The sequence below is a fragment of a genome, unplaced genomic scaffold (assembly GCF_019419815.1).
Source record: "Pyrus x bretschneideri cultivar Hongxiangsu unplaced genomic scaffold, Pyrus_bretschneideri_v1 Contig68, whole genome shotgun sequence".
Taxonomy (NCBI): Eukaryota; Viridiplantae; Streptophyta; class Magnoliopsida; order Rosales; family Rosaceae; genus Pyrus; species Pyrus x bretschneideri.
In genome coordinates, this window is record NW_025999807.1 from 1,828,853 (window position 1) to 1,895,000 (window position 66,148).

At 36.6% G+C, this 66,148-nt stretch overlaps 4 protein-coding genes and 1 long non-coding RNA gene across 14 annotated transcripts; 3 read left to right on the top strand and 2 right to left on the bottom strand.

Moving 5' to 3' along the window:
• Window positions 1–15,393: 15,393 nt before the first annotated feature.
• LOC125472255 lies at window positions 15,394–17,437 on the bottom strand. Of its 2 annotated transcripts, XR_007254184.1 has the most exons (6): window positions 17,193–17,437; window positions 16,892–17,111; window positions 16,713–16,790; window positions 16,352–16,619; window positions 16,132–16,195; window positions 15,394–15,622 (listed from the first exon to the last, which is right to left on the bottom strand). It is a non-coding gene; the product is annotated as an uncharacterized LOC125472255 (long non-coding RNA). The 2 variants fall into 2 exon arrangements; XR_007254183.1 differs by having other exon boundaries at window positions 16,892–17,436.
• Window positions 17,438–34,095: 16,658 nt separating this feature from the next.
• Window positions 34,096–36,045, top strand: LOC103965482 (transcription initiation factor TFIID subunit 8). Its single transcript, XM_009378548.3, has one exon. The coding sequence runs from the start codon at window positions 34,620–34,622 to the stop codon at window positions 35,808–35,810; it is 1,191 nt and encodes a 396-aa protein (XP_009376823.2). The 5' UTR covers window positions 34,096–34,619; the 3' UTR covers window positions 35,811–36,045.
• A 442-nt stretch (window positions 36,046–36,487) lies between these two features.
• Window positions 36,488–38,566, bottom strand: LOC125472245 (membrane magnesium transporter). Its single transcript, XM_048573445.1, has 4 exons — window positions 38,383–38,566; window positions 38,170–38,222; window positions 37,989–38,089; window positions 36,488–36,827 (listed from the first exon to the last, which is right to left on the bottom strand). Exons 1-4 carry the CDS (start codon window positions 38,459–38,461, stop codon window positions 36,734–36,736), a joined length of 327 nt encoding a protein of 108 aa, XP_048429402.1. The 5' UTR covers window positions 38,462–38,566; the 3' UTR covers window positions 36,488–36,733.
• Window positions 38,567–38,658: 92 nt separating this feature from the next.
• On the top strand, window positions 38,659–44,465 carry LOC125472244 (phosphoglycerate kinase-like). Of its 9 annotated transcripts, none has more exons than XM_048573441.1 (14): window positions 38,659–38,926; window positions 39,028–39,286; window positions 39,441–39,781; window positions 39,869–40,154; window positions 40,364–40,431; window positions 40,923–41,171; window positions 41,665–41,740; window positions 42,038–42,114; window positions 42,194–42,243; window positions 42,572–42,656; window positions 43,182–43,280; window positions 43,494–43,557; window positions 43,748–43,861; window positions 43,978–44,465. In XM_048573441.1, the coding sequence occupies exons 1-13, from the start codon at window positions 38,750–38,752 to the stop codon at window positions 43,777–43,779; spliced, it is 1,863 nt and encodes a 620-aa protein (XP_048429398.1). In that variant the 5' UTR covers window positions 38,659–38,749; the 3' UTR covers window positions 43,780–43,861; window positions 43,978–44,465. The 9 variants fall into 9 exon arrangements, with proteins under 9 accessions (XP_048429398.1, XP_048429399.1, XP_048429397.1 ...); XM_048573442.1 differs by having other exon boundaries at window positions 44,147–44,465; XM_048573440.1 differs by having other exon boundaries at window positions 38,660–38,926; window positions 44,154–44,465.
• Window positions 44,466–55,254: 10,789 nt separating this feature from the next.
• LOC103927454 (cell division control protein 48 homolog D) lies at window positions 55,255–60,082 on the top strand. The gene is made up of 9 exons (XM_009336378.3): window positions 55,255–55,414; window positions 55,550–55,715; window positions 56,325–56,553; window positions 57,097–57,863; window positions 57,972–58,193; window positions 58,294–58,365; window positions 58,465–58,746; window positions 59,112–59,471; window positions 59,576–60,082. Exons 1-9 carry the CDS (start codon window positions 55,386–55,388, stop codon window positions 59,867–59,869), a joined length of 2,421 nt encoding a protein of 806 aa, XP_009334653.2. The 5' UTR covers window positions 55,255–55,385; the 3' UTR covers window positions 59,870–60,082.
• Window positions 60,083–66,148: the final 6,066 nt, after the last annotated feature.

The window sequence follows — 66,148 nt, forward strand, 5'->3', positions numbered from 1 at the left end:
TGCGCGCTGGGCCTTTAGTTCATCGCCACGGTCAAACGGCTAAGTAGAAAAATCTGAAAATTTGATATAATCATCTTGAAAGACTAAAAAACATCCTCCAATTGGAGTTACTCCAAAATTCATCTGTTTAATCACTTTTGCTCTAGAGGAAGTCGAATGTCCTACATTAGAAACATAATTCAAAGTATCAAAATTCACACATAATAACCAATAAATTATTACTAAGATTAGGGTAAAATATACAGTATAATATCAACTCATCAGTGAGTAAGTAGAGAGAGAGGGCGAGGCCCACTGATAATGGGGGGAAAAGGGGGAGTGGATCGTGAGGGAAGAAATGAGAGAGAATTATGGTGAGGTGTGCTGAAATGATGGCATATGTGTGGGTTTTAAGGGATTTGAATCTCATCCAGATTTAAATTGTGAGGATCTTAAGGATCCTCATATTTTAGTCATTCATCATAAAGCATTTGATTTTTTTTATTATTTAAAATTAAGCACAAATAGTATCTAACAAAAAATGATCACACGATATATGATGAATGAGTAAGATGTGAGGATCTCTAAAATCCTCACAAAGAGGATCTAGAAAGGATCCTCATCCAGTTTTAAAACCCTTTAAAATATTTATATAAAGCAACTTGCATATCAAAGCCATCCCTCAGCATTTAGCCTATTTTAAGGCTGATTTATGCTTTCCCACGCCAGACCAAGGCATTGGTGCACACTGCACAAGTTTAGTATTTAAAATTTGAATTCCTCTCATGTAAATTTACATTGTTTCGAACCTAACCTCTTCGTTATAACTCCGAATTGAGTTCCGTCTAACGCCACATGTTCGTAAAAATGAGTACTATTCAAAAATAGTAAAATAAGAGTGGAAAAATGAAGGAAAACTTGAGGTCCACGTGGAAGGCCTATGTGGCTTTAGAGCGGCATTTTAGGAATTTTATTGCTACCAAGAATAAAGTACAATAAATCTATGGACGGGATGTCAGAGTTAATTAGTCCAATTTTCCTTTAGAGATTGAACATAAGATTATCTCATAAAAAGATGTGGGTTGCTTCTATGAGAATGAGATGGTTAAATTCTCTAAAGCTCTTATGAATCCGGGATTTGTTCAAGACCAAATTGAACACAACGTATGAACCGTCATATATTATGATTAGTGATGTGTATTGCTTATTGTCTCGGTTTACTACTACAATGAACAATTCAAGATCTTCCATATCCATTGCGTCATGAAGTAAATCCGATAAGTATTCACTAAGGTAAGTTCAAGTCTAAAAGACACCTCTCCCAATGCATCTCTTGTCTATCTGTACTCTCAAATTCTTCATAATTTTTCATTCATGTGGGGGATTGTTGGAAATTATATTGTTATATAATAGTATAATTTCTAATATTGAATGAAAAGTTGCTTTTGTTATTAGATGTCAATTAGTGAAAACAATTTGGTTGTTTTGAATAGGTGCCAGATGTCATATGGTTTAAGGTCAATAGACACATAAGTTCTGAGAAGGTGCATTGAGTTTTATATAAAATCAAGCACTTCGGTCGTAGAAAACAACTAAAAATTATGACATCAGTTACAACAGATGAGGAAGGCTCGGGTCAACCAACATCATCTCTAACAGTTGGTTATAGGAATTAGAGATCAATCACCCCATAGATATAAGGATAATACTTGTAATCCCTCTTGGAGATGAGTTTATTCATCCACTTTCAAATAATGTACCTTCAATATAGAAATTTCATAATCGGAACCGTTCAATTTCTTAATCTTTATTTGAAGATCATCTCTACAATTTTTCAAAGAGAGAGGGCTCTGCAAATGGTTATTGGAGAGGGGAGGATAACCACCAACGTGGTTGGGTGCGGATGTTGGGGAAGTGCTGAGGCCTTGCAAATTTTTTTCTTCCTCCGCTTGATCATCATTTTTTGACAAATCTGGGTAGAGCCTTCACAATTTGCGATGATGATGACTGTTAAATTTTTTTTTTTTTCAATTTTCTTTGCTTAGTTTTAAATTGATTAATTAAATAGATAACTAGAGTTAAGGCAAAAAGACATATGTCAAGCTATAAGATAGATGGTGAGCATACCCTAGAGTTTAGGGTGGTGCAAAAATGTTCCCTTTATAATTTGTCATATGAATTTTCTAAATACGGTGGTGCTATTCACATATCCATTTTTACCTTTTATACACCTCTCTCAATGTTCGGTCGTTGGATCGAATGAATTGAATAAGATCAATGAACAAAATATAACAAGGGTGTGTGGGAGGTAAAAAGAGGTATGTGAATAGCACCACCCTCAAAATAATGTTATTTGGGCCTTTTGACCTCATTTTTTTACAAGTTTATTTCTTTATTATTTTGTACAAAAATATATGTACACTAGGAAGATTAAATTGGTTCTGAACTTTTGATCTCATTTTCACAAGTTCTCAACTTCTCTTTTGTACAAACCCAAAAATTTTGGCTGGAAAAAAAAAAAAAATTCTACGTTCGTTTGATAAAATTATGGTGAACTATTAAAAAGGTACATTAGGCTCACTAACATAGAGTTTAACTAATTACAAGCTTTGAGAACTCAACAAGGTCAATCATATCCATTAAAAAAGGGTTGAAATGTCCAAAACAACCTTAGAATGTCCAAAGTAATCGTGAAGGGGATCAAGTGGGAAGTTGAAATATCCGAAATGACCTTGAAAATAAGTCATGTGCTTTGCACTTGACTTATTTTAGTAGGAAAACTTAACGAAGTTTGGGTGAGATGTTCAATTAATGATTTTCAAAACTTAGTATGACAAATCACTTAAAATTTTAATTCATATGACAAATTAAAAAATGTGTATAATTTTATATAACATTTAAAAAAAATCTTATTTATTTGAGATACTATACATAGTGACATTTCAAATATAGCTAAGGCCATCTCCATAGGAAAGGGTTGAAGGTCCAAAAGCCAAAAAAGGTCTAGCTTGTCCAAAAATTCGTCTCTAATGGATGGTTGGGAAATAATTCTAGGGAACCTACCAGGTTATTATTTGGCCAAATGGGCATCAGGTTGGCCAAGTGTAGCCCCCCCTCCTATCCCTTTTCTGGAGCCCAACTCCTTTGCTAGAATAATTTATTCAAATTCAACTGTTAGATTTGAAAACATCCAACGATTGTTTGATTAAATTAATCAATGAATTTAAAGAATAAACTTAAAACTAATACATCATTAAGAGGACTAAGTTTAGACTCTTTAGCTAGAGATGGTATATGAATATATATTTTTTAATTTTATTTTTATAAAATATGGTATATGAATATAGCCTGACACTATTCATTTAGAAATAATTTCTAGATGACTATAATTCTGGACAAAACTATATTTGACCATTTTAGTTGGAGGTGGTCTAAACGCTTATGTTTGGTAGGCAGCACTCTTATCCCTATTTTTATTTTCAAATTCCAAAATCTAATGAGCTGCGAATGTGACCCGTTGTCATCTGCTTTCTTCCACAATGTGCAAGGAAGATTTCAGTCAACAAGTCATAAACCAACCTCATAAAATTTAGGGAAATTGCCAAAAATGACCCATTTTCTTAATCTTTGGACTAAAATAGGACAAACCGGCCATGCACAAGCCATGCACACCATGCACAAAAGCAAAATCACAAAAATATCCACATATAAATTGCAAAAACTCAAATCTCATTGTGTCATTTTTTTTATTTTGAAGTTGAGGATGTTGAGAGAGAAAGCTCTGAACTTGCGCTTTTGGGTTGAGCAAACTTGCGCTTTTGGGTTGAGCTCAGATGTGTGAGCATTAATTTTGAAAAGAGGGAAATGCAAAGAGAGGTGAGAAGTGTGAGCTAGGTTTTGGGTTGACCTAATAGCTCTGATTTCGAACACAATGATGTTGAGAGAGAGGTGAGAAGAGTGAGGTCGGGTTTTGTACCATATTTTCTATTTTGGTCGGAAAGTTTTTTTTTTTTTTTTTTTTTTTGAGCAACTGAAGGTTCAGCATGCATAGTCAGGTAGGGTGTTTAGTTCCAAGTTTCTGCATCAATGATTTGTTGAATAAATGGGTTGTTTGTAAGATAAATTAATACTTAGAAGTTAAATTAGGGTTTGTGTTTCATGTTGGGGCTTATGGATTGTGGAATAAACTTTACTTTTTGACGTGCTAGAAATTGGGTATGTTCCAATTTCTGCTTCAAGTGTTCAATTGCAGAAATTTATGAAAATTTACCCTTTTGGGCATGTGGTGTGCACGACTACAACTTAATATGAGAATCATGAATGTTCACTAGTTATTATGCACGTATATTGTGCCTCAAAATTTAGCGAGTATAACCATAACCTAGTTGGCCTCAACGAAAAACAAAATTAACAAAAAACTTAAACGATGTTAAGGGTCATGCGTGTCCATGAAATTAGCGACAATGAGTACCATGTTTCACGTGCACAGTTAAGCAGTGGTTGATCTATGTAACAAGACTTTGCAAACTCTCACTGTAACCTTATATGCATAACAATATGTTTTAATTGTATCCACTATGCCAATAGGTTGCCGTTAAAGTTTCTTATTAATGCGAAAAGTAGCTCGTTGTTGGATCTCTAGTTCTGTGTGTATAATGTGCATGTACTGTATATATGATGTGCATGTCATGTGCATATAGTGTATATGGTGTGCATTTACATATTTGATACTCTTTGTGTTAATGTAGTTTAGGACCTGGTAGGCGTTGAAGATAACAAGGATACATAGTCCTAATGTTTATTATCATATAATAGTTAGCAAATACATTGCATAACTACATTACATTGCTTAACATCTAAGCCTTCAAATTTATTCTACCATAGCTATTAAGCATAACCCTCTCCAAACGATCACCGATACCAAATTCTATTAAATAATTCGACCTCCTTTATAGTCAAAGAATCCTATTGTGGTTGATGCGGTCCATTTCCCTTGCTACTTGATGAAAATCCTCAAACCCCTTGTTGTGTTCCTCCTCTAATTTGGCCTTTCCCTCTAGGAAATGCTAGCACAACTCAATATGACCGTGACGTTTCTATGGCAATTGAAAATTTAGGAATGGGATCCTTTGTTAAGACGTGTCAGCCATTGTTTTCTGCTTACCGTTGAGGATCTTTTGTTTTTTCTTCATTAACTTGTGGTTCCAATTCTCTGTGACGCCCGTCTTATAATCGAGTCTTCCATAGACCTGATTTATATTTTCTAGCGGTGTTTCCGAGTCGGCATAGCTAAGCCATGATGTAGGATTTGCCTTGGGTGACCACAGAAGTAGAGGAGGTTCCATGTTATACCACCATGGAACTCGGCGTTAAAACCCTCAGTTTCATGTATGAACTTGGACATGTTAGTGTTGTGAATTATTTTGGCTCTCTAAAAATTGGAATGGCTTTTTTGGTATGAGTTAATAGTTATGGTAAATGAATGTGAGAACCCTATTTATAAAAGTGTAACACTAATGTGGAAGAAAACTCATTGGGTAAAAGAGGGATTGTGTTGAAACTGTTTATGTGGTGAGGATTTGATGTATGTGACCTACAAAAGTTGTAGGAATCCACAAACACTCCTTTTTTGTCCCTTATGCTATTTCTTATAATATACTTGATAGGAGCATATTTAGGCAACTTAGTTAGCTTGTTTTCTTACATTTATGTTGTTAGTTCATAGTTATTTTAGTATTTTAAGCTATTTTCATGTGTTTGTAGGTGGCTAAAGTAGCAAGAAGGTGCATTTTGGAGCCTTTTGGAGCCTTTTGGAGCAAAATTGGACTTGGAATGGATAGCATGTGCTTGGAGCAAAAGGAATGGACGAAATTGAAGACCTAAAGATGTTAGGATTCCTAATCAAAGAAGGTTTCCTACTTAAAGTAGGAAAGTTAAGCCAATGTTTCATATTTTGGTTTGACCTTTCCTAATCCTAAATGTCCCTAAGTTCCAGCAACATTGAAGGTCTCTTATGCATTCTAGGACACAAACTAAACCTTCCTTGCACCATTTTAGTCCTTGCCGTGGCTTGCCTTAACCTATCCTTCCTTGCCGTGCAAGGGAAACCACTTTCCCTTTCCTATTCTTCCTTGCCGCAAGTTTCCTTCCCTTTTCCCTTGAGATTCTGACTTTAATTCTCCTTTTTCTTGAGGATTTGGGGTCCAATTCTTTCCTAAACCAATTAATTAAAGTTAAGATCCTTTCCCTTAAATATATAACCCTTGGCCGCACCCATAGAGAACCCTATTCATTCACATACACAACTAGCCATCATTCACTCTTTTACACTTAATCCGCAGCCTTTATCCCCTTCCTTACACCATTCCATGCCTTTCCCTTCATCATACCTTCCTGCCATACATCTATCTTTTACCCTAATACACTAAAGACCACTTTTCACATCCTAAAACCTTTGTGCCGCAACCTAGCAAGGAAGAAGGAGAGGAGAAGAAGCCTTGGACGTTTTTGCATTCAAGTTGGATTGTTGGAACGTTTTTAGGTGTAATCCATCTTTTGTTTTCAATGTTTAATTCAAGTTTTCTTTGTTTTGCTATGAACATGAGAGGCTAAACCCGTTTTAGCTAGGGGAGACTTTGAAAGCATGATTATGTTTGTGATATGAATTGATTAATTCCAGTTGTGATTTCATAAATTGTGAATGCAATTTACTTAACCGTTTGATTGAGAACTTATTCTTGTATGTTGATTACGGAGGCCTACTTTATTGCATGCTTGAATTTGATGCTAGAATATAAGGGAGTTTCACATAATCATTGCAAACTTATATTCACAAGTGGTTAAGGTTGTTTACCACAATCATGTTAAGTTAAATTCCTGGCATGAGTATCATGATGTCATAGTTACGAATGCTTTGTCAATGCTTATGATTTTCATAGAACGTAATGATCTTTGATTGTATCTCTATTATGATGTCATGTAGGGAACTTTTGAAGAATGCTTTGGGTTGTCGAATGATGTCATCCAATCCAATAACTAAAGGAGAATCTGAGGGTTAATTAGTGATGTCACGGTTAATTTGGGGTGTTGAGATTCATGGTTTATTGAGAAAGCAACTAGAAATCAATTTGTGTTCAAATGTATCATGTGTGGAAAAGAATCCTTTAGCTAGCTAATCATCCATAGTTTTTTCCCAAATTCGTCCAAACTTTGTTTAAGTCTTTAAGTTAATTGTTTTTACTTTAAATTCGTCCAAAAACCCAATCCCTCTGTCTTTGTTGTGTCTAAATAGCTAGAATCTGTCCAAATTGTGTTTTTGAGTGTTTTAAGTCAAAACCAATTCCATTTTCGTCCAAATTAAGTCCTAGAGTCTAGTTTGAGTCTATTTGATTGTTTTGTGTTGTTTTGAGTCTCTTTAGTTTGTTTTGAGTCATATAAGTTTAGTTAAGAGTCTTTGAGTTTATTTAAGTGTTTTTAAGCCTAGTTTTGTATTCTTGAGTCAGTTTTTATTAGATTAGCAATCCCTCCTAATCCCTGGCCTAGAACGATCCCAACTTACATATTTACTACAATTGTCAATAAGAGGGTTTAATTTGAGTGCTATTATTTATCACATCAATAATATAGGTTAGGGAAATGGATCAGTGGCGGAGCCACATAGATGGTAGGGTTGGTCCAGGTCTATCCTACAATTTTTGTACTATATATCAATTGTGTGCAAGTTTAAACAATATTTAGTGTCATGTTAGTTGGTGAGTATTGTTTGGTAGTTTCAACAAGACAAGGGTTCGAAACTAGATGGTTTTTAAATCTTTTTTTGTTTTTTTTTTTCTAAACCTAGTCTTATGTTTTACCATATAAAATTTAATTCCTTTTTGGTTCAAAACACTTTAGAGGAAGATCTAATTATGTTGAAAAAAAATGTCATGGTAATATAGTTTTAAGTCATGACTTTAATTTTTATTCGAATTTAATGCGGTAATTTTTTTCATTAAAGATGTAAACAAGTTTTGTTTTTATGATATAATCGACTCAATACTAATTTTTCATATATACTTTAAAACTCCATCTTTCCTATTTGACTAAAATTTACCATCGTAATGTGTCTTAGAAATTCCATAAGCAGCTCCCTGCCCAAGGAGTTTTTTACATATCATGTGCATATAGTGTGCATACCATATGCATAGAGTGTGCATATAATTCATGTCTTTGTGTTCGAATATGATTATGATAACATGGTTTTGTATATATAACTAACATGGATTTGTATATATAACTAACAATTGGCCATTATTCTAGAATTAGTGACCTTATAATTAATGTATTTGTGTTCAAATATGATTATGATAACATGGTTTTCACAATATTTGTAATCATGTGTGAAGTTACACCATAATATTGGTGTACGAATATACATATGATTGTAGTGAAATAGATTAATTATTTAATAAAGAAATAATATAACTATTTAATTAATTAATTAATTGTAAATGATATGACTGTTAGGCATAACTGAACATTTGTAAGGAACATAAAAAGGTGTATGTGAACAGTTGTATGCAAAGGATATTTCATCTCTATATATTCACCAAATTCTGGTTCTTGTCAGAACCATTCAATTCCAATGTGTAATTGTTCACTCTATCATATCTCTTACCCTTATTGTCCAAGATACAAACCATATATTTAAGTTGTCTTCGCAAGGGCTTGTGTTTTATTTCAAAACCACAAGTTCAAAAAAGATGAAGCAAGCCAAAACCACCTCAACGCCCACACAATCTCTTCTCCACGAACTTCTTGTCCAAAAACTGACGAAGGTTGTTTCCCGGTCTTTAAAATACCTGTTTTTAGCAAAGATGGTGTGCAAGAAGTTCAACCAAATTAGCCAAGATAACCGCATATTCGAACACATCAACATTAGGGAATTTGAAGGCTTTAACCCCTTTACTTCATGGAGCAATAATGAAGATGTCTCCACGTTCTTGAAACGTTGCATGGAGTGCGGCAATTCCAACGCCCTGTACATGCTAGGGATGGATACGTCTTTCAAAACAGTAACAGGAAGCCGGAATTGAGGCTGTAAAGATGGCGATCTCAAAGGGTCATGAAGTAGCAACGTACATCTAAGGTGTCATATTGGTGTGCTACGCAAGGAGGAAGGGGGAATTCCAAGCATGAAGGCCTCAAGCTTTTGTATTCTCTCAACCTTCACATATCAAGACGGTTAAGCGTAATGGAATATCAAGATATGGTTTACCGGTATTTGTTGAGCCCTTAGGTAAACAAGGAAGTAATAGGTGAAATTCTACAATTTCACAATCACATTGCTACCACGAAAGCATGCAAAGACTGTGAAAGTCCACAGGGTCCTTTCACAATCCAATCGCATTGGAATTTCTTTGACCATGAAAAATTCATTAACTATAATTCTTGCAAATGGCATCAGGAAGTAAATATATTTTGTGATAAATTGTGTGGTAAAGATAGGTAAACTAAATTAGTTTATTTTGGCTTAATTTGCTTGTAAAAGTTGCGTTTAAATTACAGCACATCGTTTTTTTGTTCCTTTACTTTTCTAATGTACTTTTTTTACTTCCTAATTATATGGTCTTTCTATTTTTCATTTTTGCAAAAAATCATCAATTTATGATAGTTATGGACGGAACCCAACTTGTCATCATTACCATGCAAATATATCTACCTTGTTGTGGGAGCATGATTTTCCAAGGCCAGAGTTAGGCTTATTCGAATACTGTTACCTCAGAAGTCTGGTTGTGGGCTCACCAGCTCCGAGCGAAGCTGTATTAGACAGAGCAGGGTACCACCATCACTTTACTCCAAGGCAATAGGCAGAGTCCAAGAGACAACTCTAGATGACCATGCTTGTTCCACAAGACACGTGATTTGATCCACATATGGACATAATCAAATCCTATAAGTCTTGGAGTCCTTACAATCTAAGGATAGAAATGCACTACAAGTAATCACAACTCCTAAGAGGATGCAATATCTACTTACTAGATATCCTCTAGGATTCTTCCAGTTTAGAACAAGGATTCAATCTTAAAAAGGTGTCTCTCCCATGGTATAAATACACCCATCTAGGGTTTCTACAGCAACGCAATCTATACACTTGAATTCTTTTGCCTAGTGCTTAAGTCTAAAAGTCATTCACTAACTTGGCCGTCGAATAGCCATTTTTGCAAGTTGCTCAATGGTTCATCCAGGAGCCCTTCCTGATAGCACATATGACAAGGCAGCAAAAAACTCCAAGATCGCTACTTCACCATCACTTAGGTAAGAAGTTCTTCCCGGGCATCAATCGTATAAAAGGAAAACAAGAACATTTCAAGAAAGTACAAAACAGAAACAAGACGACCCAGGGAGAACCCTAAGTGAAATGTTCTTCAACCAGGCCAGGAATTGCTTACATGCCTTCCAACGGTACCCTCATCGTCAAGCTACAAATCCAACATGCTATGGTCAGAAGAATCTTAATCGATAATAGGTCAAAAATCAATGTCTTCTTCAAAGGTGTAGCTATAAAGATGTCATCTTGGATGAAATCAGCTCAAGAAAATCTACTATCCAGACCCTTAGGGGAACTTTACTAAGCGCTATGGGGACAATACGTCTCATGGTTCGAGCAAAACCATTTGAGCATATGATGACTTTCCATGTGATGGATAGCTCGTCTCCATACAATGTTATCCTCGACCGAGAATAGTTACATGTCATGGGAAAGGTCCCTTTTAATGACAGAATCCCACCTCGTTATCCCAGAATGTTACCAAGTAGTGAAAGATTCAACAACAAATAAACTGGAAAACCTATGCCAGGAAATGGAGTCTCCACTGCAGAAGATTAAAGCCCTTGCAGACTGCTCGAGATGGCCTGAAACAAAGCCAATCACCAGATGAACTACACATGATTTGATTCCCTTCCCAGGATATGTAGGCAATCCTCTCCGGAGTCAATCACAAAGCTGCTGTTTGCGTGAAAACAAGTCCACGAAGAGCTCATTTCCTAACGCCTCACCATAGGCTTATTATCAAAAGTGATCCCTGATGAAAATTTTTATGTCATTTCATCTTTTCCTTAAAAGTACACCAGTGATTTGATTCTCTATCCCAGGGATATATAGGCAATCTTTTTCGAACTCAATCACGCCCCCTTGTAAACCAACTTTACTTAGATCATGAATAAAGAGCATTTGTTTGTCTTAAATATGTGTTCTTTCTTTATTTTTTTCCATGATGCAGAGAGTACCCTACTCGTTCAAAACAAGGCCCAAACTTTGAAAACTTCACAGCAATGCAAGTTAAAAAAATGTTCAAAGTTACACTGTCAGATTAGTCTCCTTTAGCCCAATCTGTTTAGAATGATTAGCAACTTCAGAGACTCGAACCGCAATAAGCGTAGTAACGATTGGCGGGCCACGGATACGGACATATGGCGCTTTTGACCCAGAAGTCCAATGCAAAGTTTATGCAACTAGCAAGGCTGTGGGTTATAACATTCATGTGTTCGTAATAACCCATACTGCCTAAAAAGACGTGCAAAGGAACAAAGAATGGCCTCAAAAGAATATCATATTGACCATACTTGTTACCTACCTTCACTTCATCATATGTTTATAAGTTCCTCCTAAATGTAAACACATACTTTATATACCCTAGAACTGGATGGATAAGGTGTATGAGTCATAGATGATTGGAGCTTACCATGGTAGAAGGTCCATAAAGAAATGTTCAAAGCATCTTTTTGTTCATCAACTTAATATTTATTTTGTTGAGGAAGTAGTGTTAGGCTACATCAAGTTCATTTTAATATTATTAACAAGTATTGGGCCTATCACAACCATTGGTCCAAGGTTATATATGGAACTTCTAACGAATGTGTAGCATCCTCATATGGACTGAATAGTCATCTTAGGTCTTAGGATGATTATGAACTGTTTGATTTGATCCAACACGAGCCTTGCGTTAGACCTTGGGTCTAAGGTGGGTAGTCGTTGATTTTAGTTACACATTTATTTTAATTAAACCTTTATTTCTTATTGGGCATTGGGTTTAACTATTCCAATTTTCATACAAGTAAACAAAAGGGAATACTTGAAATAATGAGAAGGGCTTACACCTTTTTACATCACAATTGGACTAATCAAATGACATTCAAATCTAAACTACTTAACCCATTCATGCATAGTGTTAAGCAGTCAATCACATAACTCAATTATCATAGGCCTTTGGTTCATAATCATGCCGTTTGGAAATTAATCACATTAACTAAAAAAAGCAACTTAAACAATTGGTTCTTGAATCCATAGAGTTGATTTAAATGGAGCTAAATTAAATGAAAATCAAATTCTCGTTAAAGAGACAAAACAATTTTGTTCTCCCTCAACTATTGGGCCATTATGCAAAACACAAACTTTTGGGGTCACTTTTTAAAAACACAAAGTTCACAACTTCATATAATTACTAGACCCCCAAAATTTCAACAATTACGGAAAGAAAAAAAAAAACTTCATACAAAGAGCAAAACAATTTGTCCTTTAATGATTTTGGGTCTTTATGTAAACACGTAATGTCACATCCCGACCTGTGCTCCACCACATCCTGAGCTCAACTCCGCCGTAGCACGATATTGTCCGCTTGAGGCCCCGACCACACCCTCACGGTTTTGTTTCTGGGAACTCACGAGCAACTTCCCAGTGGGTCACCCATTATGGGATTGCTTTGCTTTCACGCAAACTCCGAAGCCAGTGAGCTCCTAAAAGGCCTCGTGCTAGGTAGAGATGGGAATATACATATATGGCATAAAGGATTCATTCCCCTGGGCGATGTGGGATCTAACAATCCACCCCCTTAGTGGCCCGACGCCCTTGTCAGCATACTTCCAGCCAGGGATTGGCTCTGATACCAAATTGTCAAATCCCAACCCGGGCTCGACCATATCCCGGGCTCGACTCTGCCATAACATGATATTGTCCACTTTGGGCCCCAACCACACCCATACGGTTTTGTTTCTGGAACTCCGAAGTTAAGCGAGTTCGCGCCAGAGCAATCCCATGATGGTTGACCACTGGGAAGTTCTCAAATCGAAACCCAAAAACAAAACCGTGAGGACGTGGCCCAAAGCGGACAATATCATGCTAGGGCAGAGTCGGGGCCGGATGTGACAATTTGGTATCAGAGCCACTATGCCGTGTAGTGCGAGTGTGCTAACGAGGACGTTGGGCTCCTAAGGGGGGTGGATTGTTAGATCCCACATCGCCCAGGGGAATGATCATCTATGCCTTATATGTATATTCCCATCTTTACCTAGCACGAGGCCTTTAGGGAGCCTACTGGCTTCGGAGTTCATTGGAATTCTAAAGTTAAGCGAGTTTGCGCGAGAGCAATCCCACGATGGGTGACCCACCAGGAAGCTCTCGTGCTGAAACCCAAAAAAAAAACCATGAAGACGTGGCCCAAAGCAGACAATATCGTGATACGTCAAAGTCGAGATTGGGATGTGACACGTAAGCTTTCAGGTCAAAGTGCAAATACACAAAAGTATCAAAACTTTATGTTATTGCATAGAAGTTCCAAAAGTACAGCCATTGTAGGGGTGGCCAGTTTTGGTAAACGGTGATTGTGTGTGTGAGTTGATTTGCATGTTGAAGGAAGTGATTGGTATGACCTTAAATAATAAAATACCAAACAAGTACACCAACCATGACTAACAAAATTTTCAAATAAAGAACCAAACATTTTTGAACTCAAAACAACAAACTTTTTGTTCTTGGTATGAACATCAAGAATATTGAAGAACATCAATGAAAACTCATAAGAGCTCCATGAATGTTTTCACTCAATAAAACTCAAAATTTCACTACTCAAAAGAGGGTTAACATCTTAGGGTACTTAGGGATTCCTAATGTCGCTTTAAACCCTTTTTAACAAGACAAATATGAACCCAAAAATCCACCCCATGGATTTGGCCGAATTTCTCCACAAACATGGCACCAAATTTTAGCTCCAAAATCCATGCTTAAATTAACTACATCAACAACTTTTGAGATGGAAAATTTTCTAACAAAATTTACATTCAAAGAAGTAAGAATAAAGCTTGTAACAATTACAACATTCAAAACATAAACTTTGAAAATACAAAATCCAAAAGGATTCACCATACACTTGACCTAGGCACTTGATACCACTTGAAGAAAACTTTTGTCCTAGCTAAGAACATGTGAGAATATTGAACATACAAGCATAGAAATAACTCTTAAAGTAGGCATGCATTCAAAAAAATTCTTTGACCCAAAGAAATTCAAAGCCTAGTATATGGTGAACCTAAAGACTCTTGAAGCTCATCCTTATTTACACAAGGGATTCACCCACGTGGAGGGCCTTCAAGTCACTTCCTTGCTCCTTGGTTATTTAATTTCTTCTTGAGGATGTGAGGAAAGGATCTCCAAAAGTACCAAAGGTTTGGTACCTCTAAGTCTCCACACCAAGGATGATGGTGTGAAGATGAAATGGATTACCTAAAGGAAGTTGGATGCTAGTGAACTCCTCTAGGAAGGCTGGCCTCTATAGAGAGAAAGAGAAAAAGTTTCTCTTATTTGCCTCAAGAAAACCCTAGTGAGAGAATGGCTATATAGATGTTTTTATACCACCTCATAAGTGAGTGACAAACTTGCAATTAAGCCAAGTTCACCCTCTCTTTAGTTTGGCCAGTTTTGGCTTTGTTTTTGGGCTAATTTTCCCATTTAGTTTTAGTTGTCATACAACTTAAACTCAATGGGCCTTATGGACCAAAAACCCATTTGGACTCAATAATCGAACACTAACTTAAAAGCCCAAAACAAACCTTTCGTATAATGCAGTAACTAATTAATTAACCTTGACCATTCTCAATTAAACTATTTAATTGCTTATTCATCTCATTTATGTTTCTTCACATTCATCCTTACATGTTGTACAATCCATTAGGTTCCATTTAGCAAGGTAAGGGGTGATTGTTACTTTTAACGATCGATTGTGAATTGAAACCACATTTCAATTCTTCCCTTGATGAAGATTAGTGTTTGATAATCTTCAGGGCTTCCACAAACCATGAGTGACACCTAGCAGTATGTCACGGCTACCCAAGCTAAGTAGAAGTGGTTGGAGAACCTATCCAGTTACAGCTACAATACAATATGGTCATTCTCTAATACAATACTCTTGATCACATTGTTTAAGTGATAGTATGTTTCATGTCTACTATCCAATGTGATACGTTTCTACATGATTCACTTGAATATGATTTAGAACATTCTTCCAAGTGATATTCATATGTTTTTTCATGTTCATTTATAATAAATCCAAAGCTACTACATAGTTCACATATCAACCTCCCCACTTAGGGACACAAAATATCTTGGGATTAAATCCCGTTATTATCACATCACATTAAAGCAGCTAGAAGTTTCATACAACAGTAAACATAGAAAAGTGCGATGTTGGGCATTATCAAAAGTGCGATCATGCAATTATTACAATTAAGATAAAACTAAAGTAAATGAACTATCGCTCTAAATCCAAGGGATGAAAACCTCACTGCCAAGCCCACTCGTCACCACTGGTGTTCTTCTTATTCTCGTTACTTCCTAAAGAGGCCAAAAAAACAAAACGTGAGCGGACCAGTTTTATCACTTCAAAATCATTTAAACATAATAACCTCTATTTTGAAAACATAGATAGTGAAAACTACATACATAGTAATACAACAATAATAGTAGTCAAGATCAACTCAATCTTGCTCGTCATATCAAAGAAAGTAAATCAATCACATATAAAGTAATGTATAGCAAGCAGGTAAAGTGGCATCTACCTGATCAATATCTAGCGTCTACTAGCGAATTCTAGCCTCTACTAGAATATAATGTGCCTTTAATAAATCCTGCGGCCATAGCTAGCTAGACGATATGTATGATAACCATGTGGTGAAAGTAAATCACCAATGATCTCAAGATATCATCTAATATTGATTTAAGTATAAGTGTTGTAAAAGACTAACATAAGTAATATGCATCCGCATATAAAAGCATATATAAATATATATATATATATATATATAACGTAAAAACGTTTGATTTTTCGAAAGGGTTCCACTCACAGGTAAGCAGAGCGTTCCTTGTCAATAGGCTCCTTGCTTGATCTCTTTGTATCCTCTAATAAACCTATGATAATCATATAAAGCTAAGTTAAGCTTTAATCAACATTTTATGAAAATCGTCCAAAACTACCATTCAAGTAATGAATTTGCACAAACGGAGGGTGCCATGTGATTCAGAGCATTGAAAAACCTAAACATAGGACATAGGTCCTGCACACACCTCCGCACATGCCGTTGTGCTCCGGCCACGCGCCACCACACGTTGCCGCAGTGGTGTCACATGCCATTGTGAGCCACCGTTGTCGGTGAACGCATTGTTGTACTCGCCGTCGCGGTTCAACAAGTAGATGTCACACTCGTCGTCGCCAGAGCCACGTTTTGGTGCGGTGAGGTTCAACAAAGATAACGGAATATACATGATGAGGAAAGATATGCCGTTAAAGCTAACGGCACCGTCACTGTAGCCGTCAAACGGCGGTCGCCGGAATCTGCAGCAAAATACAGAGACGATCAGGCCTTCCCCAAGCTCCAAATTTACAGACTTTTAATTCCAAATTGATCCCAGAGATCAAGAGACTCACCTAAAACTAGTTTAGAAGGATGAGAGATTGAATCCACCTCGGATTCAACAGTTTTTGCTCAAAAAAACTCGTCGGAAACTGCAGAAAGTGACACAGAGTTTGCATGCATCAAAATAGAGGCCAACACCACATTAAACTCGAGGAAAATCCCAAAAAGATGACTCAAAACTTATCCATACCACATGTAGCGGGAATGGGGGTGAATCATGGCTCGAACTCGCTGGAGTTCGTCCTCCTTCTCTTGCCCACATAGCTCAAAAGCCTCATCCAAACATCCCAGATACAAGAGATAGAGAGAGAATGGATGGATCACCAACACCAGCCGACTTCAAACTCAACGACATTTTGCCGGTCGTTAGGGCTGGATTCGTATGCAAAAAAGTTGCAGAGGTTGAAACCCTCGAGTTTCAACATAAAATTAACATCACAGAGTGAAAAATGATAAGGTTAAACACAGAAATTCAAGGGGTAAGCAGAGACCATGCCTGGGTTTGAGTTTGAGAGCTTCAAGCTCTCGGCTCTAATGGTGTCGAGGTCCACACTGCACCGATCTCACATACAAGACCACCATTGTGATCCTTGCATCCCACAGACTTCAAATATGTAGAGATTTAGGTTGATTTGTGAAGGTAAGTGGAAGAGTGAGAGCTCTCTTCTCTCGGTGTTTTAGGGAGAGAGTGAGTTCTGAAGATAAAGAGGGGAGAGAGAGAGAGAGAGAGAGAGAGAGAGGCCCGGACGTGGGATAAATCCTACTCAACCTAAGTTAAGTGAATTACCAAAATTGCCCTCGACTAATTGTAAAATTACAATTAGGCCCTTCTACTTTCGATTTGAGATTCAATTTTCGACGTTATGTTAATGTACCAAAATTCATGAAACTTTAGAAAGTATGAGAATTGAATTCTCGAGTCGAGACTTGATAAATAATTAAAACATCAACTTAGGATCAAAATGATCATTTCACAAAATGATCATTTCACATGTCTTGAAAATAAAATAAAATATTTAAAAAAAAAAAAAGATCGTAACAATAGTTCTCTCCTCCAACGAACCCAATCCAAATCTTGCGGCACTTTTTCCTGTCGAAGGCCACAATCCCCTCTTCTCTCTTTCTATCTTTCACCGCTGACCTCTCCTCTTTCTCTTGAGATTATAAAAAAAAACAAAAAAGCCATATCCAACAACAAACCCCCACATCCCCGTGTTCCATTTCCGGTTAACCACCCAATCACCAGTGGTGCCTCTATGACGCCAACGACCATCCCTCCATGGCCCAACCGATCGAAAAAGAGAGGCCGGTGAGGAGGTGAGTTGAAGGCGGAGCAAAAAGGAGGATCAGTAATTTTCCCTTTTTTCGATGGGGACAAAATCGTTGCTCGCCGATTTGTAACTAAACAATTTTATCTCTACACCCAATTTTTATTTGTCACATTTGAAATGTAACATTTATCATATGGATAATGTTAGGGAAATAAAATTTTATATCAAATTTGCAAACCAAATGATGTGTCACTAATAGAAAATAAACATGTTAATTAAGGTTTAAGTAATAATCTAATAGGAGTAATTATTTCATACCATGTTTTTATATCATATTTCTATACCACCTTAGGTGGCATCGGATGTGGACAGCCACATCATTTGAAAAATTTGCAAAACCCAAGGAACTGAAAGAGAAAGACTCCTTCTATATTACAATCATCATTTAATTAATTAGTTTTTATTAATTATTAGTTTATTAAATAATGAACTAAATTTAAAATTTTGATTAATTCAAATGATGTGGCTGTCCACATCAAATGTCACCTAAGATGGTATGAAAATGTGTTACAAAAACGTGGTATGAATAACATTACTCATCTAATACACTACTACAAAAGGGCCTTATTGTGTCGGTGGTTAGTGTCTGTTTTATATAACGTAGTGGCGGATAAGATATTTCCGACACCTACTTAACATGGTGTCGGAATTTCTGTCAGATATAAGCAACATAAACTGTCTATGTTGTTTATAATCGGCATAAATTGTTAATGTCACTTATAACCGACATAGATTTTAATATTTTTTTTAAATAGTGGTGTTGCCTAAAAAAAATCGTGTCGCTTGTAACCGACATAAAGTTAGCGTCGGTTAAAAGAAGACTGGTGTTGCTTCTACCTGACACTAATGAAAGTTTTTTAATATTTTCAAAGCCTGTGTCAGTTGTAGCCGACATGGATTTTAATTTTTTTTTTAAATAGTTTGATACATGGTATCGGTTGTAGGCGACAAATTGGTAGCCTTTATATACCCTCCCCATGTTTTCTTCTTCCTCTCTCACACCTTTCTCATTTCTTCTTCCAATTTATAAACTCTCCCCTGTGTTTTGTTCTTTGTCTCTTACATCTTTCTTATTTGTTCTTCCAACTTCATTAATTCCTTCTTCTTCACAGTAAGTTTTTCTTGCTTCTAGTATTTTTACTTTCTCCTCTTATGTTTAATTTTTATTTACAATTTAATTTTGTAGGGATTTTATTTGAGCTGGTTGAATACATAAAGAATTAATTGACGACGGATAATTTGAAATATTTAGGCGGGAATTTTCCCGCTTGTTTTGCACGAGGAAATGGATTGAGAAGAGTTTGCAGTCAGTGTCAGACTTAGTGTTTGTTTTAACCGACGCCAAGTACATTTAATTTGACGTGAGTTTCATTATCCGTAAAGTGTGTCAGATGATGGTCAAATTTCATCTAAACCTACGCCACGTGAATTTCAATAAAGTGTGTCAGGAAGTGGCTTCATTTAATTCGAAGTGCATATCAGTAATGTGTGTTAGAAGTTGGTGTCGGTTTTAACCAACACCAAGCTTCATTTAATTCGACGCCAATGGCTTTTAGTTCGATGTCAGTGCAATCAATGTCAGTTTTAACCAACGCCAACTCAGTATCCATATTTAAACCGCCTTTCTTCCCCATTTCATTCGTGCTTTCATTTCTTCCCCAATTTCAATCTTTCTCCTTCTTTTTCTCCTTCTCCTTTCTTCCTCCATTTCAGTTTTTCTCATTCTCCTTCCATTAACTTTTTCTATGGATCAACATTTTGAAAATCAGCACTCCGAGGAACTCCATTTCGAAGATGAAGAGTTCGAAGGTGGTTCATTTTTAAATTATTATGATTATTAATTTCAGTTTCAGTTTTGTATTTTAACTAGTATTATGCTTAAATTGAAAATTGATTTTGGTTTCTTGGTTTTTAATTGTTTTTTCTGTATTTATAAGGATCAACTCATCGGAGATGCGGATCCTCAATTCCTAATTCGAAAGAACTGCCTTGTTCATTTGATTCGTCTAGAAAATGCATTAGTGATAATTCTAGTATTTTTTCAAAACATGTAGCGATAGAGGTTAGAGATCACAGAAATCTTCCGTTTATGATTTGTTTTATTATACCTTGAAATTTGTCTAATAAATTCTCTTATTTTTCAGGAGATTGCTGTAAAAAAAATAAGCATAATCGGCAGTTGAAAACAATGAACCACACCACTGGTTCAAAATCTTTTGCAAGAGTTCAGGAAGAATATGTATGGGTTGTACATTTTTAAGAATTGTAGTTAATTGTAGTTATAGTGGATAATTGTTAGTGTTTGGTACTATTGTTATTGTTAATAGTTTTATTAATGTTTGCTTTGTCCTATACATGAAATATGGTAGGAATTATTTTTAAATAATTTTTTTTAATTATTAATAACGAAAAACTGAAGCCAATTTTTTTTATTATTAATATATTTGGTGTCGCTTATGGGCGACATCATAATAATTATTTTATTTATCCAGATGTAAGGTAATGTCTGTTAGGATCGACAATAGTTTGATATTTTAATGTCGCTTCTAAGCGACGTAAAGTTCGATGTCACTTTTAACCGACACTGTTGTTCTTTTTTATTTTATATTACTTTGTTTCATGGTGGTGGATTAAGAGGACTGACCGACGTCAATACCCTTTTCGTGATGCTAGCAATAGTGTCGGTTCCTCTATGCGACATTGCATGATTTGATGTCGCATTTATACAAAAAATCCAACAGTAATTGGGGTTTTTTGTCGGTTTTCACACCGCTAGTGATAGCCTCTTTTGTAGTAGTGATAGTGGTATTAGACACATCTCATTGACCTATTTCTACGCCCACATTATAATTATACCATAAAAAATAAAAATATTATTTCTCCACCCACGATTATTCGTAAAATAACCTCTAATATAAATTTCTTTTACCAACAGGATCCTCTCTGGATCCCTTTGGTGAGGATCCTCGCGATCCGTGAATCGTGTTTGTTCATCATACATCGTGTGATTAATTTTTGTCAGCTATTGTTTGTGTTTAATTTAAATAAAAATATTTAAAATGATTTTTGACCGCACGATGTACAATGAATGAACACGATTCACGGATTCCCGAGATCCTTGCAAAGAGGATCCAGATTCTTTCTACTAATTTTTCAAAGGATAATGTTAATATGATTTTTTTTTTTTTTTTTTTTTTAAAAAACCATCATCGTTCCTTAATTACAACATAGCACCTGCATTACCCTAGCCGCACCAACATCTCCACCCACCCTTATCAAAAACCAAAACCCTTGACACTTGCTTGGCAGCATCTCCTTTGAAAAGAGAGAGAGAAACGAGAGGGGGTGGAAGAGAGAAGCACGAGGTCGAAGAAAGAGAAATGGGAAGGGGAGGAAGAGAGAGAAGCATGGGGGAGGAAGATCCAATACAGGGGAAGATTGCTCCAAATCATTTATTCCAAGTGGGAGTTGGTATTTATTCGATTTGAAAATCTGGGTTGTCGTCATCTTTTTCCATGACTGCTTCCCTTGTTGCATCTCCATTCCACACGTGACTGGTGGTCGCCGTTGTTTGTCTATACAGAAAAGGAACAGAGGGTGGAGGCGGTAGTACCAGAATTGAAAGGGAGAGTGAGGTGGTGATTGCTGCTAGAGAAGGGTGATGGATGATTGGGGACTTGATAGTCATTGACCCATCATGGATGATTTGGAAAGGTGATGGATTTATTTTTATTTTTGTTAGTTTTAGTTTTTCTTTATTCTGTTTTAGTTTATTTAGTTAAAATCATAATGAATTTATAAATATGGATTTAAAAGTATTTTACTAAAAAATAAATATGTGAGTAACATTTTTATTAAGGTGGGTGAAAAAATAAGACAATGGGGGAATTTTAGTACCGGGTAATGCTAGGGAGACTAAATTTGTAAATTAAATTTTGAAAAATAAATGACATGGAAGTTAATTATTTGGTTTATTATTTAAACATTGATAACGTAGGGGTAGGTTCGAAAAACCGAAAATCGAAAAAAAATCAAACCGAACCAAACTAAACCTTATTGGTTCGGTTTTGGTTTCGGGGGTTTGAAAAGTGAACGAAACCAAACCGAACCAAATCCCTTTACACTTTATTAATGTATACCCCTGATGTCTCTTTTGTGAAACTTTGTTGCCAAGTTTGAAACTAAGCCTAAGGCTTTTTCAAGGAGCAAACTTGGTTCAATTAGGGACAATATTTTATTGGTTATAAAGGAAAGTTTTGGAAGGCTTTGGAACTTGGAAGAGCTTCTCTATTTGTTTACTTATTGAATGGATGGGGTGATCATTTTTCTTTGCAATTGATGTTGTTGATAGAATAGGATTGATTTATATGATCTTGTATATGTACAACTACCTTCCCACTCTCCACTTTCCCCATTTTCTTATGGGTTTTTATCACAAATGGTCCCTGAGATTGACCAAACTCATCATTTTGGTCCCTTACTTTCAAAATCAATCAATGTCAACCTTGACATTCACTGCCTCACATCAATTTGGTCATTCCGTTAAGATTTCATCAACTATTATGCTAGTTTGTATGTGGTACTCAAAAATCCAGTCAAATGGTGACACGTGGATGATGTGAGAATTACTTGACACTCAAATTAAACCCTCGTTTGACAATTGTAGTAGAATGGATAAGTGAGGGATCGTTCTGGACCGGGGATTAGGAGGGATTGTTAACCACTTGGATTTGACTCAAAAACGTAAAAACAATATAAAACACTAAACTAGACTCAAAGAATGTGAAACTAAACGTTAAAACATTAAGACAAACCAAAAGACTCAAAATGCTTTAAAAACACAAACTAAATTGATTTCTAACTAATTTGACAATAAAGTAAAGGGGGGATTGTGTTTGGACGAGATTAAATTAAATGGACAAATTGTAATTAAAGGCAAAACGTAAATATGAATGAGATGAAAATATGGATGATGGAATAGCCAAGGGGTTCATCTCCACACATGTTATACTTGCATACAAAATTGATTCTCAGTTGGTCTTTCGATAAATTATGAAACTCAACACCCCGGGTTAATTAGGTCCGCTTAAATTAACCGTCAAGTTTTCCTAATGTTATTGAATTGGATGACATCATTCGACAACCCAAAGCATTCCTCACAAGTTCCCTACATGAATTGCATAATAGAGATACAAGCAAGAATCATTAAGCATCATGAAAACTATAAGTGTTGACGAGGCATTCGTTACTATGATTGCATGAAACTTATGCCAAGAATTTGTTTAACGCGATTGTTTATAAGCAACCTCCACTACTTGTGAATATAAGTTCATAACGATTAGGTGAAATTCACTTATATTCTAGCGTCAAATTCATGCATGAAAATTAAGCGCGCATTCTTAATAAACATACATAAATAAGTTATCAATCAAACAGTTAAACAAATTGAATCCACAACTTATGAAATTCCAACGAAAGTTAATCAATTCATATTGCAAATATAAACATAGTTTCGAATCACCCCCTAGCTAAAGGGGGTTTAGTTCTTCATAACCTTGAAATCAAAGAAACACCTAAACATTCCAACAACTCAAACTTGAATTGTATGAACGTTTAGGCACTCTTCTCTTCCATTCCTCATACGTACAAAACAAAGAGAATTGAATTTAAACTTTGAAATCAAAGAAACACCTAAACATTCCAACAACTCAAACTTGAATTGTATGAACGTTTAGACCCTCTTATCTTCCTCTTTATTGTAGCATAAGGTCTAGGGATAGTTGGTTGGGGGGATGGAAGTGTGGAATGGAGTGGGGAGTGATGGAAATGGAAGATGGTTTTTGGATTCTAAGGGGAAGTGTTTATTTGTGGTGTGAGAATGGAGAGATGGAATTGAATGAAATGGAAGTGTGGGATGAATTGAATGATGCAAATGAATGAAGTGTGTGTGGTTTATATAGGGAGAGAATGGATGGGAGAGCATGTGAATGATAGCTAGGAGAATGATTAAAGGGGTGTGAATGGTTGGAAATGCATGTGGGTGAATTGGTGGTGCAATGATGAAAGAATAAGTGCATGTGTGTGTTTTGTGTTGGAATGAATGTGGATGCATGATGAAGAGTTAATAAATAATGCATGTAGGGTTAGGAAATAAAATCATAACTTAAAGGGGGGATGATTAAAGGGTGTGTGAATGCATGTGTTGAATTGGTGGTTCAATGATGAAAGAATAAGTGCATGTGTGTGTGAATGGTGGTAGCTAGGGTGAATTATGATAAATGCATGTGGAATAAAGATGGAGAAGGTGGTGAAATGATGAAGTAGGAAGGTGAAATGCATGTGAGATGTTCTTTGGAGAAAGGTGGATGAATGTGCATGTGAATTAAGTTGTGAAAGCATGTGGAATGTTTTAAATGGTTGAAATGTGTAGATGATTATGAGTATGATAAGTGATAAGTGTATGGTTATGATAAGTGATAAATGAATGATATGTGATGATAAATGAATGATATGATAAATGAATGATATGTTAAGTAATAAATGAATGATATGTGGTGAGTGATAAGTGAATGGTTTGATAATTGATAAATGAATGATATGCTAAGTGATAAATGAATGATATGTTAAGTGATAAATGAATGATATGTTAAGTGATGATAAGTAATGATAGGTGGTTATGATAGTTTGGTCTTTAATTTCGTCCATTCCTTTTGCTCTAAATATAAGCTATCCAATCCAAGTCCGATTTTGCTCCAAAATGCTCCAAAAGGCATCATTTTGCATACCTTGCCCTTAGAACCTGAAAACACACAAAAGAAGCATAAAGGACTAAAATAACTAGAGAAACATAACGTAAATGCACGAGAACAAGCCTTTTAAGTCGCATGAATATGCTCCTATCAAATACCCCCACACTTATCTTTTGCTAGTCCTCGAGCAAAACAGAAAGAAAAACAAAACAAAACGAAACGAAACAAAACAAGTAAAACACAACCTAAACCTTCCAACAACTGTCTTAGGGATTTCCAATGCACATGACATGTTAAAAATCATCATTCCCACAGATTTTATTCATCTTCACACTTAAGTACATTCTTAATCATAGTCACCACATACTAGTTCACAATTAAGCATTTAAAACCATGTTTTGAATGTAGTAACATGCCTTAGAGAATTTGCTCAATTCCTTACAAGATATGCACTCAATTTTCACTCAGATTTTCTAACTACACACCCTACACTAAGTATATGTGAGAAGATTGATGTAAATATGAAAACGAACACTCACATATATGTATCACAAGGAACGCAATTTCTGGAGTTAATAAGCATGTTTAGATATGATCTCATGAATGGAATGCTACTACTTAGACGCGAGAACCAGTGACACCATATGCTCATACCAAGTTCAAACTCCACAATTGAAATGCACAACACATCAAGATAGAAGTCAAGGGTTGTAACGGGGCTTGGGTATTGGCTAACAATGAAAGGTGAAGGATAAACAAACATTCTTAAAGCAATAGTGAGCAAAGTATTGAATCAGGCACTTAGAATTCCCTTAAGAACGCAGAAGTCAACTTTAAACACCCAAGGGAAAGTCACACAAAACTTAGGGCCATATTCACTTTTTGGACCCTTTCTTCAATCACTCATTCTTTCATTTTTTTTCAAGCTCTTTTTTTTTTTTTTTTTTTCTTTCTTTCTTTCTTTTCTTTTCTGTTTTTCTTTTCTTTACTGTCTCAAAACATACTTAAGAACAAGCATTCCTTCCCCCACACTCATTTTCTTGCATAATGTAAAAAGGAATTCATTTAAGTCATGCTCACTATCTTTTAAGAACAAGGGTGTGGATTGTCCTAAACTAGGCTAGGTGAGGAAAATGTGGGTAAACAAAGAATACAGGCTAAACAAAACTCAACGGGGTTAAAACTTACAACAAATACGAAATATGGGAAGTAAGGCTATTTGGCTATGGTGGTGGTCACTACGCAACTTCTTCTTGAATATGTGTTATGCAAATCAATAACATGCTTTGAATGAAATGGGCATGAGTTCTAGCATTTGGAACTATATGATGAAACGCCTTCTAAGTAGTAACCAAGCAAAGAATAATGAGATCATGCAACGACTTTAGAAAACAAGAAATCACAGATTATACTCTCTAAAGAACGTTATAGGCTCAAGTCTTTCAGGGTTGTAGCGTTTGTTTGAGTTCCTTCCTTCAAGCATGTTACAAAAACGAATTTTTCTTTTATGATTGCATGTGAAGTCATACATTATAACCATAACCAAGCATATACCAAGAGTAAATCAACTTTTTCTCTATGTTTATAACTCTTTTTAACAGTCATGCACTTACAAACCAAATCCTTATCATTGTGTTGGAAGGTATCCTAAGACATAAACACACACACAAAAACAACTTTAAAACAACTCTTTTTGGGTTTTTCAAAACAATTTTTCAAATTTTTATGGGATTTTCGAATTTTTAAGTCAAAACACACTAAAACAGTTTAAAACAGTGAGAAACAACATGTGAAGTGATAGGTGATAAAATCCAACGAATTTGCATCAAATATACTTAGTTACCCTCCCACACTTAAATCAAACATTGTCCTCAATGTTTTAAGCTTAAAAGCACACCAAACGAACGTAAACACATAAACAGCAACTAAACATACTAAACATAGCAGAATGTATCTAACAAAGAGAAGAGTTTAGAGACGCAAATCTGGTTATAGAGTGTAAATTCCATCTTCTCCTTGGTAATTGCATTGAGGCTTGGATCTTTGTGATTCCACAGGCTTACTCTTGAACTGCGCTGCTCCATCGTTGATTTTCCTTTGTGCTACTCTTGAACTGGGCAGCAGGCTTCTTTTGGTCTCCCCCGAAGGTCTGAGCTTCCTCCTCTTATCTGTTTCTTTGTTCAATCTCTCCAATTCGTATTGAAGAGGGTTAGAGGATAGCTTAGCAAAGCTAGGTAAGCAACCAGGGAATAGAGTCTAGATAGACTCCAAGTGCCGGCTGATTGCTTCTTTCACTTTGCCATGCAAGTAATAACAAAGACAAAGGAAAAGACAGGGAAAGAGCATGATATGAGATACCTTTGCTTTTGACCTTGATGATATGAGATACCTTTGCTTTTGAAGAAGCGGTGAATGAATCAGCACATGTATTTGTTGTGCTGCTTCCTCCTGGGTCATCTGTACTCCAGGCATCTGGTATCATCTTTGGGGAAGAAGAAAGAATTGAGTGTTTCGAAAGGCTTTGCTGGGAGTGCACCCTCAGAGGTGAGGAAGAGTCGGGCATTTTCTTCAGGTTTGCCTTGCCATAAAAGATGAAAGTCGACAAATATAGGGATTTCCCAATAGCAAGTGGTGGTACTGTTCTTTTACCCTTGTCGACAAACGTTTTGATCCCGCAAATCCAGCTTTTTGAAATAGTGACGACTCTTCGATCTTTGAAGACGCCTCTTCGATTTCTGAGCAGGCGCTTTCTGAAAAGCAGAGAAAGCGTCGCCGAACTTTGCGCTTGTCGGCTAAAGACGTGTAGTTGTGATGGTGGCCTCCACGTGTCGAACGCGTTTTCTGAAAAAGCCGAGGGAGCGTCGCCGAACTTTACGCCTCAAATTCCGGCTTTTTGAATCGGTGGACGCGTTGCCTTGGCTTTTTATAGAGCTATCGATCACTGCCAACTTACACACTCTGAAGATTTCCCATTCTTGATACTCGTCTCCGGCCCTTTTGAAAATTTACTCCGTCCACCCCTTCTCTTTGAACACTTTTGAAAAATGGCAAACCCATCGAACCTTAGCTTAGAATTGAGTCTCCGCAGTGATACGGGCGTGCCGCGTCAAGGTAACGTATGGCGCCCTTCTTTCTTATCTTCTAACGGTCCTCTTACAGGTGAAGACTCCGTGATGCAGGACGCCACAACAGCTACGATAGTAGCTCGGAACCTCCTCACTCCCAGAGATAGTCAGCTGCTTTCAGGACGGTCCGATGAGTTGGCCGTTCAAGAGTCCCTGGCTCTCAGCGTTCAGTGCGCAGGCTCTGTGTCCAACATGGGCCAACGCCTCCTTGCTCGCTCCCGTCAGGTTGAATCTTTGATGGCGGAGGTGCAGAACCTGAAACAAGAGATCAAACAACTTAAGTACGAGAATAGAACTTTGCATGTGCTTGCCAATAACTATTCATCGGGCATGAAGAGGAAGCTTGATGAGATGCAAGAATCTCAAGGTCGGATGCAAAGTGACCGTCAACGGCTTGCGTCTTTCTTCCAGGGGCACCTTTTTCCTGGGTCATCCAGCGTTCCGCCAAGTATTGGGGCCTGGAATGCTCTATATCCGATGCCTCCCGCTCCTATGCCTCTCGCTCCGATGCCTCTTGCTCCGATGCCTCCTACTTCGATGCCTCCTGCTTCGATGACTTCCGCTTCTAGAGTTTTGCCTCGTGGTGGGTCTTCACGTAAACAAAAACAAAAACAACCTTTGTGAAGCTCCATTTGTTAGATACATTTGTAATTTCTCGAAAATTAATGAAAAAGCTTTGTTTTATTCACTGTATTGGGTTGCCTCCCAAGTAGCGCTTTCTTTAACGTCTTGCAGCCGGACGAAGAACACAATCATGCCTTAATGGAACCCACGGCATGGAGTTGATCATTGAATGGATGATGATACTTGAAATGTTCCGGCAATGGTTGAATTTCAAGAGTGGGTGCCCTAATCATTGACATCAACAACATATTAGTCAAAAACGACTTTGGATTTTGAGTTGGTGGCTTACCTACATGCTCCAATAAGAACTTAAGTACATCCTCCACGAAATGCTTCTCAAAACATTCAAGAATTGGATCTTTGTATGGAGTGGAATAGAGATCTGTCCTAAGATCCATGTAAACTCTTTCACCAAATTGGATTTGAGTAGGTGCCTGCAATGAAGAATGTAACACACGATTAATTGAAGTGGGAATTGGAATTTGAGTTGGTGGCTTACCTATGGGCTGCAATATTGGCTCTAAAGTCGCAGCACATTCAACAAATGCACAAGGGATGTTTTCATTCAGATTGGACATTCTGAAGGTTGTGGCTGTGTGATCCACTCCAATTTCCTCCTTGATGAATTCAAGATGCTCCTCAACCACTTTTTCCTCGTGAATTGTTGGAAAGGTGTCCAAGATGTCTTTCTTCCCCTCATCTTTCATGGTTTGCATGAACCTGCCAGGGAAGGGTGCATTTGGGGGAACAAAGTTAGAAATAATTAAATTTGGAACAACCTTACTTGAATGGGGTGGTGTAGGAATATTGGGAGGTTGCGGCAAGGGTTGTTCTTCCCTTGCCGTGCCTTGTGCATCCTCCTCCTCTTCGAGCAGTAGCAATTCATCCATGGGCTCATCTTCAACCATTTGTTCTTGAATTTGTTCCATGCATTCTGCATTCTGCCTAAATTGACTGTTCCACTCAGCCAACTTTTTTGCTTGATAGAAATCCTCAATTGGTCGCCAAAATGCGTCTTGTTGAAATGGTTGAGCTTCCCTGCCCTGCTCCACAGAATTCAGTTGTTGAATAACTTCCTTATAATAATTTGATATACCTGAATTTGGATGTGAAGATTGAGGGGAAGGCTGTGGTGGTGCATATGAATCCTCATATGGTTGCCAATATGTTTCTTGGTGAGTCTCCTTAGCTTGATTTTGTGAACCCTGCACCAAAGAGTTTAATTCATTAAGAATTTGATTATAATCTATTGACGAATTTGAGTTTGGTTGGGCATATTGAATATGAGGTGGCTCCCAATATCTTTCTTGTTGAACATTTTGAGGTTCCCACCACATAGAAGTTGAATGATCACTCCAATCCGAATTGTAAGTATTGGAAAACACGTTATTCCTTGATTGAAGATCAACTATATCAACGTTTTGCATTTGGGACCTTTCCATGAGCTGTGACAAAAGATAAGCATTATCAAGTGCCATGTTGTGCTTCTAAAATCAACAAAATAAAACTAAAAATATATACACACAAACGAAAATAAAACAATCCAAGAGATTAGCAAAGTTGCTAATCCCCGGCAACGGCGCCAAAATTTGATGTGAGAATTACTTGACACTCAAATTAAACCCTCGTTTGACAATTGTAGTAGAATGGATAAGTGAGGGATCGTTCTGGACCGGGGATTAGGAGGGATTGTTAACCACTTGGATTTGACTCAAAAACGTAAAAACAATATAAAACACTAAACTAGACTCAAAGAATGTGAAACTAAACGTTAAAACATTAAGACAAACCAAAAGACTCAAAATGCTTTAAAAACACAAACTAAATTGATTTCTAACTAATTTGACAATAAAGTAAAGGGGGGATTGTGTTTGGACGAGATTAAATTAAATGGACAAATTGTAATTAAAGGCAAAACGTAAATATGAATGAGATGAAAATATGGATGATGGAATAGCCAAGGGGTTCATCTCCACACATGTTATACTTGCATACAAAATTGATTCTCAGTTGGTCTTTCGATAAATTATGAAACTCAACACCCCGGGTTAATTAGGTCCGCTTAAATTAACCGTCAAGTTTTCCTAATGTTATTGAATTGGATGACATCATTCGACAACCCAAAGCATTCCTCACAAGTTCCCTACATGAATTGCATAATAGAGATACAAGCAAGAATCATTAAGCATCATGAAAACTATAAGTGTTGACGAGGCATTCGTTACTATGATTGCATGAAACTTATGCCAAGAATTTGTTTAACGCGATTGTTTATAAGCAACCTCCACTACTTGTGAATATAAGTTCATAACGATTAGGTGAAATTCACTTATATTCTAGCGTCAAATTCATGCATGAAAATTAAGCGCGCATTCTTAATAAACATACATAAATAAGTTATCAATCAAACAGTTAAACAAATTGAATCCACAACTTATGAAATTCCAACGAAAGTTAATCAATTCATATTGCAAATATAAACATAGTTTCGAATCACCCCCTAGCTAAAGGGGGTTTAGTTCTTCATAACCTTGAAATCAAAGAAACACCTAAACATTCCAACAACTCAAACTTGAATTGTATGAACGTTTAGGCACTCTTCTCTTCCATTCCTCATACGTACAAAACAAAGAGAATTGAATTTAAACTTTGAAATCAAAGAAACACCTAAACATTCCAACAACTCAAACTTGAATTGTATGAACGTTTAGACCCTCTTATCTTCCTCTTTATTGTAGCATAAGGTCTAGGGATAGTTGGTTGGGGGGATGGAAGTGTGGAATGGAGTGGGGAGTGATGGAAATGGAAGATGGTTTTTGGATTCTAAGGGGAAGTGTTTATTTGTGGTGTGAGAATGGAGAGATGGAATTGAATGAAATGGAAGTGTGGGATGAATTGAATGATGCAAATGAATGAAGTGTGTGTGGTTTATATAGGGAGAGAATGGATGGGAGAGCATGTGAATGATAGCTAGGAGAATGATTAAAGGGGTGTGAATGGTTGGAAATGCATGTGGGTGAATTGGTGGTGCAATGATGAAAGAATAAGTGCATGTGTGTGTTTTGTGTTGGAATGAATGTGGATGCATGATGAAGAGTTAATAAATAATGCATGTAGGGTTAGGAAATAAAATCATAACTTAAAGGGGGGATGATTAAAGGGTGTGTGAATGCATGTGTTGAATTGGTGGTTCAATGATGAAAGAATAAGTGCATGTGTGTGTGAATGGTGGTAGCTAGGGTGAATTATGATAAATGCATGTGGAATAAAGATGGAGAAGGTGGTGAAATGATGAAGTAGGAAGGTGAAATGCATGTGAGATGTTCTTTGGAGAAAGGTGGATGAATGTGCATGTGAATTAAGTTGTGAAAGCATGTGGAATGTTTTAAATGGTTGAAATGTGTAGATGATTATGAGTATGATAAGTGATAAGTGTATGGTTATGATAAGTGATAAATGAATGATATGTGATGATAAATGAATGATATGATAAATGAATGATATGTGGTGAGTGATAAGTGAATGGTTTGATAATTGATAAATGAATGATATGCTAAGTGATAAATGAATGATATGTTAAGTGATAAATGAATGATATGTTAAGTGATGATAAGTAATGATAGGTGGTTATGATAGTTTGGTCTTTAATTTCGTCCATTCCTTTTGCTCTAAATATAAGCTATCCAATCCAAGTCCGATTTTGCTCCAAAATGCTCCAAAAGGCATCATTTTGCATACCTTGCCCTTAGAACCTGAAAACACACAAAAGAAGCATAAAGGACTAAAATAACTAGAGAAACATAACGTAAATGCACGAGAACAAGCCTTTTAAGTCGCATGAATATGCTCCTATCAGTGGATTACACAAAATAAGGGTTTTTATCGCAAATGGCCCCTGCATTGATCCAACTCCTCATTTTGGTCCTTGAGTTTCAAAAATCGATAAATTTGGTCCCTAACTTTCACTACTGCGCATTAATTTATCCCCTCCGTTAATGTGGTCCCACTAATCCAATTATATGGCTCAACGTGGATTAATTGTAAGAAACTATTTTTCTAAGAGTGAACCAAAAGAAGAGTATTCCACGTTTGCATTTTTCTCGTATCCCACAACCCCAAATGGAAAAAAAATTCAATATAAATTCAATAAAATCGAATCCAAATTCAATTCAAATTTGATAAGATTTAGGATTACAACCAACTAGAGAGAATGAGGATTGAGTTCAGGAGGCCAAGTACTTTAGTGGTGTCATGGTGCCTTCCTTTTCCTTTTGAGCATAACCTGATGAAGACGACAATGACTCTTTTTTTCTTTTAGTTTTGGTTTTTAGTTTCTTATTTTACTTTTAGTTTTAAATCTTAAAAAAAAAAAAAAAAAAAAAGTTTCTTATAGTTAGTTCATGTAGTGCCATATGATTGGATTAGTGGGACAAAAAATATTGACGAAACTTTAACAGAAGGATTAAATTGATGTGCAGTATTGAAAGTCAGAGACCAAATTTATCGATTTTTAAAACTCAGGGACCAATGAATCGATGTTAGGGACCATTTGCGATAAAAACCCTTATTTTGTGTAATCCACATATCACCATTTCATTGGATTTGTGGGTCTCACTTACAAACTAACAGAATAGTTGACGAAATCTTAACGAAATGACCAAATTGATGTGCGGTAGTGAATGTCAAGGACAACATTAATTGATTTTGAAAATGAAGGACCAAAACGATGAGCTTGGTCAATATCAGGGACTATTTGTGATAAAACTCATTTCTTATTATTAGTCTAACAATGCAAGCCTCTTTTCTAAATTCCATATTAAAAGAAGATCAAGTTTTATAATAAAAAATAAAAATAAAAAAACTGAAACCGTACTGAAACCTAACCAAATTGAAAAAAAATCGAATTGAAAAAATAGAAAGAAAATTCAACCAAACCGAACCAAGTTTCGTTTCAATTTTGGTTTTGGCAAAAAATCGAACTAAATGAAACCGAACTCACCCCTAGATAAACGTGTTCATTTCTATTGGTAACACATCATTTAATTTCCAATTTTAGTCTTTCTATCATTACCCTTTTACTACCACCCTAATTGGATCATCAACAACCACATTATCTTTATCAAAAAAGTGATGAGGGTAGACAGAAGACAGCTTGGTTCAAATAAAAAGTCCCAAAAAACAGGAAAGTGTTATTGGCACTCCAAAAATCTCATCCTACACTCCTCACAAGTGTATTTTTCTTTCCTAATATAGAAATTTTGAAGTGTAGAATAAGATTTTTGGAGTGCTAATAACAATTCTAAAAAAATATGGGAATTGTTATTAGCAGTCCAAAAATCTCATTCTACACTCCAAACTTTCTATATTAGGAAAAAAAAATACATTTGTGAGCGGTGTAAAATGAGATTTTTAGAGTATCAATAACACTTTCCAAAAATATAGAAGTAAATCTTGCTCACCTAATCAGCAATACAGAAGGCCCATCAATATTCCAAGCCCACTAAACCGCCCAGATACCGCCTCTGAGTTTAGTGAAATCTCTATAAAATTAAACCCAAACCCCCCCTCAAATTTTTATCATCGAAATCCCTCGCCTTCCTTCCCTCTCTTCGTTTTCCAATATCTCCTTCCCCATTTGAATTTTGATGCCAATTTTGCCTTACCAGAAATTTACTAAATTTCTTTTTTTTCCTTTCAAAAATTCATAAATTCCCTTCATATCCCAAACCTTCTCCCTCGCCTTACTTCCCCTTACTCCTTTAGGGTCTGCGATGTTTCACTCAATATGAATCCGAACTCTGCAATTTGCTTCTGATTCGTGTTCCGGAGTCTTCGATTCGCTGCAAGACTCCGTGAATTGCGTTTCTTTCACTTCAATTTTAACTATCTCTCGCTGCTCTGCGGTCTGAGATTTTTTTAGGGTTTCTGAGTGTGAGCTCGATTTTTCTTTCCCCCTTCGTATGTTTCTGTTTGACTGCCGAGAAAACGTGGCAAAAGGAGGGAAAATTCGTGGGTTCTTGCGGGAATGCGCTCACGGGTAGATTAATATGAGAGTTGAAGAAAAAGCTGAGTGATATGAGGGTTTGAATATGAGCCATGGAGATGCGGACAGTAGCAGCAGAGTGAATCAACCAAGTAGCGATGCGCCAAGGAGAACAGGAGGTGGAGGAGGAGCTGATGAGTTTGGCCGGGCCTTGTCGACAGTTGCGGTGGCGCAGATATGCGAGAGCGTTGGGTTTCAGAGCTTCAAGGAGTCTGCTTTGGATTCCCTTGCCGACATTGCCATCAGACACCTCCGTGACCTAGGGAAGATGTCGAGTTTTTACGCCAACTTGGCGGGTAGAACGGAATCCAATGTGTTTGATATTATTGGGGCGTTGGAGGATTTGGAGTCGTCGCAAGGGTTTTTGGGTGCTGCCGAGGTGGGTCATTGTTTTGCAAAGTCTGGGATTGTAAGAGGCATTGTTGAGTATGTGGGTTCGGCTGAAGAGATCCCGTTTGCACAGCCATTGCCTTGGTTTCCGGTGATCAAACAACGGAAATTGATCCCAAATTTCGAACAGATGGGGGAGGCTCCGCCAAGTAAGCATTTGCCCAATTGGTTGCCGGCTTTCCCTGATCCACATACTTACATCCAAACACCAATGTGGAATGAAAGGAAGACCGATCCTCGAGAAGATAAGATCGAGCAGGCTAGGCAGAGGAGGAAGGCTGAGAGGTCTCTGTTGAGTCTGCAGCAGAGGTTATTGTGCAATGGTGAGGCTTCTGGTTCAGGAGAAGCCTCTGCAGCAGTGGCATTGAGGGGCGGCAGCGGCAGCAGTAATGATGCAAAGGGATTGTTATTATTACAGGGGAACGAGAGTGATCAAAGTAATCCATTCCTTGAACCGCCAATCCAGCCGGGGGAGAAAGATGTATCAGTATCCCAAGTAGTTTTGCCATCCAGGTTTTCAGACGAAGTGGCAAAAGGGAACAATGCGGGTTCTTCCCTTTTGGATGCGTTTGCGCCCGCCATTGAAGCGGTGAAAAGCGGGGCGTGGATGGATGGAGACGATGAGAGGAGACAGCTTCTTCCCGAAACCAGGCCGTCAGTGAATTTCAAGTTCAGAAGCGGGAAGAAGTTTCTGGGGCAACCTTCGGATCTGAGCCTGCAACAGAAGGGTTCCGGAAGACCAGCATATTGGTTCGGGCGAGACGAGGAGAGGGATGACAAGAAGAGGAGAGCAGAGTTTATTCTTAGACAGTCGATGGAAAACCCACAGGAACTCACTCAGTTGTAGATTAATTTGATTGACTGGTTTTCTAGGGATTTAGGAGTGGTATTTTTATGTACTCTGTTGTTCTGCAAGTAGAATCTAGTTAGAGGTAATGTGAATGATTCTTTCAATTTCCATGCTTTCTTGAGAACCAATTTTTGAAGTTGTTGTTTTGGGGTATTATTTTTTCCCCACCATCTGAGATTTGTATTGACACATTGAATTCGAATATTGAGTTGATCGGCGCAAATTATGTGCTCCTCCTTGTCTTCAATTCCTTTTGAGTGGATCCGTTTATACTTTTTTGGGTAGTAATTTAAAGTAAAGAAGAGAAAATGGTTTTCGCACGCCTCTTTTCTCACCATGCAAGTATGCAAGTACAAAATACATGGAGGTGAGGAAGAGAAAAGAGATGTCCGAAAATTACTTCCCAACAGAAAATGTACTTCCCTTAAGAGTGGGAGACAGTGATCACATGCTGCTTTCTTAAATTGGAAATTCAAAAGCTTGATTTAAGACCACACGATAAGAACATGATCATCTTATCTTTTACAAAATATTTAATGATTAAAAACTTTACAACATAAGGTACTCCGGAACACCATAAAAATCCCGAGAGAATCAGTTCACAACATGGGTAAGTAATGTCATTGAACTCTTCAATTTGACAAGCAGGCATAGTTATATCGAAAGCTAAATCGTCTCCAAGTTTAAATTACTTTAAATGACTAGGCCAAGGCAACAATAAAGTCAGCAGGTATCTGTCTTTGGTTATACACAGTGAAGAGAAAATACAAAAACATAATCCAAGACAGCTAGAACACGCATGGAAACATATGCAGAAACAGCACTGATCTGCCGAATGCTGCCATTCTACCCTAAAGGCCAAGAAAGAAACTGAAATCGTGGGTGCTTTGGTTGAAAACATTCCACGATGGTTGAAATCGTCAGTGCTTGAACTTCAAATCCAACTCCACGGGAAACACTTTGGCACGATGGTTGAAGATCATAAAGTCAAGGTTGTCTGGTAGAGAAACAATCCTGCACTCCAAAATAAACAGATGTCAATGATCCAATCAAACATCTTGCATATAGCATTTCCAAAGTCAAATTAGCAATTATTGCACAATTGTTAAATTCCAGTACAGAGACCATGGAATAAAAAGCAACTGAGATATTTCATTAACACAGTTTTCTCTTGCAAAGTTTATGCCTAAAAAGAGCAAACATAGCTGGTTCTTTCCATGTTGAAGAGTGCACATTTGTTATCCACTCATCTCTATCAATATGCACCAATGCTTCACCCTCAGTCTTACTGATGTATCAAAAGTTAATTATGCAAGGAAAAATGAACTAGATAACTGATGGAGACAACTTGAGGGTTAATCCACATCTGCCATTAAGGGTTAATCCACATCTGCCATTAACCTTACAGATAGCTTAACAAGTTAATAAATTTTAAAGAAAGAAAGTTCCTTTTCAATCTGTAAGCTTGCTGCACAATCTTCAGAAGGACATGTGAACAGCTAATTATCTTATCAATAATCCCCACTACATTGAGACATACAAATTCAGCTCTTAGCCAATGTTGGGTTTATTGATAATGGAGAAAGCAAAGAACTAAAGCCTTTGTGCTCGTTTGGTTTCTTATCCAAGTTGAAGATGGAAAATAATTCTCTGGACAAAATTTGGAGTTGGCATCCATTTCTTCATTCAACACACATTGAATTCAGTGAGTTATGCAATCCAATCAAATCCTTAACACCAAACAAGGCCTTTATCTTTCCATTATCCTATTATTATTATTAGTGAAAATAGAAAGAAAAAGGAATTAACTTTAGGGTTTTCTTCTCAAACTCTCTCCTTCCAATTTTGTCAGGATTTGGTAAAGTTCCCAAAGTATTATCTTCTCAAGGGAAAATTAAAAGTTCCCGTTAGTACGTTCTCTACTTTCTCAAGCTTACTATGAACCAAACATGAATTTTTAAATTGTTGCCATCTTCTTTCCATCCAGTCCTTGCCAACTCACAGATTCTCAAACTCGAGATTATAATTAAAAGGTATTGCATGCAAAGTGCATAAGCATAACGCAATGACTACAGTTTACTTCAACTTTCAATTGCAGGTATCGAAAATAGTCCAATCACACCCTGAACTCAAATCCAAGTCAGGTATTGAACAGAATAAAACACGTATACGTACCTGTTCTCTTCAGAATAGGGATGAATCGAAAGAAACGTGCCCGGGACAGTAAGTGCCGCCCACATACAGAACCCTAGCCCTAGAAGCAATTCAGCGACCACCTGCATTCCCAATAAACCCTTTTAGACACGCTAAACCACAATCAACCCAATTTTATGAATTTGTATTTGTTAAATCTCACAGTTAATGGAGGTCCTGAAAACTCTTCCTCCATAATCTTCAACAATCCCCTGTCTGCAATCAAATCAAACCAACCAACCTAAAAAACAATCCAATTTCAATCACACAACTAAACCCTATATTCCTTTTACTCTCTAATGCAAATTGAAATATATATATATATGTATGTATGTATGTATGTACAGATATAGATATAGAGACGATTAGGGCTTACATTGAACGGTTGAATAAGCAGCGTGAGAGAGAATTACAACTCCCAGGATGCCAACAACGAAGCCCAAACTCAACGCCATTATAGCTCCAATCTCCGGCAGGTTAGAACTCCGGTATTGGCCTAAACGACGTCTTTAGCGATGCAAGAACGAATCGGCGTTTGGCTCTTCTCCAGTAAACTCTGAGAGAGGGCTTCTTGTCCCCCTTTGCTTCGTTTTGTAGAAGATGCGAATTAAAACTTGGAAATACATGTCGTTTATATGTATCAGCTTCCTAACGCGACACCATCACAATAAACGACACGTCGTTTCATCTTCTCCGTGCTAAAGTTAAAACGGGCACAGCCAGAGAGGCTCCATAGCAGAAGCATGGTTCAACTTCATGCAACTTTCTCTTTCAGCAACTCTCCCAAATTCTCAGGTTCTTCTCCCAAACGTCCCCGTTTCTCTCCCACATCCTCAAGCCTCTCTCCAAAACGTCACCGTTTCAGTGTCGAATATCTCAGAGCAAATCTCCTTGGCACTAATTTAACATTTAATTGTAAGGTAAGTTCTTCTAACACTCTAATCCACCAGCTAAATTTTGCTTCTTTTTTTCTTTTATGTGATTAGTTTTCAATTTTTTCAATTGGGGTTTTTCTGTTTAGGCCAATGGAGGAGAATTGGATCCCTTGCCTCACTTGCAGACTCTCAGAACATTTCCAAGGGAGGAGCTTGCTGCAAAAGTTGTCCTGGTCAGATTTGACTCTGCCCATTTGCTTCATGAACATGTGGAACAACACAGATTCCAATCCGATGCAGTATTAACGATTAAGTATTTATGCCAATCCGGGGCTAGAGTAGTTCTTGCTAGTGATTGGAGTGTTAAAACTAATCCTAAACTGAGTGTTGCACAGTCTGTTGCAGGTATATAATGCTTCTTGGTAATGTTAGTTTTAGTTTATAACTGTAATTTAGACAATTATGATGTTCTATGATAGCGAACGTTGTGTTGTTTGAGTTGTGTGACAATTCAGCATTTTGATAGTTGGTTTATTGCTTGTTGGTTTCCATAAATCAGATTTTTTGTCATCTCTTGTCGACTACAAAGTTGCTCCGGTGCAATGTATTTCTAACCTGGCATCAAAGGTGGAAGGTTTTGAGAAAGGAGATATTGTTCTTCTTGAGAATCTTTCTGAGTTTAGAGGGGAAGTTGCCAATTGTTCAAAATTTGCTCAAGTATTGTCATCAGGAGTTGATATTTTTGTTAATGACTACTTTTCCCGGTCTCATAAGATGCTTGCATCCACCTGTGGAGTTGCTCGCTTCTGCCATGGAAACTTAGCTGGTTTTCACTTTGAGAAGAGCCTATCTCAACTTAGAAGGGCTGCAGAAACTGACACAAAACCTTATGTAGCAATTGTATGCCCTTGCTGCTATTATATTTTTATTTGGCTCCAGTTAAAATTTGACTTATGAACTCTAACTTTGTTATCTTTGGATATGCAGATTGGTGGGGGTAATCTCTCTGATAAAGCAGCTGCTTTGCACTCCTTAGCTTCAATATGCGATGGGTTAGTCTTTGTTGGAATGATGTCATTTCAAATAATTCACGCCTTAGGGATATCTGTTCCCTTGAATTTCTTGGAACATGGGGCACTTAAAGAAGCTTTAGATATAGTCCAGGTTGCACACAATAGAAATGTACAGATACTATATCCAAAAGACTTTTGGTGCAAGAATGATTCTCTTCCGAAGCAATTGGAAATATTTCCTGCTCATGGTATTCCAGATGGTGAGACTGCATTTGATTGACCAAAAATATGATGCCTTTTGACTCCCTTCCTTTCCATGAATGATTAGAGCATGTAGCCAGAATGAATTGACTTATTCTTTTGACTGCTTTTGATGATCACAATATCTTTGAAACTGCACAATCTAAGTCTCATATGATAGTAACTTGTGAAATTGGGTTTTAATCCAAGTTATTTTCCCCTATTTTAGGGTGGGTACCTATTGATATTGGGCCTGTATCGTTGGTTGATATAAACTCCACGCTTACAAAGTGCAAGGTAAATCAAAAGACTTTCAAAGTACTATTATAAGGAAGAGGAATTGTTTTTTGGTTTTGAAATGCCAATTTATTTAAGTTTTGAGGTGACAGTATCAATTTGTTAACTATTTCTCTTTGTATTTAGACAATGCTTCGTTTTATTGATAGGTTTTAGTGTGCATAAGAGTTTGCTCAGGTACTTTATCTAAGCACGACATCTAGCAAGCTTAATATAGCCCTGGAGACCGTTTTTTCACTTTCAACTCCGGTGTTGGGCTCCATATTCATTATTCTGTTCTTTTGCACCTTCATGGTTGTTTACTTTTCAGCATTGAAAACTGAAAATTTTAAATTTTATTGCAAAAGTTTCAAAGTTAAATTCCATCTTGATGTCATCTCTATTTTCTTTCTTGACGGAATTATGTTCACTTTTGTGTTGAGTGTTCAAGCACGCATTGTTTCTGGCCTTGTCATGGACTCATTGTCAGACCTCCCTCATTTGAAGTGCAGAAAGTCACTTGGATTGGTCCAGTAAAATTCCGTATGAGTAACTGCACAAAAGGAGCTTCTATACTGGCCCAAATGCTGAATCAACTAAGTCAAAGCAACTGCAGTGTAACTGTTGTTGGGAGTATGGCATGCGAAGCAATGGTGAAGGAATCAAATTCTGTCTCTCATTTGACCACGATTGAGAATGCTTCAGTTGTATGGGAGTTTCTCAAGGGAAGAAAACTTCCGGGGGTCATGGCCTTAGATAGGGTATGTTTCATGCTCTTCTTTCATAAAAATTCACCACTTTAACCAGAAGCTTGAAAAAAATTGATTCAGAATTATCGAATGAGACAAAACTAAATGTCTTGTATTGTAACCCATCATGGTTGGAAAGACCATCTAGTATCTGGTGGCCACGTCAATATTGGTATATATTTTACATGTGTGTTAATCAGAAAATGAACCCCTTCTTATAATGACTGTCCCAAACCACTGTAATATATGAAAGTACATGAGCTGCAATTCTTTGGGAATCTAGCCTTTGTATCTCATGATGGTGGTAGTAGTTCCTACCACAAGGGCCATTAACTCAAAACACTTTGTTTAAATTTATTTGTGGGTAAAATGTGAATTGATGCATCAACCTGACTTCACTCTCAGCTAAGAGATCTTTCGGATTCAATACACTTCCAAAACATACAATTGTCGGGCATTGCATATTATTTTTTTTCAAAATTCTGAAAGCAGTGGTATTTTGCTGGCATACCCTTTTGATATTGACTGGATTGCTGCCTATTCTGATCCAGCTCAACCTTTGGAAGTTGATATTGGAAGTGGTATAGTATTTGAGCTTCTTCTCTGCTCTTATGGGTTTTCCCCCTCCACTTTTAGGTTGCAGTTTGTTACATTGTTAGTTGCTCTTGTTCTCTGAGTAAGAAAGTTAAAACAGAGAAACATGATGATTAAGTTCTCACAAGAAGCTAAATTTGATATAAATGATAAACTTATGATTGGGATAAACAAATATTCATTTAAATGTTTCTATAATATTGGGAAAAAAAACTTTATGATTTGATTATGAGATAGTCATAGAAGTCACTGGTTATTTTCTAACTCCAAATAATAAATGACAGGTAATGGAATGTTCCTTTTCGGGATGGCCAAAATAAGGAAGGATTTGAACTTTCTTGGTTTGGAGATGAATAAAAAGGTTTCCAGTATTTTAATTTTTTATACTCTTTTTGCTTATTCTTATCATCTACTAGTGACAGCTTTACAACTTCTTTCAGCTTGTACAACGTTGCCTGGATTCTGTTCACCAGTCTGGTATACGAAACGGGTAAGGTTTCTATCCTTGTGCTGCAAAACAACTACGTCCTTGTGAATTTGCTGGTCTAACTGACTTCTACATGAAATTAAACTAGGTCCAGCAATTCTTTGTATTGTGCATGTCTAGTTAGCTTGTGCTGGATAAAATTGGTTGTTCAGTTTTGTAAGTTAAATTTAGTGGACGCAGCCTGTGTGAGTGTGTGTTTGCACCTATCTGTTTGAATTTGGGGTTGATGTAGGAAACTATGCTGTTTTCATTGATAGAATAGGATGTTTCTAACATTAAAGCTCAAGCTTCATCATCTTATCTATGTTTGTTCTGCTTTTGTCTACATTAGGTATTTCATCGCAACAAATGCAACATCAACATTCCGTTCGATTATCTCTAGTTACCCTGGAAAGCTAGTTCTTGTGTCAATACAGGTTAGGATTGCAACTCTATGTCTCTTATCTTTTATTGGTCAAAACTCTATCTCTTATCAGAATGTAATGTCATTCTACCAACAACGGTTCTGCCTCTTTAATCAAGTGTCTAGATAGGGTTCGTACCTAGACGTTGTTATTACTTTATGAATTAGGAAAATGTAATATCATTCTGCCGATATTGGTTTTTTCCCATGCCAACACTAAAAAGATATGGTAAACTGAGTTTTTTTTTTTTTTTTAATTTCTTGTTTTCTTTAATGGAATTGTATTGTGATTCATATATTTACTTTATCTTTTGAAAAATTCGTTTGATAACTTTCCGAATAGTTCCTTGTAGAGAACAACCTGATGCCGCATTTCCACATTATAAGTTAAGAAAGATATAGTTCTCTGTTAAATTGGTCTCTATCACTTCACTTGCAAATGACATTGAAAGTAGGGAGTACATGTGATGTGATGTTTCCACTGATTACTTAGATTTATATAGGTATCTATAATTTAATTGGGATTTTCCCCATGCAGTGTCCGAATCCTGATTTCAGTGAACCAGAACATAGATGGAGTATGCTGCAAAGGTCATTAGTTGAAGCAATTTCTGATCTCCTTACAGCTAATGGAAAGGTACTTGTTTTCAACTCCACTTCAGTACAGAGCTGCTTGTGAACTTTGCCTACTTTCTTTGCCAACCTTCACTCTCCCTTCTAACCACTGCAAATAACGGCGTATACTCCAAGATGCACTGTTAAACATACAAAATCTTGAAAATTTTATGTAGGTGAGCTGCATGACAGGGCTCTGACAGGTCAACTTGCTAACTTCTCCTGTATTTGGTAGGTCTTTCTGCAATCTGACGTAGAGACCGTCTCTGTGAGAATGAAAGAACAGTTTCACAAATATGGTAAGGGAAAGCTTACTGTTCTGCGTGAACAAAGTTATGTTGTAACGAATGCAGGGTGGCTTAAGGAGAACCCCTTTGGAGTTCAGTCAGATTGGGAACGACATGTCTTGGATCGTGGGGCTCCTATGTACAGATTGATGCTTCATAAATCAAACTCTAGTGAAAGAAGTGATTGCAGTTAATGATGTAGGAAAATGGCAAGCCTTTTACCAGTGGAGCTAAATGGGGTATAGTCTAACTGTGCAGTGGTCTAGACTCATTTCTCAATCACATCTATTTCTCCCAGCAATGCTGTCATTTTATGGTAAGGGCTGGTTGTTGCTGCATTTTTGTGATCTTATCATATTATAAATGGGTAGCACTAATTCCAGATTTGTGGCTTGCACTCCACCTAATAAACTGAAGGAATCTTCCATGTAGGTCGTAAGCCAGCAACAAACGGGTGGCAACAGATAGTGCAACTGCTATAAATATTTTTTTTACGTTGAGTTTATTAGCGTCAAATTGCTGTGCTCTGTTCTATAACATAATCAAGTTGAATTTATTGAAAATTGTCAGTCAAGTGAATATGCTGAACTAATATGCACAGTTTGCAGGGATGAACAACTTCCCGAGTTAGAGAGATGGTGGCGGATCGACGCTATTGATGAAGCACATGCAGTATCAAAAGAATAGGGACCAAATATGGTTTGAGAACATGCATGTCGGAAGCTTAGCATCGATCTTCCCTGCTGGTGTCTGTAAAGCAAAGGAACCACATTGTGGACAAGCATCAACAGTAGTTATCTGAAGTTACCATCTTTGTCATTTCGATCATTATATCTGCATTTGTAATCACTGACACTTGTTTATAACAATTTTGAATGTAAGTTCAGTTTATACCGTATAAATTTGCACGTTTTGGGATATCGTCGTCGCTCTTGACGTAGCGTTTGGAATTGTTGCTTGGGGAACCAACCAATTTACTTCTCTTTTTGCTGTTCATTGTTCAAGTGCATCAATCTACTCTCCTACAGTTCCTACTGCAGCAGGATATGCAACCAAGTTTTGACAACAATATCCGAAAAGACCGGCTTATATGGACTCTTTCCTCGTTTGATGTATATGATTGGATGGATAGACAACTAAATTAAAGGTGCGTTCAAGAGAGAAATGAAAAAAAATTAGGTCCAATCATCGATAATAAGGTAGGATGGTTTGCGAATTTGTTTACGGTGAAGAGATTGTTCGGTGTATCCAGGACACAGGCTGGTTACACTGGTACACCACATGTTGTAATACAGGTGGAGGAAAACTTGAAAAAAACAAAACTTATATCCATTTATATTATGACAAGTGCACCGCACAAAGGCTTTTGGAAGAGGACTACTTTCTATTATCTTATCAAGTCTTAACGAACTTGATACGGTAGATGTATGTATTTAATACATTCACCACGTGATGGTCAAATGTGATGAATATAATATTTTCTTTTTGGTTGCATACTTGATCATTTGATGGTAAATATATTAAGTAAATATATACAGCCATTGTAGCGTTATTGTTCCCAACTTCAATAATTGAAAAAATATATATAGGATTAGCTCCTCAAATTTGACAACACCATTGAAACTGCCGATTACAAATCCAGCAGTTCTAGAAAAAGAATCATCAAAATTTAACTTCTATTTAATTGTCGCCATTTGACTTTTTAAGTTTAGGAACTTTTGGTTTTCTGAATTCTTGTTTTGTGTAACGATGTTAGTTGTGTCCAGATTTCATAGACAGAATAGTGGCCTACTACTAGTCAACATGATATTTGTTCACAACTTGTATTTTAGTTCGAAAGATACCCAATTCATAATGTAGAACCATTCACCGTATATTTATCTTATTTTGTCAATTTCTAACGCGAGACTTTTATATTCTTTAATATGTTGTTTAATTTAAAGTATTCTATCGGGTTTAACAACAACTACCCAATATTCAGGAGATACTTTCTCCGAATCCATACTTGTTTCCGTAGGCCTTACCGTAATAGGTTTGTCTTGAAATATGCAGACCCAAAATAAATAAATAAATTAGAGTATATTTAATTTGTTTCAGTGTGGTTCGGTCCAGTTTTAAAATCACCAAAACCAAAATAAAACCAATAGTTTTCGATTCGATTTTGTCTAATTCGGTTCCCTTTTTTTTCATTTTTTTAGATTTCGGTTTGGTATTATGTTTGGGTTTTTCGGTTTTCGGTTTTCGATTTTTTGAACCCACCTCTAATTGGGTGTACAACTAAACCCCAGTTTTTAAATTTTAAAAGCATCTCATTAAAAAAATATGAAACATCAAATATGTTTGATGAAGTAAAAAAACAAAAAAAATAAAAAAAAAAAAAAGTACTTACTTTTGAAAAATAAAAAAAAATAAAGAAATTGATGTCAATAACAATAGAAAGCATAAAAAATAAAAAATAAAAAAATAAATAATAAAAAATAAAAAACAGAAACAGGGTCTACTTGCTTTGAAAAACAACTTTTTTTCAAGAGGCGGAGTGAATAGTAGCATTTAATAAAACTTTCTAAAATGCAATAATACCCTTGCATCTTTTACACAAAGACAAACTGTATCCTGACTATACACCTCCACTAGACCACTGATTAGAGGTGGGCACGGGCTGGGCTAGACCCAAATTTGAAGGAACCGGACTAGACTCGTTTTAAAATGCAACAGGGCAGGCTGGCCCGGTTATAGGCAATTTGAGTTTTGGAACCAGACCTAACTCGACTTGTTTAAAACAGGCCAAATTGAAATGGGTCCACGAGTCCAATCCATTATTTCCCAGAACAGTCGGATTCAATCAAAAACTTCGTCAAACAATCGGATTCAACAATTAACACATTCTCCAATTATCAAAATCACAAGAACGCAATACTGTGGACACACAATTTCATCAATTAGTTAAAAACAAATAAAATTTCAAAATTTTTCGATCACAAAAAGTGTTCTTCCTCAACACCCCAACAGTGAACACACATACTGATAAACATGTTAGTATTGAGCCGCCTCAATATTTGCCCACCGATCCCCAACACCCCAAATCTAAAAATTCTTATATTCTAATCTCATTTAAAAAAAAAAAAAAAAAAAAAAACACACAAAAAACAAAAACAAAAAACGAAATGCAAAGCTTCAAAATTAGAAAACTAGAAATTATTAGGTCCACACCCCCAAAATTCCTATATCTAGACAACCCTAAATCCTAATCTTTAACAATCAATACCTTAAAATTGAAGACTTTGAACATAATAGTAGAGTGGTGGTCGGAGTTGAAAAGATATGATGGTGGTGGTCCGAGTAGGGAGAGCAAGGACCTCGAGGTCGTGTCTCGAGTTAGGTAAATTGGAGGATAGAGTCGACAGAGGAAAGACCAAGAGATGAGAGACGAACGAATGGAGCATTGCGCAACCGCTGTGGTTGCGAATTCGAGACAAGAGGCGAGTTTGATACTTTGATTTGAATTTTCGAGGAATCGAGAGATGCGAAGAGACTTAGAGAGAATGAAAATGATGGAGAGAGAGTGATCTAATGTTTAAGAAATACACGATGGAGATTTAATCTCATATAATGTACAATTGAACGGTCCAGGCCGGGGTCCCATTTTTTCATATATTAGGATCTGCCCCACCTCACTTATTATAAAGCCCCGTCTTGCGCCACCCCGTTTTGAGTTTACAATATTTGGACATGTCCTGTACCTACCCCGAACTACATGGACCCGTCCCGACCCGCGGGTACAAGGCCTTGTTTGCCCACCCTACATTGTATCATCTGATCAGATTGATTGATCGACTTTTTTGAACGGGCCATCACACACTCAGACCAAAGAAACAAAAAAAATATCAGATTTTAAAAAGAACGATGTTGATACTCCAAAACTTGCTAGTAGCAAGAGATCATTAGATCAACAACCGCGTTTGAAAATGAAGCAGCTGACGGAAATGGGTCAACAAACTCGTCAACAACTGCCCCAAATGGTACGCCGTTCTCTAGTCTGATTGTCGATCTGGGGAACTTTTTCAAATACAAAAAACAAACCCAAGTGTCCAAAACCATCATGACTCGATCCAAGATGTAGAGTTTCACACAACAGATTAAGAAAGCAAGTCGTTTATGCAACTCCAAGCCTTTGTTTCTTCCAATGGGATTTGATTGTTTTAATCGTCCTACAGAAAACATATCGAAATACAGAAAACCTAGATAAAGAATTAGTAAAAAAGAAGAAGCAAGAATTCAATTGTAAAGAATAAGGAAATGGGGCACAAGTGAGAAAACAAGGTTCCCCAAATTGCTTTCACCGTAAAGAAGAAGGGAGTGGGAGTAGAGAAAATGAGGTTCCCCAAGTAAGCTTCATGCTTATAGTAAAAAAAGAGAGATTATGAATGAAAAATTAGCCACTTAACACCACAATCTAGTAATATTTTTTTTTTAGTTCGATTCTCGTCAAAAGTGAAATTGAACCACATTACTGCTCATTATGAAACTTAGCCCACTCTCCATCACCTTAGTGTTAGATAATAGGCTTATTATATTAACAACCCACAAATTGTTGAATAAACCCCACATTAATACATGCCACATGTGCTTTTTCAATTAAAAATTATCTTAATACACCCTACATACTTCCCCATAATACCCTCACACCCCACATTCTTAATATACACCATACATTTTCTACATGCACCTCATATTTTCTATACACTCCACATTTCTCAAATCTTATAAAGCTTTTAATTTGGACAAAAAATGCTGACTAAAATTTTGACAAAAGATGTCACTTGAGATTTAAAGCATATGTGGGTTGTTTTCAATTCCACCATTAAAACCCATGTCGTCAGTTTTTAATATTTGGTGGTAATTTTAGGTGTTTAATTCTTCATGTAATCTTTGTGATCCCTAAAAGATGAATACAAACATAGAAGCTTGAATAACGCATCCAAAGCAAGATTAAATAATTATCGATGTCGTCAAAATCACTAAAACATCAAAAAATATGAAGTCTTACCTCATGTGAAGCTTCCAAAACATCGATCTCGTGTTTCATTCATCAAAAATATATTTTTCTCAATCAACATGTTTGTAGTTTCATTAGTTAGGGTTTTGTTCAACAATGGAGGGTTTAAGGGGTTTTGATAGTTGAAGAAGATAAATAATACATGGGTAAATTACACTTTACCATCTTAGATTTGGGATCGATTTCAATTCCTTACAACATCTTTAAAACATTTCACTTTCATACCTCAAGTACTATTTTATTTCAATATAATACATCCGTTACATTTTTCATCCATTGATTCGTTAAAAGTTGATGTGGTTGCCACATTTGTGCCACGTAGCTGCTAAATTTATGTCACGTGGCAAAAAAATAATTTTTTATTACCCTATTAAAAAAAAAAAAAAACCACCTATCTTCTTCCTCGAGCCCTTCCTTATCCCTGCAACCTAAAAGCTCAGAAATTTCAAAATCAAGATCTTGAATCTGAGGTATGTAACATCCAATCTCCTTCTCTGCACTTTCATACTTAACTTGGATCGCGTTAAGCCTAGTCTTCAAGACAAGGATCTCTTGGCAAGCGATCTTAAGCTGTAGGGAAGTGGGGGCAGAAATATTAGACCCCTTCAAAGCAATGAGCTCAGAGTCCAACCTCTTGATCTCTTCGGACAAGGAATAATCTTCGGCTACCATAGTCTTCACCACCTCCTTGGCAGCCTTGCTATATATGCATCATAGCAAGCAGAGCAGTCCTTCTCTATTGGGTCATATGCTTCACAAAGGAACTTGGGCAAACAAACCTTTCTAATGCCATCAACAAACTTGGCACAACTGTCCATGTCTTCAAGCATATCTGGTTTCAAGAGCACACATATCTTAGCAGCCTATCTAGAAGCAGGCTTAGTGGATTTCTCACAGCTGCCAACGCGAGCAGTCTCTTCTTTCCCAGCAGGCGAATCTGTCTCAGCAGCAGAGAAAGTGGACCTTAGCGCCACTTTAGCAGCAAAGTCCACTTTATCGCTTTTTAAAATAGCAAGCCTTTCCGAATGAGAACCGAACTTAGCTCCCAACGGACGTCTTGGCATAGACCTCGGCACTAGGGGCATGACAAGACCTTTACACTGAGCAATACTATCAACAATTGAATTAGCCATTCTTGACATAGCAGGCGCCATAAGCTCAGATCTAGCACCCTAATTTTTCTTCCCATTAATAGAAGTCATGTCAATCGCAGGCCTCTCAACAGCAAGTGGACCTTCACGAGCAGCGGAGGAAGTCTTCAATTCTTTCTTAACCAGCATCTTTTGAGCAGACGGGGAAGATCTCTTCTTTCCACCTTCATTCACAGTAGGCTCCACGATAGCGATCAGACAAGCCAAAGTATCCACCTTGGTCTTCTTTACCTTCTCTCGAGGAAGCAACCCACATTTCTCCTAGCGAAGAGAACTAAGCAGCCAACGATATTCACGGTACTCAGCAGGGGAACTCAATCCATACTGGTTTTTTCCTCATTTTTTCTCCCAGACCAGTAAGCAGGAGGCTTGCATGCCCAATATTTCAGCAGCTTATAAGGCCCTCGACCTCCTCATCTTTCTCAATTGCCAGCTTGGTCAGTGTCAGGTCCAAGAACCCAAAGGACATCAACCACATGACTCGTTTAGCACTGTGCCCCAGAGCCACAATCCGCGACCATAGCTGCACAAACTGCCCTTTGTTCTAGCCAAGTCGAGCAGCCTAAAGCAGTGGTCTCTGCCACAACACTTCCTCAGCCTATGCTGAGCCGATTCCTAGCCCCTACCAGCCGACGTGCTGCACCACCTTGACGGCTGCCCACGACAGCACTAACCAAGAAGAAGACAAGAAGAAATTAAGTTTTTATTACACTAGTGCAGCACAGAGAATACGAAGAAAACAATGAAAGACGGTCCTTTGCACGAGCAAGATGTAGAAGATTGCTAGAGAAGGGGAACAAATATTTTCTAAGCTCCCTCTCTCTCTTGTAGGGTAGAATGAATCACTCTCCAAAGTTGATTTAAGAACCCACTTAAGGTGGACTTAAATAGGCTTGAGACAAATTTATATCTCTTTCCTAGAAAGATCTAATTTCATATTAAAGAGGGAATCTACATCAAAACAGGAAGCAATCCTAAGTTTCCTAGAACAAGAAGATCTCTATACCTGCTGCCCTTTCCTATGAGCAGCTTAGCAGGTGTGGGGGCATTTGTGGAGCCAAAAATAATCACAAGGCGACACGTGGATTTTTGGGTAAAAGAGGACAAAAATACCCTTAAGGCATACCGGGATTCTTATGCGCGAGCAGTGGACAATCATCCGTCAATCAAGTCAAAAGTATCCAAAATAGGTAACCAATTCAAAGATATTCTCATCCATCCTCATCTTAGGTAATTATTTTATAACCTACATAACATTCCATTTAAGTGGAGGTTAATTGCCTAATTAATCCATTAATCACCAATTTAACCACAATTTATACCCAAAAAATACCTAAATGGCCACTTCCATTCCCTATATATATGACCCTATTTTCTCTAAAAAGCTAGGCCAATACTCTTGCTAAAATTCTCCAAAACTCTCAAACATTTTTCTTTCTAAATTCTAACTTTGACATCGGAGGTTCTTCAGCCAAAGGCACCCCCCATTCATCGCGGGTGTGTGAGGCTCTTAGCCTTGACCTAAGGTGTTATTTGTTTTGTAGGTGCAATTTTGTCCAAGATCAAGGAAGAAGAAATTTGCATCCACAACGTCAACTTTTAACAGATCAATAGATGAAAAAGGTAACAGATGTATTATATTGAAATAAAATAGTACTTGAGGTATGAAAGTGAAATGTTTTAAAGATGTTGTAAGGAATTGAAATTAACCCCAAACCTAAGGTGATAAAGTGTAATTTACCTATAATACATTAAAAGTGATTTGGGTTGTATATAGAATGTTTTTTTTTTAAACCTAATAAGGTCAAAATTGACATTGCATAGTAAGGTAAATAAGTCATTTAATACTAACTTTTAATGTGAGGTGCATTCAACATTTTGTGGGGTTCTAATATGAAAAGCCTAGATAATATCATATGTTAAAAAAAAAGAATAAATAAATTATGAATAAAATTATAATAATAAATAATAAAATAAAATAAATTATTATATCACATCTAACATTATACAATTTTAATTATTTCACATAATTACAACATTTTTATGTATAAATTTATTAAACACTCGTACATTGGTTTTTTTCCTATTAAATGCACTTTTACAAAAAAAATTTGTCAACCACTCAGCTACTAAAATTTTTAATTATTTATTTTTATAGTACAGTAGAAACAATTTTTTTAAAAAGCAAAAAGCACAATAATATCAAACTAGTGCTAATAGGTGGTCAAATAAACTGGGTGTCTAGAAAAAAAAACTTTGGGTATACATAGAACATTGTTAAAGGCTTAAAGCCCAATTCTCCAATTCCGTCAGGATATTTGGGCTATACACCTGTTTTGTTTAGTCAGTGCCCAATAGGAACTCAAATAGAACATTCTAGAAACTAGAAAAATGCCGATTGGCTTTTAAGTATTTTAAATGGGAAGTGCTATTGGCACTTTAAAAATCTCATTCTATACTCCTGACAAGTGTATTTTTCTTTCCAAATATAGAAAGTTTGGAGTGTAGAATGAGATTTTTGAAGTGCCAATAACAATTCCCTTTTAAATCAATTAGTTTATCTTTGAGACTCATCCAAAGAAGAGAATGATGAGAATTTCAAATTGATATGCATTCTTTCGTCTTGTATGTTGTGGTTATCTAACACTTAGTACTATGGTCTAGTGATTCTTTTCTTCACTTGTAAGTGAGAGGTCTTAAGTTCGATTCCCACCCCCACTCCCTTAGTAGATAATATCGTTTATTAATATATATATATATATATATATATATATATATATGATGTGGTTATCTAAGAGTTTTTTGCAATTAATTTATATCATCTAAAATTGCCCTTATTTTGGTAAAGTTTTCCACACACAATTGATTCATTTTATAAGGACAAAAAAATATCTAATTATACATTCAAAAATTTTATTTGAATCTATATAATATCTTCTACTTTGCAAGAATATGTGAATGTTCATTCAAAAAGGCTAATCGGCTTGTTGGCTTGTTTGGCTAATTCATTGCTCACATATTGTAGTCTCTCATTGGCCTTACAATTTCGTAGGCATTACAAAAACAAAAGCGTAGGGCTGCTGCAACCATGGAAAATCGCATGGCTGCAACCTTGCACTCGTAAACCTTAAAAAAACTTGAAATCAAACAAAATAAAGTTGATTGACATAAATTCCTTTTTTCTTTCTTTTCTTTCGCACACAAACTTGGCTAACATTCATTTTATTGCAGGTAATACACTCTTAAGCACTAAAAGAACTTGAAATTAAACAAAAAAAATTTTGCATAAATCGATTAGTATCTTAGTCGGAGGATTTAAAACTTCAAAATCACAATCCATCCCCAAAAAAATGCTTTTTTTTTTTTTTTTTAATTATATATATACATATTTTATTTTTATTTTTTATCAGAGCATCATAGGGTTTAGCCATAATAGAACATAGTACAAAGCTTGTATGATGGTAAGTCTGATTATTGATTATGGGTTTCTTTACAAAGTTTAGTTTTATTCTTAATTTCATCATGATGATAATTATGCAATATGGTAAAATAGATAATTTACATTCAAAGTTTAAATTGAGTGTAAAATGAGGTTATACGGGGTTCAGATAAAATTTTCCTAATATATTGTCACATCCCGGCCCGGGCCCCCACCACAACCCGGGCCCGATCCACCACCGTAGCACGATATTGTCCGCTTTGGACCCCGAACACGCCCTCACGGTTTTGTTTCTGGGAACTCACACGAGAACTTCCCGATGGGTCACCCATCCTGGGAGTGCTCTCGAGCGCTACTCGCTTAACTTCGGAGTTCCCATGGAACCCGAAGCCAGTGATCTCCCGAAAGGCCTCGTGCTAGGTAGGGATGGGAATATACATTTAAGGATCACCCCTAGGCAATGTGGGATGTCACATATATTCTATCTCAAATTACTGACCTCGAATTGTACCAGATCATACCAACTTTAACCTATTTTCTAATCCATTTATTATCGGATTCAGATTGTATTTAGATCATTGGATTTAAAGTTTCGTTTAAAGTTTCGAACCATATCATAGGTTTACTGATCAGTAATTTTATTAAAAATAGGGTGAACTACCAATTTAATCCCTGAATTATCACCTCAGTAAAAATTAGATCCCTAAACTATTTTATTTTTCAAAAAAATAAGTTGTTGAATTATGAAAAATCTGCTAATTACATTCTTAATATTATATTCGAAGTTACTATAGTCAACTTTCAGTCAATTTAATCATGTACTTGTAGATGATACACATTGAATGGTAGTTGGTAGTTTTTCATAGAGAAATAGTGTATGAAGTTAACTTTGGAGGATAAATTGGTAGTTTTTCATAAAAAAACAGTGTAGGTTAACTTTGGAAGGTAAATTAGACGTTCGATTCGCAATCTATATGAAATGTTGAGGGCTTATAGGTGAGAAAATAATGGTATAACACTCTAAATTGCGTCAAGTGACTTAAGTTGATAAAATATTGGATAAAATAGTTTTGAATATGATAGTAGGAAATTAGCAATTTTTAATGAATAAGACATTATAAATTTGATTCATGATATACTATTAATGTAGTTTTATATTATAAATGAAAAAAAAAAAATGCTAAGGGATTCTCTCATAAGTAAGACTTTCTATAAACTATATGACAATTCACATGCTAGCATTACAAAATATTGTGTTAAAGTAAAGTGGCAGATAATCTATGAAAGAGAACTATTTTAAGAGTCTCATTTGTATTTCGCAATGTAAACGTAAGAACTACTCTCATTATACTCATATTTTTAAACCAAACTATGAATTTAATCTCTACTAAATAACAAAACACTCATTGTCAACCAAAATCCTATGAAATTACCAGATTAACCCTCTAATTAAAACAGAATATGAATAAGAAATATGGGGCATAAATGTAATTTCACACAATCAAATTTTGTTTTTTTTTTTTTCAAAGGCTCACCTATATGTAATCCTAACATATCTCTAATTAAAAAAAAAAAAAAACTTCCTACTCCCACATTCTGTATCACTCTCTTCATCTCTCCTTCTATTTCAAAAACAAAAACAAAAAGTTTTCCCACACAAACTTGTGTGCCCATATGCTAGTTTTTATATTATTAGAACTACACTCAAAATTTTCATCTTACCGTGAAAAAGAATAAGGGTCAAGTTTATAGGATTTGGATCATCTCCTGAAAAAATGGAGAGAATCCTCCTGATCAAATATCGTGGATCGTTGGATTTTTATCCAATGTCTATAATCATTATAACTTTAAAGATATCTTCTGTTTGTAACCGTTGGATAAAAATTCAACGACCCACGATGATTGGTCAAGAGGAACCTCTCTATTATCAGGGTAGGATCCAAATCCAAGTTTATATTCGAGAACTAGAAAAGAAGTAAACCAAAACATTTATTTATTTTGGAAAAATCCTATACATTTCTTTCCTAACAAGAAAAGGAGCATCCTCGCTTATAAATATCCAACCCCCAACAACGCATCAAATTGCTTTTAGCTACTCTTCTGGTTTCTCTCTCTTCGAAATCTTCGATCGACAAAACAATCTCAAACTCTCTCTCTTTTCGTCTTCCTCTGGTCTTCTGCTCCGCCTTCCACCATGACCGACAAGGCTGAATCTTCAGACTCGTAAGTCCCCGGATCCCTTTCTAATCCAACTGGGTTCTACTCGATTTCCATCGATTTCACTTTTTTTTTTTGCGATTTTGTTTTGGGATTTCTCGGTTTTGATGGGATTGTGGTTTTCTGTTGTTCTAATTGCAGTAAGGGAACGAAGAGGGACTTCAGCACCGCAATCCTCGAGCGCAAGAAGGCGGCGAATCGCCTCGTTGTGGACGACGCTATCAACGATGACAACTCCGTCGTCGCGCTCCACCCCGATACGATGGAGAAGCTCCAGCTCTTTCGTGGCGACACCATCTTGATTAAGGTTTTTGATTTTTCACATCAAGTTCTATGATTTCGGTATTCATTATTTATGCCAAAGGAGAAATTGTGGATGGAATTTTGCTTGTAAGTGTTTTCTAGTTAGGGCTAATGTAAATCACGGTTGTGGGTGCGATTAAAGGCTGTAAATTTATCTGGATTGATGGGTTTTCTGTATTTTATTTGGGATCTGAAAACTGATTGTGTTTTGGTGTATGAAGTACTGGGTTTCGTGTATCGATTTGCTGGTTTTTGATGGTGTCCCCTCTACTTTTTCTACTGATTAGAACTGTAGATGTTTCTGGGGGAATGATTATCCAAACCAACTTTTTAAATCTTTTATTTGTTTATTGTGTTTGTCTTTTTCCTTCATGTGCCTCTATTAGAATTAGCACTTGATGATTTAATATTTATGAGGTTAGTCTATTTGCTCGAATTGAAACTTTGCATGTGATTTTTTGGTTTGGTTGGCTTTATATTGTCATTGGCTGTTCTGGTATTGCGCTTTGCTATTAGTCACACGAAGGCTCCCTATATTCTTCTTTCTGCATAAGCTTGGATTTGTAAAGATACACAACAATTAATTATTTGTGTTATTTTGGTTGGCCTTTAGGGAAAGAAAAGGAAGGATACCATCTGCATTGCTCTTGCTGATGATACGTGTGAAGAACCTAAGATCAGGATGAACAAGGTTGTGAGGAGCAATCTAAGGGTTAGGCTTGGGGATGTTGTTTCTGTTCACCAATGTGCTGATGTCAAGTATGGAAAGCGTGTCCACATCCTACCTGTGGATGATACTATTGAAGGGGTCACTGGAAATCTGTTTGATGCTTACTTGAAACGTAAGTTTCTATATTAACCCTTTGTATTCTCGGCTGCAACTGGAGGCGTGTGAATATTTATTACGTACTCATCATGATTTTAAAAAGTTTGCTTTTGGTTGGATACTGTTAGTGGTATTGTTTAGTAGTAGTATCTGGATGCCAAGATACATACATTTGCGCAAATTGAGAAATAACTGAATCATATTTTTACCTCATTGATACATGGATGCTTAGAAATATAGTGTTTTGCCTTTATATGTTTGAATCAATTGATAGTGTGGAGTTTGAAGGGGATCTTATGACTTATAATTTAACGTACCTGTGTTCAGATTTAATGACTATATGCTTAGGGGAGAATGTTTGGGTATATACCTGTACTGTATTGGAGATTTTGTACATTGTCAGTGTTTCTTTTAGGTCTACATAATATTTATAAGTTTCTGTTTAAAATATACTGTAGCTATTACTGAGAGTTGTCAGAGCCAACTGATTTTATTGAGAAGTGCTGGTTTAATTCTTTGTAGCATTCAGTTTTACCATGTTTTCTGGTCTATTTTTCAGCTTATTTCCTGGAGGCCTACCGTCCAGTGAGGAAGGGTGATCTGTTCCTTGTGAGAGGAGGAATGAGGAGTGTGGAGTTTAAGGTTATTGAAACTGACCCTCCTGAGTACTGTGTGGTCGCTCCTGACACTGAAATTTTCTGTGAGGGGGAGCCTGTTAAAAGGGAGGATGAGGAGAGATTAAATGAGGTTGGCTATGATGATGTTGGTGGAGTTAGGAAACAGATGGCTCAGATTCGTGAATTAGTGGAGCTGCCACTGAGGCATCCTCAGCTTTTTAAATCGATTGGTGTGAAGCCACCGAAGGGTATTTTGCTGTATGGACCTCCAGGATCGGGTAAGACTCTAATTGCCCGAGCTGTGGCTAATGAAACTGGGGCATTCTTTTTCTGCATCAATGGACCAGAAATCATGTCAAAATTGGCTGGGGAGAGTGAAAGCAACCTCAGGAAAGCTTTTGAGGAGGCAGAGAAGAATGCACCATCAATCATCTTCATTGATGAGATTGATTCAATTGCTCCCAAGAGAGAGAAGACGCATGGAGAAGTTGAGAGGAGGATTGTTTCACAGCTCTTGACACTCATGGATGGGCTAAAATCTCGTGCCCATGTGATTGTTATGGGGGCTACAAATCGTCCAAACAGTATTGATCCAGCTCTCAGAAGGTTTGGGAGATTTGATAGGGAAATAGATATTGGTGTGCCAGATGAAATTGGGCGTCTTGAGGTTGTCCGGATTCATACGAAGAACATGAAGCTTGCCGAAGATGTAATGTCAAATATAATTATTTTTTATATTATATTTATTTGAAGTTCATAACCTTTTGTTCCATCTTTCAAAGGGTGGTTACCAATGTTTTGGTCTTTTCTTGTACAGGTTGATTTGGAGAAGATAGCGAAGGATACACATGGTTATGTTGGTGCCGATCTAGCTGCTTTGTGTACTGAGGCTGCCCTTCAATGCATCAGAGAGAAGATGGATGTAATTGACTTGGAAGATGAGGAAATAGATGCTGAGATACTCAATTCAATGGCAGTTACAAACGAGCACTTCAAGACTGCTCTTGGCACAAGCAACCCATCTGCTCTTCGTGAAACCGTAAGTATTTAGCTCTTTGTTTCAAGTGACAGAGCTTTATTTTGATAAGACACCTTAGGCATTGAATGGAACCCATAATTTCATGGTTTTTCTTTTCTAGGTTGTTGAAGTGCCCAATGTTAGTTGGGAAGATATTGGTGGTCTTGAGAATGTTAAGCGTGAACTTCAAGAGGTAATTGAGTTTACTACATTGGATTGTTCATTCAAGTTTACTCCATTTATTTGTCTCTGTTACTTACAATATCTATTCTTGTATTATTTTGTATTGCAGACTGTTCAGTACCCTGTCGAGCATCCTGAGAAGTTCGAGAAATTTGGAATGTCACCCTCTAAGGGAGTTCTTTTCTATGGCCCTCCTGGATGTGGTAAAACTCTTCTCGCCAAAGCTATTGCCAATGAGTGTCAAGCAAACTTCATCAGTGTCAAGGGACCTGAATTGCTTACCATGTGGTTTGGAGAGAGTGAGGCCAATGTGCGGGAAATCTTTGACAAGGCCCGCGGATCTGCACCATGTGTCCTGTTCTTTGATGAACTTGATTCCATTGCTACTCAGGTTTGTGCCATTCTTTATATAAAATCACTGCTTGTTTGTTATTGACACTGGCTTCTAATTTGCAAATTGAATATGACATGTTTAATTTGGAAAAGGGAAAAATATTTGCTCTATAATGACTAAATAGGAGAAAACTTCAAATTCTGTTGCAGAAACTTGAATTATTACTTACGTTTAATAGGTTATCTGTAGTTAATAGGAGAGAACTTGCACTTTGTGAAAGAAACTTGTACTTGTAATGCTCTGAATCTATTGACAGACTAGGCAAAGAACTTTTGATAAAAAAACGTTTGCAGTATTTTTTTCTTTGGGTCATCATTGTGTTTATATTTTTATTTGCTTATTGGTTCCATTCCATCTTGCAGAGAGGCAGTAGCGTAGGTGATGCTGGGGGTGCTGCTGATAGGGTTTTGAACCAACTCCTCACAGAAATGGATGGAATGACTGCAAAGAAAACCGTTTTCATTATCGGGGCCACCAACAGACCTGATATTATAGACCCTGCACTTTTGCGTCCAGGTCGTCTGGATCAGTTGATTTACATTCCTCTCCCTGACGAGGAATCCCGATTTCAAATTTTCAAGTCTTGCTTGAGGAAGTCTCCAGTTTCCAAAGATGTGGACATCAGAGCCCTTGCTAAGTACACCCAAGGATTTAGTGGTGCTGACATAACAGAAATATGCCAGCGTGCTTGCAAATATGCCATTAGAGAGAATATTGAGAAGGTATGATAGTGCACTGCTCTTAGATGCTTGAACTTCTGTCAGTGAGAATAATGTACTTTTTTCTGAGTTTGTTTCTGAATAACCGTTATCTTCTAATCTTGCAGGATATTGAGAAGGAGAGAAGGAGAAATGAGAATCCTGAGGCAATGGAGGAGGATGTTGAGGATGAAATTGCAGAGATCAAGGCAGCTCATTTTGAGGAGTCGATGAAGTATGCTCGCAGGAGTGTTAGCGATGCTGATATCCGCAAGTACCAGGCATTTGCACAGACATTACAGCAGTCGAGAGGGTTTGGAACAGAGTTCAGGTTTGCAGACAATCCTTCTGGCACAACTGCTGCAGCTGATCCTTTTGCAACTGCTGCTGCTGCGGCAGATGAAGACGACCTTTACAGTTAGGATGGTTTTCGTTAATCTCTTTCGTGCTTGAATTTCAACTTTGCATTTTGTATTTCCATCGACTTGGTAGAACCTTTGAAGTGTCCATTTAATTGTTATTGTACCCAAAGAAGCCTTGGGGTTTCCAGCCATTGGATTCACCCCAGGATACTACGAAGTTAAAAACAGTGTTAATTATTTCATAAGATTATAATGGAGAATTTAGAAACTCAAGATGTTTGTTTCGGATATTGTTAGATGCCAGTTTTGTTTTTGGCCATATGTTTTCATGCGCAGGTCAGCTCTCTGTGTTGTTTGTCAAGGAGATTTCAGGGTATATAGACTCGAACGAATAGAGTATGTGCCCGCTTTTCTAACCATTTTTATGCTGGGCGTTCTTGCTTTGATCAGTTGGGACGGGCATTGTGCACGAAGCCCCCGGAGAAACCCCATATGCGTCGCGAAATGCGTTGCGAAATCAATCTGTTATGATATCATCCCTTGTCGAATCTTGAATTGAGGAACCGAGCTCATTGTGGTTCTGTGTATAGCTTGGGTCGGAGATTCAAAGCATATGTGGATTGAAACAGATTCCTAAGTTATTTATTATCTTTTCAAGGCGCCTAAAGCGGTCTTTTAGTTCTTATGATGGATGGAAGAATTGTCTATGGTGTTCTCATCAAATGCGGTTTGCACATATTTATTGAGAATGAAATCAGGTTGCAGATGCCTTAACTTTCATTTGGAGTAGAAAGTTAGAAAAGATGTTTTTGGGTTGGGATGGGTTTCTGATTTTTGGCATTTGCAGCTTCTGCCCATGCTAGTGACGTTTGCTTTTACCTTAATATCGTTCTCGCTGATCTTGATTTCTTCCTCCAGCTTGTATTTATTTTGATTTCTTGCACTATTATTGTTAAAAAAAAGGTGGAAGAGGGAAGAGCGGAGAAATGTAGGTGCCTCACACGCAATCATTGCCGAAGCGCTAATCTCATTTAATCTTTCTCCATTTCACTTAAAAAAGAAAAGGAATTGAGCTAATTCACTAAAAGTGGATGAGTCAGCCTTCCATGGATCTCAACGCTCATTCCTTGTATAGTTTTAGCATGAATGTTCCTCTTTTTATCGTAGACTTTAGTGGTTTTTTCTTCAAGAATTGTTATCAATACTCTAAGAAAGTCGTCCATCTCTAGTGAAGTATATGCCTTGCTAGTTTGATACGTGGGATTACTCGTAATTTGAATTTTTTAAACTCATTTCAATTGTTATTTCTCAAGGAAGAAGAAAACAAGTGGAACGAGTTGAAAGCCTTCTCAATCTCAAGTCTCATATACTCAATCCAGAGAATAATGTGAAACCTTAATGAGGACAGATACATGGTGTTAATTTTTAAATCTCCATTTACTTTATGATCTTTTCCTTTTCTTTAATTTGTTTGGCAACATGTGCAAGAGTACAGGTACAAGTAGGAAGTATAATTCTCTTTTTTTTACTGGTTAAAAGCATAGTAGGGATTAATATTGGCTTGATATTAGCTATATGCCCATGTACCCTGCACAAAATTTTATTTTGCTTTATAAATGATTCTTTATCATTTTAGGCTATATGCACTCACAATGTCTCGTGTTATCTCATTTCGTCAAACATCGTTAAGAAAGAGAAAGACTTGACTTCTTAAGTATTGAGGAAGAGCTTCTCATTAAAAGACTTCGTGGTCTATTAAAAAAATTTCGTGCTTATGATGAGAACCGTTTATATTATAAATCCATATGTAAATATCATCTTTATCTCTGCAAAAATCAATTGAAATTAAGATAGTTTAGTCATCAAGCTGTATAAAAACAAATAGATAGATTCAGTAAAAACATTACGAATTGTTTATCTATTTGCTACAATTGCATAACTAAATGATCTTAATTTGTTTCATTTTTTGCAGAGACAATCTTTGCTTAGTGATTTGAAAATATATACGGTTACAATCATAAACACGAAGTTCAGTGAATAGGTCAGAAAGTGTTTTGAGGAACTCCTCCTTAACCTTTAGGAGCCTAACTCTTCTCGTTAAGAAATACGTTCGCTGACATGGATGGGTAATTTGACATTTTCATGAATGAATATAAGTATAGGTGAACAAGCTGTGAGTTTTAATGACAATTTTTGAGAAATTGAGCCATTTGGGTCTCCATGGAAGAATTTGGGATAATTTAAGTGAGTTTGGTGTTTTCTTTTTTGTCAGGATTATTTTTACAGTTTTAGTCGTACCAAATGGGAAAAACTGGTTCGAAAAACAAAACAGCCCCGCCACTTCAGCAAACACCAAGTTTATGTTTAAACCTAATTTACAAAGAGGGATAACGTAGGTCACAAATGATGAATACAAAAGTTGAAGTTAAATTTTGTACAAGATCGAGAGTCATAGCTAAAAATAAAGCTTATAAAGAATTCAAATGATAGGATGATATGTAACGAATTGGTTTTTAAGTACAAGAAGATCATATAAGGGAAAGACTGCCTAACCAGCCACATCGTATTAACTTTTCATGTAAATTTTCACTAGTAATATAAAGAAACAATATCAACCCATATGTAATCAAAGTACAAGTATTATCAACACTACAAATAATGTATTAATAATTGATACCGTACAATATACTTGTCGATATTAGATGGTGAGTTAAATTATCAATTCATAAGCCGGTCCGACCAAAGTCTCACTCGACAGGTAGAGTAAATAAAGTCGAACGATTAGGAATGCAAGGCAATGGGAATCAAGTCCAGTAATTGTCCTTCGTGAAGCAGGCACGAAACACAGAAGAAGAAGAAAAAGGAAAGGTTTTTTGAGTGGAGTGATTAGACAATGCTACATTTTAGGGAGCAACCCCGCGTGGATACGAGAAATTATTAATGTCAAATGTGTCATCATCAATATTTTACACATCGTCTCCTTTTGTTTTTGGCCTTTGTTAGGTACAGTTGAATTGAATATGGTAAAAATAAAAAATATTTAAAATAATATTAGAGGAATTTTTTGAAAATATATTAATCTTTAAAGTAGAGTATATATGAGTTACAATTGATATTACATATGTACTTTGTTAATGTAGGACAAAAGACTATTATTTACAATGAACTAATATTTACACATATGGCTCGTAATATTTCCTCTTAAGTTGGAGCAAAAATATCACACATGCTCAACTTGTCAAGCAAGTTGAAAACACACTACTAGACACAACCTTAGTAAGTACATCAGCTGTTGATCTTCATATCCCACAAACAGAAAAGCAACAGTTCTAGCATCTAATTTTTTCTTGATAAAATGCCGATCAATCTCCACATGTTTTGTATGATCATGTTGCACTAGATTATGAGCAATCTCAATAGTGGTCTTGTTATCACAATGTAATTTCATATAGCACCCTTAAGGTCAAACCCAAGATTCCTCAACAACTTCTTCAACCACGATAATGCACATACACCATGAGATATATCATGAAACTTAGCTTCTACACTTGACTAACCATGAGATATACCACGAAACTTAGCTTCTACATTTGACTACAACATTACTTTGCATCGTTCAACCCTTTCCCGGTCTCATTCCTTTTGGACACTTGCTCTTCGAAGGTTACGGCGGCATTTGAGCTTGAGAATCAGATACTTGGGAAGACCTTGGACCTTGTGAATGTGAAATGAAATCGATGGATGAGAAGCTGTTGAACCTTGTGAACTAGAAGCTTGAGATTGCATTGGAGCTTGTTGTGGTTATGGATCAAGAGTAAAAGATACGATGCTTGAATTCGATGCGGCCAACTCCACACAATACAAAAACCTGAACAATATAAATTACCTTAGTTGTTATAAACTTTAAAAAGCCTACTCTAACATATTACGCTACTTGATACATAAGAAATTTAAGATTACAATTTAAGTGCAGGAAAAGTTCACAAATAAACAATTACACCACAACACCTAATTGGCTATTAAATTAATTTTTTTTTAATTTTTTATTATTCGGTGCGGTTTGGTTTCAATTCGGTTCTAGATATTAAGAACCGACACCAAACCATTTTTTAGCTTGCAGTTCGATTTCAAACCGAAAACGTTTCAAAACTGTGAAAATCGAATCGTTCAGTGCAGTCCAATTTGGTCCATGTGTTAGTTTTGATTTTCTGTTCCAATTGGCCACCCCTACTTTACCTAGCAACCACTTTTTGTTTCTTGCTTCTCCAAGTAACTAGATTATTGCCAACAATAGTAAAGTATCCAGATGTAGACCGTTGGTTAGTGATAGAACCTGCCCAATCTGCATGTGTATATCCTTTTCATTCAAACAACCATTCTTGAAGAACACCAAGCCTCTACTAGGAGCCATCTTTAAGTACCTAAAACACAAATTACAACATCCATAGGAGGTTCTAGGCAATTGCATAAATTGACTTACCATACTAACTACATAAGAATTGTCAGGGGAAGTGTGAGACCAAAAAATTAATCGTCCCACAAGCCTCTGATACTGTCCTTATAAGTCATCAAATTTCTCTATTTTCCTACAAATTACACAAATTCCTACAAACTTCACATATTTCTAAAATTTCCTAGAAGTTTCACAAATTTCAAATATTCCTACAATTTTTACCAATTCCTACAATATTCACAAACTTCCAAAATTGCTACAAATTTCACAAAATTCACCTACCCACCTCTCACACACCCATCACCTCGCAGCCCACCACCCTACCGACCCCTAAACCCGACCCTTTTCATTATCCCACCCCACACCTCCCCACCACCTCCGGACATCTACACCCTCCGCACCTCAGTCCACCACCCCACGGGATCCAAACCCGACCGTTTTACTCACAATCGCAATCACAATAAAAAATCACAATCACAAAACTCCTATGACAAAAAGAATTCAAAAAGAGTGAGAGTGATGAGAGAGAGCTGAGAGAGAGAGAGAGAGAGAGAGAGAGAGTAGAGAGAGAGCACAGAGTTTAGCGCCGCGAAGAGGAGACATTTACTCGATGGAATGACTCGTCGGGCCGGAAAAGGTTTTAAAATTATGACACGTGTAAAAACCCTAAAAATTTTGTCGGGCAAACTAACCATTTCGTCGGGGAAGCATAAAAAATTATTATTTTTCTTATTTTTCTATTTAATTTCAAGTGGATAAAAGGTCATCAAATTTGATGATCAAGACAATTCAATGTGTAGTTTTACTCTCAATTTGTGTCCTTCAAAAAATCATCAAAATCAAAGGTCATATAGCCGTTAAATTGTGATTTTCTTTTTCTAACCATCAAAGGATTTCATCCTGTTATCTAATCCCCAAAAGTTTATTTTTGGTGATTTTTAGCGTATCGCTCTCATAATATATACAAACAAGTTTGACAATTGGATTTTTGAAATTATTTTTGTAGGCTGTGTATCTCGTCAAAACAATAAATTCAACAAACATTTAGAATCTATTCCATCTTCCATTAAGTGGAATGTCAGATGTTGTGGCAATCACTAGTGTAAATATTTTATATTGTTGATCGGGTTGGTTCATTGTATTTTCCTAGAGTAGAGGAGTACATTGGTAAAAGATCATAAAATCTTGAGCTAAAATAACCATTAAATTGTGATTTTTCTTTCTAACCGTTGAACGATTTCTTCTGATTACCTAATCCTAGAGAGTTATTTTTTGGTGATTTTTTGTATATGCAAGCTCAGAGTATGTACAAACAAGTTTGACGGTTGAATCATTGAAATTAGTTTTGTAAACTGCCTATCCCATCAAAACAATAGATTGAACACGTCTCAGAGTTCATTCTATACTTTTATTACGTAGAACGTAATATTTTGGAGTAACCATTAGTGTAAGTATCTTAAATTGATGATTGGGTTGGTTAATTGTATTCTTCTAAGGTTGAAGAGTATATCAATAAAAAAAAAATCATCAAAATTGGTGCTAAAATAACCGTTAAATCATGATTTTTCTTTTCTAACCGTCGAATCTCTGGTGCTAAAATAACAGTTAAATCTTTGGTGCACCCTTTAACTTCTCATCTTTTTTACACCTACAATTCACTGGCAAAAGTAAAAAACCAATCGGAATTGATGAAAGACGGAGGGATTTATGATTTGCAGCTAGCAGTAGGGGTGGTTCGGTATGGGATCCCATACCGAAACCATTGTCCCGATTCCCAAACCGAAATTTTTGGGAATCCCAAATTCAATCCCAATCCCAAACCAAATTTTCGGGAATCCCAATTTTCGGGAATCCCGAAATAATTTCGGGATTTCGGGACAAATCGG

Bases quoted from the DNA above. Each gene is read 5' to 3' on its own strand.
- LOC103965482 (XM_009378548.3), top strand. From the start codon at position 34,620: ATGAGCCATGGAGATGCGGACAGTAGCAGCAGAGTGAATCAACCAAGT.
- LOC125472245 (XM_048573445.1), bottom strand. From the start codon at position 38,461: ATGGCGTTGAGTTTGGGCTTCGTTGTTGGCATCCTGGGAGTTGTAATT. The intron at 38,090-38,169 runs GTGAGATTTAAC...TTGGGAATGCAG, and splicing joins TTTCAGGACCTCCATTAACT to GTGGTCGCTGAATTGCTTCT. The intron at 36,828-37,988 runs GTACGTATACGT...TTTGGAGTGCAG, and splicing joins CCCTATTCTGAAGAGAACAG to GATTGTTTCTCTACCAGACA.
- LOC125472244 (XM_048573436.1), top strand. From the start codon at position 38,750: ATGGTTCAACTTCATGCAACTTTCTCTTTCAGCAACTCTCCCAAATTC. The intron at 39,287-39,440 runs GTATATAATGCT...TCCATAAATCAG, and splicing joins TGTTGCACAGTCTGTTGCAG to ATTTTTTGTCATCTCTTGTC. The intron at 43,281-43,493 runs GTACTTGTTTTC...TGTATTTGGTAG, and splicing joins TCCTTACAGCTAATGGAAAG to GTCTTTCTGCAATCTGACGT.
- LOC103927454 (XM_009336378.3), top strand. From the start codon at position 55,386: ATGACCGACAAGGCTGAATCTTCAGACTC. The intron at 55,716-56,324 runs GTTTTTGATTTT...GTTGGCCTTTAG, and splicing joins GCGACACCATCTTGATTAAG to GGAAAGAAAAGGAAGGATAC. The intron at 58,747-59,111 runs GTTTGTGCCATT...TCCATCTTGCAG, and splicing joins TTGATTCCATTGCTACTCAG to AGAGGCAGTAGCGTAGGTGA.